This window comes from Lagenorhynchus albirostris, chromosome 18 (genome assembly GCF_949774975.1).
Source record: "Lagenorhynchus albirostris chromosome 18, mLagAlb1.1, whole genome shotgun sequence".
NCBI lineage: Eukaryota > Metazoa > Chordata > Mammalia > Artiodactyla > Delphinidae > Lagenorhynchus > Lagenorhynchus albirostris.
Genome location: NC_083112.1, coordinates 19,422,811 through 19,494,899, shown reverse-complemented (window position 1 = coordinate 19,494,899; position 72,089 = coordinate 19,422,811).

Here is a 72,089-nt window from a genome sequence, read left to right as displayed (position 1 = left end):
CAGCAGTAATTAACACAACATTGTAAATCAGGTATACTTCAATTAAAAATAAATAAAAATTTTAAACAATAAAAATAATTTTAAAAAATAAAATAAAATTGCATATGTGGCTCAAATTATATTTCTATAGGACAGTGCTGCTCTAGAGGCTGACACAAACAGAAGGATCAATGAACGCTATTGCAGTCCCGTGACACACACTTATGCACATACATAAGTGAACCACCTCCAGCACAAAGATGCTTTCAACAGATACTTCCATCTCTCTCCAAGTTGCTCTCTTTTCTAATATTTTTGTCTGCTCTTCTAAGCACACAGAGTGAGGGCTTCTGCTAGACACGAAGCCCTCTTGACCTCATTACTTGAGCGTTTGATGACATCCTCTGTCTCTCCCCTATGGGAGAAGCCTGGACCTGTTTCTAGGAACCAGGCAGCAGCTGTCACAGAGTGAGCTGCACCGGAATCCACGATGAGTAGGCAGAGCATTAGGAACTGCTAAATGCTAATATTACATATGGATGGTCTCTGGATAAAAACCAATACATGATTAGAAAGCCTATTTTCCTGATTCATTGCATATTAGTCTCCTGTAGTATTTTGTTCAGAGGATGCTCAAAGCAAATGCCATGAATCCTAAAAATCTGTTTAGAAGACAGCCCTGTCCCTCCACTTGAGTGAGGTCATTGACAGGAGACTCAGCCTGTAACTTCAAAGGGCTCCGGCTGGGAGAAAAGGGCTTCCGAGGACAGAGCTGGGAGGGGAGGCACCACCTGACCCAGGGACCCAGGGGCTGCTGACTCATGCGGACTCCGCCACAGACTTGTTCTTGCCATTTGGACAGGCAAGTTGCAAGAACAGTGAATTATTCAACCAGTGCTGTTAGGAGGGGCTTTCAGTAACTGATTTGTTATTGCTGTTGTTTTCCTTAAGGGGAATTGTACGAGTCAGCAAAACAGAAAATAAACCTTCCTCCCTGAGCCTGACAGACCAAACACACCCTGATTAAGAGCACATCAATTCTCCGCGCTGTCATCTGCCGACCAGCAAGCAATTTCACTGTGTTCCTTTATTAAGAAGTACATGTTTCTGCATTTCCTCTCTTTAAAGGATGGCTATTATTCATCAAAAGATGATCCACAAATTATTTTTGGTTTATTTTCCAAAACCATGAACTCATTTAATTTACAATGAAGGAAGAGTTATAACTGTGCAATGGGAACACTGAATTTCTCAAAACTCTGCCTTTGCTAAATGACAACCTCACCACATGCATTTGCCCTCCAGGTTTCTCTACAGCTGTGTCTCTAACCAGGTTTTAGCAAAGCATTTACCTGCTCTCCAAACGGCCTGCAGGGAGAAAGACCTCAATCTTTCAGGAGCTCTGCTGAGCCTGACCCACACTGCACCTGACTTGGTTTAGCCACTTGTTACTTGTTACTGCAATCTCCTTTCTTCTGGCCAGCTTTGCAGTTTTGCCCCTGATCACAGCAGTAAAGATGTTCTGGATCAGAGCCCCCGGTTCCCTGTCCTAATGCCCCTTCTACCTTTCACACAGCTCCTTTGCACCTTGGTCAATTGCTCTTCTGCTCTTGCCTCATCCAAGCCAGAGCTGTGCAGTGAGGGCCATGAGGGGGTTGCAGGCATTAGGATTGAAAGAAAAGGTGCTGTATGTTTCCATGACAGGGAAATGATTGACAGAAGAAGATCCACAGGTGGTTAAAGGACCCACCCTTTGACACTGGTGTGAATGAAACTTTCATTCCATTGCACCAGCAGCAGCTCAGGAAATTCTGCTACTGACAACTGAAAAGACGCTTAAAGAAGAAACAGGATCAAATAGATCTGCACACTCCCTGGCCAACAGACAATTGCCCCAGGGTGACTTTTTGACAGCTGTGACAGTGCAGGCTTCAGTCTGACAAAGCTTTTTTTCTCCAGTAGCGAGGACTGCTCTGGCTATACACAGACAAGTCATTACGGCAACTCATTGCTGTTGGAGAGTCCACGGCAAGAAATGCCTCTGGCTTAGGGAATTTCTCCATGTGGGCCCCTCAGTGTAGACACCTGAGACCACAGTGACCCTCTGAGAAGTCTGTTCTATGCTTTAAATTTGGAGGAAATACCTTTCAGACCCTTTTGCCATACAAAATAAATGATTCCTCTTCCTGTCCCCAAGCCTTATTTCTAGGCAGTACTCCACTCTGAGTTTCCTGGGGCTCCATGTCAACAATCGGTGATGTCTATCTTGCTTTCAAGGAAGGCTCTTTGCCTTTGAATTTCTCGTACCAAAAATTTCTTCTTCAGTGGTGACACCCATGAGGATTCATCTTCATCCCGCTGCTCTAGTTCTGCCTTCTCCCTGGACACAGGGCCTTAGCTGGACATCTGTTTGTCTGTCTTAAGCATTTAATGCCTGCCTTACCTCCACCACCTTCCACATTCAATTCTTGTGCATCCTTCTTTCCCACACCTGCCCCTTTTCTCTAGTCAATAAGTACACACAAAAATTCACTCATGAAGTATTTGCAGAGGAAGCAAATAGAAAAGCACACATCCAAATGTGTATGCCAGAGGATGGGGCTATTTAACTCAGACTAAAATTTTAATATGAGTTCATCTTTTAGCCAAAACTTTTTATCAATTGCTCATTTTAGAGCACTTCCTCAATGAAAGACACCCAAGCGCTCAGACCAAAAGCAAAGGACAGAGAGAAATAATAATAATAGTAGGCTTTGAATACTGTTGCTCTTTGCACTCAGCCCATTTAAATAAAGAGGAAGCTTGATTTCATGCACATTTTAGAAATAACCCCGGCAAGTTCGGGCTTCAGATTAATCAATAAGAACTTGTTGACTAACTGAATGAATAAACCCTGATATTCAACAACTCGCTCTCCTTCCTGAAAGATGTAAAGCATTTTTTTATGCTGTCAAATGTCGGCTCAGAAGAGGAAGGAAGAGAATGAGAAAGCACTAAGCATCTGAAGGCAGAATTTAAAGATGCCAAGGAAAAGCAGAACTAGAACCAGGCTAGAAAGGAAGCACCAAAGAGAGAGCCATTTTGTCACAATTTTGACCAGTGAGTAGGGTGACATTTCTAGAGGGTAGTGGAGTGTCATTTCAATGGTCTGCAAGAGTCCTGAAGGAATCAAGGACCCATCATAGGGCCAGAGAATCTGATCATTGACACAATTATGGGGCATTTTATAACCACTTTTATTAAACAATTGTATTGTTTAATACAATACAATACAATAGGGATACAATAGGTATCCCTATTGCTACCTGAGCATCAGAAATATTTAGGAGGTTTTCTTTAAAAATACAGGTATCTGAGCTCTACTCTGTGAAGTTTAATTCAGTTAGCTTAGGGTTGGGATCTATAAATCCAGATCTGAGGCAGGTTAGGTACATGAGCCTGGAACATCTTGCCTTACAGGAAATTAAGGAAGTGTTGCCAGAACACACACACACACACACACACACACACACACACACACACACACACACACAATGGGAGCATGTAAGAAAAGACATAGGAGCCAACCTGGTCAGCTTGAAGGGGCTCCTACTAGCCAAAGTTGGGACAATTTGAGCATCAAAATAAGTAAGAATAGTTATAGATTATAATCCATTGAATAAAATAGAAATCGATGAGTACATCCTGATAATGAAGATAGATGATAGATTGATAGAGTGATAGATTAATCATGGGTACATAGAAACGTACAAGACACATATGTCGCTACATAAGCAGAATAGAATATTCAGTTACTCCTTAATATAGAAGACCAGCTGATAAATGTGGAGAACCCACAATGGTTGTTAAATCTAAGATGGAACATTTGATGAGTAGGATATATGCATAATCTTAAGTTAGTTACCCATAAATTTCTTGTTATTTGCAAGAGGAATCATACTAACTGTCCAATGGAAAAACTGGGCAAAACCTTTGCTGGGTGATCAAAATAAACATCACCCAGGAGTGGCAGATGGGTATGAAGCACCTTTGCCCTGAGAAATACATGCATCACTTTTGTAGCATTCTGGCAAGGGATAGGTAACCTGAATCTAATTATGAGGAAACATGAAACAAATACAATGTGAGGGGCTTCCCTGGTGGTGCAGTGGTTGAGAGTCCGCCTGTCGATTCAGGGGATACGGGTTCATGCCCCGGTCCGGTAGGATCCCATGTGGCGCGGAGTGGCTGGGCCCGTGAGCCATGGCCGCTGAGCCTGCGCGTCCGGAGCCTGTGCTCCGCAACGGGAGAGGCCACAACAGTGAGAGGCCCGCGTACCGCAAAAAAGCGATGTGAGGATCATTCTATATATTAGCTGACTTGTATTTTCAAAGGTGTCAGTACAACAAAAGACAAAGTCTGAAATATTCCAGATGAAAGAGATTAACGAGACATGGAAATTAAATGCAACACATAATCCTAGACTGAATCCTGGACTGAAGGGAAAATTATACTATGAAAAGCATTATTAAGACAACTGACAAATTGGACTATAAGACTAAATTGGATTGTAGACTAGATTAAAAAGAGTAAATCAACGTTAAATCCTTAGAACTTGAGAACTGTACAGTGATAACTTAAAAGAATGTCCTTTGTGGCAGGGCCCCGACCATGCGGCTTCCAGATAAAGAGGCTGCCCACCTGCCTGGTGGCATCCCACCACCTAGAAAACCACTGCTAGCATTTTGGTGTATTTTCTTCTGTTTTTTTTATGCACATATATACATATGTTAAATTTTTTTTCTATGCATACTTTTTTGCATATAACATCAGATCAAATTTAGTATTTAAAAACTTACTGTAGAATAAGCATTTCCATGTGTTGTAAAACACTGTGTAAATATGATTTTTTAGAAGCCTTTGGTGTTTGCGATAGCTGATTCAGCCAGCATTGATACAATAAAGAGTTGATGTTAGAGAGAAAAAAAAAGAATCTCCTTGTCTCAGGAGAGAGGAGACAAATGTGGAAAATGTTAAAAATTAGCAAATCCTGACAGAATACAGGAGGTCTGTATATTAATCTTGCAATTTTTGTGTCGATTTAAATTTATTTCAAAATAGAAAGGTTTTCCATTTAGCTCCCCAGGTGATTCTGAAACAGCACATGCATAACTGGCATTTGGAGATCACTGATGTAACACTGTGAAGGTCACCTTAAGAAAGCTAACAGGATGCTTTCTCATCTTCTGTCCTATTATTTTTATAATAGCCCTTGAATGAATATAATATCTGGAGTTATCATCCAAGCAAACAACCAGGTGGAAATGATCATGGGTATTAAACCAGGAGAGGAAATTGACACACATTTATACTTAAGCTTCTGCATAAACTCTTCAGGCAATCAACATTTGTCTCAACATTTTCAGACTTTTCTAAGATAAATGCATGTGTAATAAGGATCTCCCTGTAATCTTATTCATTATGATCATAACACTAATGATTATATAAAAGAAACCTCAAAATTCCACGGATACTCAGGTCTGTCTGCTTCTTCCTTCCTATGTCCTCCTCACCAATAAGACATTAAAACAAAAGCTCTTTGGAGACTATGCCTCATCGAATCATAATAAGATTTCCAATTTGATAACAGTATTTTTGAGTACTTGCCATGTGCCAGGCCAGAAGCTTCATCAAGTGCTTTCATGCTGTATCAGGAAAGGACAGGTTATGCTGCCGTAACTAACGCCATCAAAGATCTTAGTGGCTCCTAACAGTGAAGATTGATGACTTGCTCACGAACTCCAGGTACACCGCAGCTCAACAATGGGATTCTGCTCACAGGAGTTATTTGCGGAGAAAATTAACAGAGAGGCCACTATCTTGAACACTTGATCGCCAGACTAGAGGGAAAGGGATCTCCAGAGGGTTATATACCAGCCCCCAAATGCTACCCACGGCTCCCAGCCATGATTCATTGGCCAGAATAAGTCATACCGCACCACTCTTCCAACAAGGGGTAGGATATGCAATGTCACCGTGGTCCTGGGAGATGCATGATCCCCCACCCAGCAGTGCTAATGACTATAAAACATTCATCAAATCATTTATCTTTATCACTGACCAAAAGCTCAAGGAAATAGTGACTTTCATTATCCTCATTTTACAGGTGAGAAACCAAGGCTTAAAGAAATTTAGAAAACCACCCACAGTTACACAGAAAAAGAAGCAGGATTTAAACCCAGATCGGTGGGACACTGAGTCTGTGATCATACCCACTACCTAGCTGCTCAATCTTAGCTCAAACTTTTATGCAGTTATGAAGAAGATTTACTCAGAAGTATGTGGACTAACAGGGCAATGGAGGAAAAGCCTTACCTGTGAGAGAAAATACTCTTTTATTCCAGCTAGCTGGAGTTGCCCAAGTCATTCCCACCCTCCATCTTGACAACGTTTTCCTTCATTTTGCCCGCTAGCTACTATCTTCCCCAGTTCACTTCCACGGCCAGCGCTTTTCCCTCCATTTGTAAGGTCTCTTTGCTTCCGCTACTCTCTCAGACAAGAACATCTGAGCCCTGACTGGTGGACTTCCTTCCCAAATTCTGACCACACTTTTTTTCAGCTGTATGGGTACAACTAATCTGGGTGGGATTCCTTTGTGCTCAGAACCTATGTACAGCTTGGAATTCTGTGATCCGGGCTTTATAATCTTCTGGATAATCTTATCAAATTATCCCATTGTCATGTTTTTCATCAGTCAGTGAGCACTCAGTGAGCTGCTCTGCATAAGAGTGGGATGGGATGGGAAATATACTCCACCCAACCCAGCTGGAGGACTGCAAAGTCACATGGCAAAGAGTGTGCAAGGATATGTATTTCTCTGGGGAAGAATGAGTCATGAATCAGCAACAGTAATCCAGACTCAGACCCCAAAGAAACAAGAGATGAAGTAGCTGATGGATAGATGCTTTCCCCTTCCTTATTCCCACCCCTCTACCCCAAGAATAATTCCCAGGCCAGGGGGTTCCCTATAGACTCTCCAATGACACTACACGGGATAAAGCAATCAGCTGGGTTTCTTGCAGGAGTGTCTCTCCAGCACAAAAACACACTACCTTGTATTTGCTTTTGCTGCTTCCAGACCTCACTTCCTCTCTGCTTGCAATCTTAGAATTGGACTCTTTAATAAAACATTAGCTTGCACAATTTGCCTCAGTCTTTCTTTTCTAGGGAACCGGACTTAAGATAGTAGGATTCTGAGATACACATCCCAATGGTGAGGTGGAGATCCATATATTCAAAGATGCAGACCTATGGCTTGGAGTCACCATCACGCTTTATCTTAACCTACCCCAAACCCAGGTGAAAGTCAATATTTTAAACTGCGATCGCAGTAGAAACCTTTGCAGGTCTCCCCTGTGCACCTGAACATTCTTTTCTCTCCGTTTATCATGCCTTTGGTTCCACTTGCAGAAACATATTTATCCTTCCAAGCTCTGATGCTCATTAGCTACCTGTGTATGAAACCTTACTTGGCAGACCCTTTATTACTCACAACCAGATACTGTTATCTTCCTACTTGTCATACAATTCATTTTTTATAGGTTTTATTATCAATGGAGGTAGAGTTGTTCTTTTTTTTTATTAACACATGCTTTATATTATACTAAAATCAAGCAAAGATCTGGCAATAAAAAGGCTACTTTTGAAGTACTGTTATGTTAAATCCTACTTACAGCAGATGTTACAGCCTTACAACTAAGGTTTTCTCAGAAAAAAGATTAATGAAACCATCAATTGCTTTTCAGGGTTGATAGCTGCTGCTTCAAAGGTGATTTTACTCAAATACTGAATTAGAACCAAAAAAGCCTTTAGGAAAAAAATGAAAGGAACTTGGCTCAATATTCTGTAATAACCTAAATGAGAAAAGAATGTGAAAAAGAATAGATACTTATATGGGTATAAGTGAACCACTTTGCTGTACACCTGTAACACATCACTGTTAATCAATTATACTCCAATACAAAATAAAAACTTTTAAAAAGAAAATGTTACACAACAATCTGTCAGAAACTTTACATTTCAGAACAACAAACACATTTTTAGCATAAAGAAAAAGAATTGATTTATTTTGGTTTACATCCACATTTCAGCGCTTAGTAGTTCCAAAAAGAAAATTAGAAAAGGTAGCAATTTGCTGAGAAGGGAAACCAGCCTATTTGGGGTACCTGCTGGGCATGCTGGGTTCTTTCAGAGTTCCTAGGGAGAAACATAAGAGGCAGAAGCACCAAACTTAAGGCAGGGACTGAATCCAATGTTAGTTTTGTTCTATATTTGTTAGATTCCAAACTAGTACTCAAATGGATAAGAGGGTGACTGAACCCAAGCTCTGTTTAAAGCAAAACTTTTCAGTTTGCAAAAGCAGTAATAAATACGGAAAAAGAAGACAATTCATTCAGAGGAAATGTGGGTGCTAAAAGTGTCTCTGTATGTCCTTTCTCCAAATGTAATCACCATGGCCTTTGAGAGCTGTCAGGGCTGAGCAATCCTGGTAAATTATTGCTTTTTTCCCTAAATCAAAATTTAGGGAAATTTGATTCCCAAAATTTAGGGAAATTTGAGCTAAAAACCCTTCAGTTGGTGATAGTACCTGGGTCCACTAGTCCATTTAGGACCGTTTACTTCATTTATAAAAATTTTGTTTACAAACCTTAAAACAGGAAGTGTTTTGACTGTTATGGTCCACATTCTATTTTAATACTGTAAAATTGGTTTTCACAAATTGTCCTTAGAAGCCCAATTATTATCCCTGTCCATCTAGCATATATTATGTCTTTGTCATTTTTTAGATACCAACTAACTGTGCCATTCCCTCTCCTTTTCAAGTTCTTTGAATGTCAGAAATTTCCAGGGACCTTTATTCCCAAGTCGACTGTGGTTGCTGTCTTGTATCACTGACATTGAGAGAGCTGTCCTTTCTTTATGGGGGTTGCAGGGTGCTCTCCGTGTTTATTCAGGTGACCCCCCTCAGTTCAGGGCAAACTATCATTATTAGACCACACAAAGCCCCCATCTGTTTTTTATCATTATTATTATTAATTTCTGCTGTCATTACCCTTGACTCTAAATACCTTCTCTCTTGATTTTAGTGGATGTCTTTCCATCTATCATGCCTTTATTTTCAAACATATCGTCCTGGGAAATATCATTTATTAATTTTGTGGGGAATTTTTTAATTTTTCAAAATGATCCAGTGCCGTCACTCTCATTCTATTCAAACATATGTGAAATCTATCCATGCTGGTAAATGTAAATCTAATCCATTTCTTGCATTTGCTGTACGGTTTCCATCCTCTGCAAAAAACACCTTTTATTGTCTTTTCTTCTAGCGATATCACTTCAACTTCTGCTATCACAAACAACGGTGAAATGAAAACCTTACAGATGTCTCTTCTACAATCGCACAGAAATGTCTCTGGGTTATTTACCCAGAAGTAGGATTGCAGAGTCATAGAGCATCACATATTTAACTTGTTAAGTATAGCTCTATTGTTCTTTTAAAAGGATGCACCAATTGACAGTGTACCCAGCAGACCATGACGGTTCCTCTTTCCTCATATTCCCATCAGCACTTAATAGCATCCACTTAATTCATTTTTGCAATCTAGTGAGTGTAAATTGGTTAACTGCATTGTTAACTGAATTTGATTTCATTGATTTCTACTGAAAACAAACATCTCTCATACACTTCATCTTTTCTGTTTCCCCTTCTGAAAATTCTTATTTGATTCCTTTGTCATTTTTACTTTTGTTTTTCCTTTTCTCTTGCAGGTTTATAGATATTGCTTTTATTTTTCTAGTTGTAAGTGCTTGGTTGATTATAGATGTTGCAAAAATCTTCTTACAGTGTATCACAAATCTGTTAACTTTCTCTGCAGTGTACTTCATTAAACACAGTTCCTTTATATGTGTTGACAAATCCATCAATCTCCCTCTTTAACTTAAAATTTTATTTTACTTATACTGTCTACTTGGAGCTTCCAAGTACTCTCTACTGTTGTTTCAAAAGCTGTGCACCATCCTAAATTCACAAAGATATTCTTCCAAGTTTTTTTTTCACTTTATAGTTTTTCTTTCCATATTTCAGTTTTAATTACTTTGCAGTTTATCTTTATGCATGGGATAAAATTGTGAGGAAGGAATTCAACCTTACGTTTATTCATACATCAATTCACCTTTAACAAAACAATTTACTAAATAATTTATCCTTCCCCACTAATTTGTGATGACACTTCTATCTTATAACAAGTTCCCATTTTACCTTGATCTGCATCTATTGTATAGCATTAGACCTTTTGACTGTTCCTATAGAGTACATGCTGTTTTAATGAAAATAGCATTGCAATGTGTCTTAATCTGATAAGGTCAACCTCCATTATCTTTCTCAGAATTATCTTTATTCATGGATTTAGTCTCCATATAACTTCAAAATAAGTTTGTCAATTTGCCCAAGAAGTACTGAGACATTTTCCATGGAATAGCATTAAACTGATAAATCAGGGGCCTGTACACTTTTTTCTGTAAAAGCCAGGTAGTAAATATTTAGTTTTTGCAGACCATATATTCTGTGTGGCAACTACTCATCTCTGCCATTGCAGAACAAAAACAGCCTAAGATATAAGTAAACAAAGAATGTGGCTATGTTCCAATAAAACTTTATTTACAAAAGGAGGTGGTGGTCTAGACGTGATCTGCAGGTTTAGTTTGCTAATGCCTGGTATAGATTATTTTGAGGAGAATTAATATCTTTACAATGTTGGGACTTCCTAGGTGACGCAGTGGTTCAGAATCTACCTGCCAAGGGGACACAGGTTTGAGCCCTGGTCCGCGAAGATCCCACATGCTGCGGAGCAACTAAGCCCGTGTGCCACAACTACTGAGCCTGCGCTCTAGAGCCCATGAGCCACAACTACTGACCTGCGTGCCACAACTACTGAAGCCTGCATGCCTAGAGCCCGTGCCCCGCAACAAGAGAAACCACTGCAATGAGAAGCCCGCGCACCACAATGAAGAGTAGTCCCCACTCGCCGCAACTAGAGAAAGCCTGTGCACAGCAACAAAGACCCAATGCAGCCAAAAATAAATAAATAAAATAATTTTTTTAAAAATGTACCAATATTTTCTTATGTCAGTGTCCCAAGGCAATAGAAATAAAAACAAAAATAAGCAAGTGGGACTTAATCAAACTTACAAGATTTTGCACAGCAAAGGAAACCATAAACAAAACAGAAAGACAGCCTATGGAATGGGAGAAAATATTTGCAAACGATGCAACCAAAAAGGGCTTAATTTCCAAAATATACAAACAGCACATACAACTCAACAGCAAAAAAACAAGCAACCCAATTGAAAAATGGGCAGAACACCTAAATAGACATTCCTCCAAAGAAGACATACACATGGCCAACAGGCACATGAAAAGATGCTCAACATCACTAATAATTAGAGAAATGCAAATCAAAATTACAATGAGGGATCACCTCACACTGGTCAGAATGGCCATCATTAAAAAGTCTACAAATAACAAATGATGGAGAGGTTGTGGAGAAAAGGGAACCCTCCTGTACTGTTGGTGGGAATGTAAATTGGTGCAGCCACTATGGAAAACAGTATGGAGTTTCCTCAGAAAACTAAAAATAGAACTACCATATGATCCAGCAATCCCACTCCTGGGCATATACCCTGAGAAAACCACAATTCGAAAACATACATGCACACCAATGTTCACTGCAACACTATTCACAACAGACAAAACATGGAAACATCCTAAATGTTCATCGACAAAGGAATGGATAAAGAAGGTGTGGTACATATATAAAATGAAATACTACTCAGCCATAAAAGAAGAACAAAATAATGCCATTTGCAGCAAAATGGATAGACCTAGAGATTATCATACTGAGTGAAGTAAGTCAGGCAGAGAAAGACAAATACCATATGATATCACTTATATGTGGAATCTAAAATATGGCACAAATGAACCTACCTACAAAACAGAAACAGACTCACAGACGTAGAGAACAGACTTGTGGTTGCCAAGGGGGAGGGGGCGTGGAGGAGGGATGGACTGGGAGTTTGGGGTTAGTAGATGCAAATTATTACATATAAAATGGATAAACAACAAGATCCTACTGTATAGCACAGGGAACTATATTTAATATCCTGGGATAAACCTTAATGGAAAAGAATATAAAAAAGAATGTATATTTGTGTATAACTGAGTCACTTTTCTATACAGCGGAAATTAACACAACAGTGTAAATCAACTATACTTCAATAAAAAACTAAATTTAAAAAAATTGTCTCCCTTAAGGACTTCTGAATTCTTTATCATTTTTTTTAATTTCCAGACAATTTATAGAAGATTTTGTTGTTGCTATTGTTAAGTGGCATCTTAGGTTTCAAAACAACTTTTACCTTGTTATTGTTGGTATAAGTAAATACTACTAATGTTGTTTATTGATATTATATCCAGAAATCCCTTTGAAATTTCTTATTGGTTGCATGAATCTTTCTTTGATTCTTTTGGGTTTTATATGTTAATTAAGATATCACCTGTATGTAATAATTTTATCTACTCTCTTCTAAATCTTATAGCTTTATAAATTTTTTAAATTTAATTGAAAGGCCCTCTAGTTCCACACTGAACTGTAGCAGTAATAACAGACATACTTGGTTTTTTTACTGAACTCAGAGGTAAAAATTTGAATTTTATAATAAAGCACTATGTGTGCTTTGAGATTTGGGTCAATATCTACTTCTAAGTTAAGGTGGTTTCCTTCTACTCCTACTTATCTGTGAGCTTTCATAGTAAATGTATGTAGAATAGATAGCTAGTGGGAAGCAGCCTCATAGCACAGGGAGATCAGCTCGGTGTTTTGTGACCACCTAGAGGGGTGGGATAGGGAGAGTGGGAGGAAGATGCAAGAGGGAGGAGATATGGGGATATATGTATATGTATAGTTGATTCACTTTGTTATAAAGCAGAAACTAACACACCCTTGTAAAGCAATTATACTCCAATAAAGATGTTAAAAAAAAAAGGAAAGAAAATTAGCAAGTGATTTTTCTGCATCAAATAGATTTTTTTTTCTTTAGTTCATTAATGTGGTGAGTTGTGTGGATATATTTTCCTGACATTCAACCATCCTTTCATTCCTGGAAAAAAAATCTATGTGATAGTGATTTAGAAGGATAGCACTTTTATTTGAAAAGTTTTACAGCTGTTCTTAAGTGATATTAACCTAAAATTATCTTTTCTTAAACTAGCTTTTAGTATCAAGTTGTACTAGTCTCATAAAATGAGGTAAGCATTTTCTTTTTTTTCTATTTTTTAGAGCAATCTACATAGGGATTACCTTTTCTTTGAAATTTGTAGAATAAATCAGAGAAACTGTTTGGACCCAGAAATGACTGGGGGAGAATATTTGATGGAGAATAGAGGACTAATTATAATTTAATTTCTGGAATCATAATTTATTATAGTGTTTCATTTCTTCTTTTGACAATTCTGACATATTATGAAATTTATATATTTACTCTGGGTTTTCCAAATTTATGGCACATTTCTCTTCAAAATATTCTTTAATTTTTTAATAAAACCTTCATTTCAAAATCTACAACTATCATACCCTTCTTTTCATTTCATTATTGCATTGTTTTGTCATTAGTCTTACCAGAGCTCTTATCAGTCTTTTCGGCAAATCAGCTTTTGTGTCAAATTTCCCTATTTTTTGTTATTGCTGTTGTTCTAAAATTTATTAATTTCTGCCTTATCATTGTTATTTCTTTCCTTCTTGTTGATTTATTCTGTCATTCTTTTACTAGCTTCTTGCTTACGTATTATCTTTCTTGTTATCCAAGAATATAATCAAAGTTTTAAATAGTCACTAGCTCTGTTCCACAAATTTTGATATGTACCACTTGCTATCCAGCTTTAAGCACTTCATAATTTTCTCTTTCATATAGGAATTATTTAGTAATATTTTTCAAATTATACGAAGGTAGATTTTTTAAGCTCTCCTTTCATCATGAATTTCTGACTGTGCTGTGTTGTGGTCAGAGAACATTATTTGTATGATGCCAATGCTTTGGAATTTATTGGGATTTCCTTTGTGGCCTAGTATATATTTTTTTAAGATAGCATATGGCTCTCAAAAACAATGTGTATTTAGTTACAAACTCCTACTTACAAAATTTTAATTATAAAATTCTATATATCTTTTAGGTTAAATCTTTTACTTTATTTTTGGTTTGAAAACACTGTCTTTTTCCACTGAATTCCCTTTGCATTTTGGTCAAGAATCAGTTGTTCATATATGTGTGGGTCATTTCTGGACTTTCTGTTCAGTTCCTTTGATCAATTTATCTATTTTTAGGGCAATGTCAGGACAGTACCTTTATTATTAATCTTGAAATGAGACAGTGTTAGCCCCTATCTTTTTTTTTTTCTAGTTTATTATCATTTGCCAACTTTTCACTCTAAGACCTCTAAGATGAAAGATGACTGACAGTGACTCGAGTCCATGAGGTTAACCCACTTTGCGATATTGGATGACTGCTTGGAATCTGGACATTCAGTTTTTCCTCTTCTCTACCTCAATTGTTGCAAAGACTTTTTTCGGTACCTGTATTATAACACTTCATAGCTTAGTCTGTAATTAGATGGGTTTTGCTTCGTTTTTTGTTTTCATTTGACTGTTTCCTAACTAGTCTAAGAACCATGACAGGAAAAGCATTTTTCCAACTATTACGCCCAAGCGCTCCTATTACAGAGCCTTGGTCTGAGAAGACGTTCAATAATGTTTGTTAAACTGATCTGGCCTAAGGTGGGTCAAGTCAGTTTTGTGAGGTGCCACAAGCTGGTATTCTGATATGCTAGTGCCAGAGTGTTTCAGTGAAGCCAGCTGAGGTTAATGATGTCAACCATAGCCATGTCTGCAGACATCTAAGACTGAATCTGAGGTTTTCAAAGAATCAATAGTCCTGAAAAACACCTGTAAAAGGAAGTTAAAAACTGATGCACTGGGCTTCCCTGCTGGCGCAGTGGTTGAGAGTCCGCCTGCCGATGCAGGGGACACGGGTTCGTGCCCCGGTCCGGGAAGATCCCACGTGCCGCGGAGCGGCTGGGCCCGTGAGCCATGGCCGCTGAGCCTGCGCGTCCGGAGCCTGTGCCCCGCAACGGGAGGGGCCGCAACAGTGAGAGGTCCGCGTACCGAGAAAAAAAAAAAATTTAAAGAAAAATTGAGTCATTTTTAAACTAGGGTTTGGTGGCTGGGAGAAGAGATGTTTTCATCTGGCATTAAATAGCCCAAAAGAACCTCTCCCTACGATATTTACTTCGAGGACCCTTGGCACAGAGTTTCCTTCATTCATGTAGTAAATGCATGTGTGCATGCGTATATGTGAACATGTGTGTGAGTGTGCATGTGTGTGGGGGATGTGTGTATGCTCCCATATATGTACTGAGCACCGGTGCTAGGCCTTAGATACAGTGGTGAATGAGAAAGGCATGGTCTCTGCCCTCCTAGGTTAGCAGCCCGTGGAATTTTAAGCAGGAGAGTGACACTAGATTTTGAGATTTGTTGAAGGCCAGGACTCACTACATCAAATGCATGCATGTCTGTTAGCAAAACATGCCTCCCACTGCCTGGCTGTACAATGGCACAGTGCTTTAAAAATCCTAAGTGTTACAACAAACTAGTGGATATAACAAGAAAGAAGCAAACTCACAGATATAGAGAACAAACTAGTGGCTACCAGTGGGGAGAGGAAAAGGGTAGGGGAAATATAGGGATAGGGGTGTAAGACATACAAATAGCAGGTATAAAATAAACTACAAAGATATATATTGTACAATATGGTGAATATAGTCAATATTTTATAATAACTGTAAATGGAATATAACCTTTAAAAATTATGAATCACTATATCATACACCTGTAACCTATATAATACTGTACAGCAACTATACTTCAATAAAAAAAATCCTAAATGTTCAATTATGTCTGCTAACTAATTTTAAATGTCAATTTCAGTTTGAAATCACTATAAAAGCTGTGATTTGTGCCAAAATGAATTGTTCAACATAAACATATTTATGTCTACTTTAGCAGATAGATAAGTGATAGACAGATGAATAGATACACACACACACACACACACACACACACACACACACACATAGTTTGAGCATCATCATTGTTCCCAGGTGCAGTCAACAGAATCCACTCTAGCTCGTTAGATCAGGAAGGCATTTATTAGAGAATATTTGGTGACATACAACATCTCCAGGAGGGCGAGGGCTCAAAAATAGATGCTACACAGCCAGGAACAGCTGCAGACAAGAGAAACACCCTACCTACTGTGAGACTGTTATAGGGAAAACCTCATTCCTACCACCATCCCCCTCCTTCCCTGGAGTTCTCATCAGAGCTGCCTCAGAAGACTAAATGCTTCCACCACCATGCCACACATCGCTCACTTCGTTCTTCCAAGTCCCATGTATGTATAAGACTTGAGCCATGTATAGAACAACCCTGACTGCAAGGCAAAGTAGAAATTATAGCTGAAACGAGTAACATGCAAGGCAATCCATCATGACATTGCCTCAGTTCACCCTAAGATGTTCATCATAACTAGCTGACCATCTGGGACTGCATTCCTAGAAGAGGTCCTTACATACAAGTATAGGGAAAGTCGTGATTGCTAGAATGAGTGGAGGGGAGCTGGATAAATACCTTCCCATATCTTATTCCTCATCAGCTGGGTGCTAGTGGCAAGCAAGCCGTAACTCTACAGATCTGGAGAATCAGGTTTTGAAACTGAGCTGCCTCTCCTCGAAGGAAAATAATGCCCGCCTGACCCACTTCATAAAGCTGTTGAGAAGATAATACATGGGCATGTTCTGTAGTTCTCTCATTGGTATCATATCCACATTCGGTTCCTTCTTATAGATTCGTTTCACCTGTGATCAAAGGCAGACATCAGCCTGATCACAGACTCCTCCCTTTACCTCACCTGCCTCAACTGAATCGGTCACCAAGATCTGTTTAATCCACTTCAGATCTGCACTTAAATCTGGGCTCTTGCCATCTCCACTGTTGAGTCGGTTCTGTTTCTCATCCTGTCTCCCCTAGGCTGGTACAGGTGTTCTAACTGTTCACCTTGCCTCTAGCCTCCCCAACTTCCCACCTGTCCATCCTAAAAAACAAATCACATCATGCCATTCTTTTAAGTATTATTTCATTGTAATTGCACCAAAATTTATACTGTGAAAATACCATTATCTGAGCAAAACATCCCCTTTCTAAAGAAAGGGGTAATTCCAGTAGAGAACGACGGCCACTTTTTAGAAGCCATCAGTGTTAAAAGTTTCAGAAGGTGGGAAAATAAAAATGAACTGATGTTGCAATGATCACTACTAGAGATGGATCAATATTAAAACAGGAATGTTGGGACTTCCCTGGCGGTCCAGTGGTTAAGACTCCGTGCTTCCAATGCTGGGGGCGTGGGTTCCATCCCTGATCGGGGAACTAAGATCCCGCATGCCACACAGCGTGGACAAAAAACTTTTAGAAAGAAAAAGATAATGGTGATGGTTGTACAACTTTGTGAATAAAAAGCACTTATTTGTTAAAAAAAAAAAGCAAAAACAAAAAAACGGGAATGTTCTCTTCATCAAGGATACTTTTTAAACCTCCTCCACGTAATTCCTCTGTGTACGCCTCATGTCATGAAGTACACAACTCTTTCCCATTTTTCTGCTTTATTATTTCATCTTTTCTCTGTCAGCTTCACCCTACGCCTCCCCCAGTTAGTCTTCACACCTGTGATTTTGCACACACACACAAAAAATGGGACGTTCTCTGTTTTACCTTTATATTGCACGAAAGGATACAACTCAGGCACATTCTTGATATCATCCAACCCACCTCATGATGTCTTTGCTTTGAGAGAAATCCTATACTACCTAATTTTTGAGCCTCCTTTCTAGGTTCTCATCACATTTACCTCAAAATAGTTATTCTCTGACTAGTAAGAAGCTGAACAAACAATCTCTAATAAAGCGAACTGTGTGTCACATTTTTTAAAGTTAATTCTAGGTTATTTATTTTTACCTCCAGGTAGCTTCCAAACAAGAACACACACTGCTAAACAAGTTATTCGGGATCAGAGATCAGCATTCTAGCATAACATTTCTAATGCCTAATTACTTTAAACGAATACGTCACTCACAGAAATCACAGAAGATCAGCCGCTGCCTATCAGGCTGTGAAGTATGAAAGGTGGTTGATCAAGAGGGAAAAAAATCTTTCTAAGAGCTAATGGGGAGAAGCATATTTAATGTTTCCAGTTTTTTTTTATATATTGAGGCTTTTGTGTTAATTTGTGTGGTTTTGGAAAAATACATATCCTTCCACCGAACATATATTCAGTCTCTGGCCATTTCAGTTTCCTTTGGAAGCTCCTCCTCTGCTCAATATCTAGATACGGGTTCTCAGCGCTCTCACCTACCTGTCTCTCATCTCTGCAGCCTTTCTCTAGTTGAATCTCATCCCTTCTCGTGGCTTTACATAACATCAATATGCTGAGCGGTACCACATTTATATCTCTAGCCCGGATTTCTCTTCTGGGCTCCAGACGTAAGCATGTAGAGAGCCCCTTGATAAGTCTACTTGGTTGTCCCCAAAGCAACTGACACTCAATCTACAGTGAAGCCTTGCTTTTCCCCTTCATAGCCACTCCTTCTCCTAACTGCCTAATCTCAGTAAAGGGTACCAGCATTTACCCAGTAGCTTCCAATCCAAACACCTGGGAGTCAAACTTGGCATCACTTCTCCACCATACTCCACACCCAGTCGTTCACCAAGCCTTGGCAATACCGTCTACAACTTAACTCACACATGCTTGTTTCTCCCCACCTCTACCTCCGGGCCTCTGCACCAAGCCATCATCATCTCTCGCCCGCACTAGCTCCGTGGACTACCATGTACAGTCTTGTTCACTCTTCAGACTTTAGTCTGAGCGGCAAGCATAGGGATCTTTGTAGGACCTATACTGGCCTTCATTACTGCTGTGTCCAAAATATTTCAATAGCGTGAGAGATCGTATTTTCCACGGTGGTTACAATAACACCCATCACACATGCTCATGTGACCGCATGTGATTACGACTGTTCCCATTAAAAGGTGGAGTATAACCCCCCTCATCCTTGAGTCTGGGATAGACTATGACACCCTTCTAATTAATAGAATGCTGTGGAAGCGACACTACTGACTTCTGGGGCTAGGTCAAAAAGAGCCAGGATGCTTCCATCTGTTTTCCTTGAGACCCTTACACTGAGGGAAGCCAGCTGTAACAATTCAATGACCCTAAGACCTTCATTCCAGAAAGGTCATCTACAGGCACTCCAGTCGGCAGCTTCGGCTGAACTCACACCACCAACTGCCAACCAGGAAGGAGACGTCTTGACCATCCAGCCCAGTTGAGACTTCAGCTGACGGTCACTGACCCCAGGCAACATCTGAACATAACCAAATAAGAGAATCTAAGCAAGAACTGCCCAGCTGAGCCATTTCTGAATTACTGGCCCACAAAATCTGAGCAAAACTAAAATGGCCATTCTTATACCGCTAAATTCGGGGGTGACTTGTTAAACAGCCATAGTGACAGGATCAGCTTCCCCTCGTCCTTGGGATAAAATCCAAAGTTGTTCCTGAAATCCACAGGGCCTGCATGATTCGGCTTCTGGCTAGTCCTCAGTCTCTCCTTGAGCCTCGCTCAGCAGGTGTCAACCACACTGACCCTTGCTTATCCCTCATCAGGAACTTTGCTGAGACCATTATCTTCCTTGCCTGAAATGCACTCTTTGCCTGGCTAACATCAACGCGGCCCTGGGTCTTAACTGTCGTTTCTTTAAGAACACTGAAAGGACTCACGCGAGGAGAGGAAGGTTTGGTTATTGTTGCTGTTTTCAGATGGGAGAAACTTGAGCAAAAGGCCCATTGCTGGGAAGGAGATGGTGGGGAGGGAGAGGTTGACGACAGGAGAGAGAGAAGATGATCCGTGGAGAAAGGTGGGCTGCAGGCGCTGAATCCCCGCCTCAGACGTGGAAGAGAAGAAGAAAGGACAGGTAGCACTTGGATACCTCCTGCCTTCCTTGCAAACCTGCTCCACCAGCTAAGACTGAAGGTAGAGTCTGCATCAACAGGCTCCCATGCCTTCAGGTTGCCCTTGGGATCAGCCAGTGGGAAGTCCTAGCAGGGGGCCGGTGTGAGGGAAGAGAGAGAAGTGGGAATATTTAGTCCTCCCGGTCGCCCCCCATGGGGTCGCTGCTGGCTGGCTGCTTCCCTCACCTTGCAATGGTCACTGCTCCTGTCAAGGTGGCCCTCTTCGCACGGGCTCCACTGGGATTCCAGGAGCTACTCCTTTTCCTCCCACTGCCATCCCCTCTGTCACCAAGGCCAGGTGACCCACTATTCCCTGGGGTTCCCTACATCCCACCAGTGTCTTTGTAAAGCATCTGCTTATTAAACCCTCCTAAAATTATCCTAATTTAAGTGTGACATCTGTTTCCTGCTGAGCCCTGGTAAGATACTGGGAGGAACGCTGATGAGTAAGTAGGTGCAAAGGGCAAGGAAATGTTTATCGGGTAACAAACAACACCTGATTCTATTCTGGTTAAAATACATAGAAAAGAATAAATACATCACGAAAACAATATTACCGGTAAACCAAGGAATAAAACAAAAGGGCTGAGGGGTTGTCATCTGTGTAAATAGAGAGGGGATGCTTACAGAGAGAAAAAGAGCTCTTCATTCAACAGTGGAATCTTTTTCCTTTTCCCACTTCGAGCTCTGAATACGCAGAGTCAAGTTCGTGAGAGATTATGGAAAAACAAACCAGCTGAGTCATTTGATCCCTTTTCAGTTACCCACACGTGGCAAACTTAGAACATCACTCTTACCTTACACATCACAGTGGCCTTTGCAAACTAGAATACCTGAAGAGTTATTTTTCTTTTTCTCGAAGTTTTTCTTAATTCAAAACAAGACAACAACATTTTTTTTAAGAAATGCCTGAAACAGGACAGATGCACTTTGTCTGAGAGCCACTGGGCCTGTGTCAACTCTCGAAATAACCCTGGCTCCTGAAGGAGGAAAAGCAAAAGCATAAATGAGAAATTCTGGCCCAAGTTGATCTGCCACCATCTTCAACATTCCCACTAGGCTATTTTTAAGGCTTTTCATATCATCATCATCATCATCATCATCATCATCATCATCACATTCTGACTGCTGGAGAGAAATGCTAAGTGTTCTAAGGAATTATATAAAACAAATCATGCTATCCTCATGACAATCCCATGACGGAAGACATCATTACTCTTATTTTCAGATAAGGAAACAGAAGAATAGGGAAGTTAGGTAAGTTGCCCAAGTCATACACTTACTAGCTGTATGACAAAGAAACTCAAGGCCCACGGGAACATCGGGAACAACTTATAACTGGACGTCTGGAGAGATTAGCTTTTGTGTTTTCTTCTTTTCTTTTTCACTGCCAAGGGACGGTCTTCAACTTAGGGAAATCTGGGTCTGTTTTGACCTCAACCTTCTCTGGCAACTAACAAAGAATCCCATTCTTTCCCTGCTGTAAGTCTCAGGCAAAGAAAGAGTCCTAAATCACATTCATTGTCATGAAGCTCTTTTTTGTAACTTGCCAGTATGGCATCATCCTATGTGATTCTAGGAAAGCAGATTTATACTGGGAGTCAAGAAAGGGTATTTAACCACTTCACACCCATTAGGGAAGTTATTATTTTAAAAAATTATAACAGAAAAAACAAATGGTGGCAAGGCTATGGAGAAGTCGGATCCCTTGTGCATTGCTGGTAGGAGTGTAAAGTGGGTGCAGCCTCTGTGGAAAAGACTGGAGGTTCCTCAAAAAGTTAAATACAGAATTACCATATGACCCAGCAATTCTACTTTTGGGTACATACCCCAAAGAATTAAAAGCAGGAACTTGAACAGATACTTGTATACCAATGTTCACAGTAGCATTATCCACAATAACCAAAAGGTGGAAGCAACCCACAGTCCACTGGTGGATGAATGAGTAAAGAAAATGTGGTATATGCTTACCATGAGATATTATTCAGGCTTAAAGAGGAAAGCAATTTTGGCACATGCTATAACATGAATGAACAATGAATATACTACACTAACTGAAATAAGCCAGACAAAAATTGGACAAATATTATATTATTCCATTTATATGAGGTACCTAGAATAGGCAAATTCATAAAGACAGAAGGTAGAACAGTGGTTACCAGAGGCTGGGGGAATATGGGAGTGACGAGCTGTTGTTTAATGGATACAGAGTTTCTGACGGGAGGATGAAAGAACTCTGGAAATGGAGAGTGGTGATGGTCACACAGCATTGGGAGTGTACTTCATATCCCTGAATTGTACACTTACAATGGTTAAAATGGTGGGTTTTATATTATGTATATTTTACTACAATAAAAAAAATGGATGTCATCCCACCCCTACCCCTCTCTTACTTGGTGACCTTGGGCAAACCACTAAATTTCTCTGAAAGAAACTCAGTCTCTTGATCTGTAAATTAATGAGATGTTTGAATTTATCAGAAATCACAAAGTGGTTGTCTGTAGAATAAGGGAAGGCAATAAATGTTGTGCTTTTATAAATGCCTAACTTAGAGCATTTAAAGAAATCTTACATAAAAGTCCACGTTTGTAGCTTTTACTTTAAAAGATGAAAAGAGGCATTTCCACTCAGGAATGTAGAGAGCTAGAAAGAGTATTGCTTCTGCTCTTACATTTTTTTAAAAAAGCCCACTGCCAGTTTATAAATTTTCTTGAAATAATCAGATAGCTGAAGTGACAGGGAATCGAGTTATCCCCAAATATAAGGCAGTATATTGTTTTACTTGGTAGTCGTGCTTCTATTATTTTCTTTTAGATTAACATCAAAATAAAATCAATAATTTAAAATTCTTGGGTCTCCCAAAATTAAGTACAAAACCCTCCAGAGGGTCCACAGATCTCAGCTTAAGAAACTCTGGACTCTAAGCTATTACTTAGTTAAGAAAGGTATTTTAAGGAAGATTCTGTTAACAGATAAGAGATGCCTTGAGGACACGGGGAGTGGGACGGGTAAGCTGGGACAAAGTGAGAGAGTGGCGTGGACATATATACACTACCAAATGTAAAATAGATAGCTAGTGGGAAGCAGCCGCATAGCACAGGGAGAGATCAGCTCGGTGCTTTGTGATCACATAGAGGGGTGGGATAGGGAGGATGGGAGGGAGACACAAGAGGGAGGAGATATGGGGATGTACGTATATGTATAGCTGATTCACTTTGTTATAAAGCAGAAACTAACACACCATTGTTAAGCAATTATACTCCAATAAAGATGTTAAAAAAAAAAAAAAGATAGGAGATGCATATCTTACAGTCCAAAAGGGGAGGGAACACAAGGGAAGATTTTTTTCAGTACTTCCAGAGTGCCCTGAGTAGATGACAGGAACGCTCTAGTTCCAGTGACAATGACTATATCAAACTACCATAGGTTAATGACGTTAGTCATCTACTCTGATATGAAGGCCATCAAGTGGTTTCCCTGGTTAGTATTTGGCTTACAGGTAGTTTTAAAACAGGGAGAGAACTTTCTGATTAGCTGACACAAGAACTGACTGGAGGTTTTATTTCTTATTTATTATAAATTAACCAACTGACATTTTGATGATACATCAGCCTTTTGATAGTTTAGCAAATATCGGTCAGTTCTTCTGCCTTTGATCAAGCTGAGTATTCAAACAAAACTGATTTCCTACACTTGCAATATCAGGAGCACATAACCTAAAAAAAATTATCCAGTAAGGCCAACTCTCCACTCTAGATATAATCTCTACATTATAATACTCAGATTATATATTTGCCTTTCTCAATTACTACATATTTCTAACACCAGAATACTGCCTGATATATTGTAGAAGGTCAATAAATGGGTATGGACTCTAACCAAAGGGGGGGGGGTGCCTAACTCAGAAACACAGAAATTTTTACCTTTATTTATTTGTTAAACCAAATCTAAACAGTGAGGTTTACACTCTTACAATAGCTTCTATAATTGCCTCATTACATATGGTCCCTGAGTTAGTTAAAGAAAGTGGAGAAGATGGGGAAGGACTTATTCCTGTTTTCCTCAGCCCAACCCATATGGATCAGTGGATTTAACATCCAACACGACTCAACACCCCTGAAAGTGGTCCATTTATGACAGGTGTAATGGACACAAACAACCAGCGGCAGGATTTTGGTGCTTCCACTGGGCTTGCAGTAAGTGCAGCAACAGACACTATTCTTGGACAGTGGCTGGACCCCTGTTGGGCTGTCAGTGTTTAACTTTTATTCAAGTAAGACGCCAAGATGTTAAGCTCTTCCTCGGAGTGCCGGCAGATTCTCCCCACAGCAACCTCAGTTTACACTCAAGACTCAATCTACTTAGAATGTTTTTCCCTAATTCCTTGGCTCAAATGCTGGAATTTGAACCCAGACAGCAACATCTATGCTTTACTGCCTCTCAAAATCAAAGGACCACTTTCTAAAGTCATAACCACATAAATTTTCACATAGACTTTCACGTAAAAATAGTTGCATTTTTAGTCTCTGCTGAATGAGAAAACAACATTCGTACATTTGGGCTGATGGACCTCTTGAAATAATTCTGTGACTTTTCATGACTTTGAGAACCAAGTTTGAGAAACATTGCTCAAAAGAAGCTTTTTATCCTTCTCTGAGGTCTTCTAAATTGTTTTCTTAAACTAAATGACGATGCTTAGAGAAACTAGAGAAAGTGGTTCTGCTATTTTCATCTTGACAGATTAATGGAAATCACTTTGGTCTATCAATACAGCATGAGAAAACATTATTTTGTCTATTTATTTATGCCCTGTCTAGATTCGGTAAAGGATAAGGTGACTTCTAAAGACACACGTAAGATAGTATGGTAAAACGTAACAATAAACAGCAATTAAAGCGTGTGCCGTACAGGGATGCCCACTGAAGTGCTGTGTCATCTCCATAAATGACTGATGAACACCATGCTGAGAAGCTTGGTATTTAGGTGGCCACAAACCACTGAGAAGATACTTTTTCTTTCAGCTTGCAGTATAAAATTCCTGATTTTGCTGCATGACTCTTGTCTAGCATGCTTCTTCCATCAATGTTTTGATTTTAAGTGTTATACATACTACCACACTGGTGCATTCTTCCTCTAACTCCAATTTTTTTAAATTAATTTTTATTGGAGTCTAGTTGCTTTACAGTGTTAGTTTCTGCTGCACAGCAAAGTGAATCAGTTATGCATATGCATATATCCACTCTTTTCTTAGATTTCGTTCCCACTTAGGTCACCACAGAACATTGAGTAGAGTTCCCTGTGCCATACAGTAGGTTCTCACTAGTTATCTATTTTATACAGAGTAGTGTATATATGTCAATCCCAATCTCCTAATTCCTCCCATCCCCCTTCCCTCCTTGGTAACCGTAAGTTTATTTTCTACATCTGTGACTCTATTTCACAAATCTTTTATTTATTTGCAAATAAAAGATTATTTGCAAATAAGTTCATCGGTACCCTTTTTCTAGATTCCACATATAAGCGATATTATACAATATTTATCTGTCTCTTTCTGACTTACTTCACTCTGTATGACAATCTCTAGGTCCATCCATGTTGCTGCAAATGGCATTATTTCACTCCTTTTCATGGCTGAGTAATATTTCATTGTATATATGTACCAGATCTTCTTTATCCATTCCTCTGTTGATGGACACTTAAGTTGCTTCCATGTCCTGGCTATTGTAAATAGTGCGGCAATGAACACTGGGGTGCGTGCATCCTTTCAAATTATGATTTTCTCCGGATATATGCCCAGGAGTGGGATTGCTGGGTCATATGGTAGCTCTATTTTTTAGTTTTCTAAAGAACCTCCATACTGTTCTCCATAGTGGCTGCACCAATAACCCCAATTTTAAATTGTTTGATTTTCCATTTCAAAAATAGCACATGGTAATCACAACATAATAGATGAAAGTAAAACAAATCTCCCATTGGCCCACCCTCCAGGGTCAGCCAGTATTAATAATTTTCTTTCTAGTCTTTTTGCTCTGCATAATTTTTTATAGTGTATAGAAATCCATGCACAATGATTTTTAATAATGTCTATTTTTCAGCATATGACAGTAATATATGCAATTGTAGAAGGTATGCAAAATATAGAAAAAATATGAAGATTATAGATTAGAGTCTCTCAACGATAAACGCTGCTAGTCAACACTTCCGCATTATTTATAATTTTTATGTGTATATATTTTTACATGGAACAGTGACAAATTTGAGTATAATCAATATAGAGATGCAGTCATGAGACTACTTCAGTCATTGGTATTGACTGAAGGGTTATTTGCTGGATCTTCTGGGTTGTATATACAGAAGGTTTCGGTGAGGGTGGAAACTAAATCTCTGCTTCAACAAGACGTTGCAAAATATGGTGATACGTTCGCACCAACAGTGAGCTTGGCGTTGTTCTGTAGCCTTTCTTGATAAGGTGGGAAGAATTACTTGGTGACCTTGAACAGATTTTCCACTTCCTTGTTTATTTCCCTTGCTCCAGAGACCAAACTGAAATGACAGTATTAAAAATGTTCTCCTTTATCCTATTACTGCAACCAAGGAGGAATTTATCAGAGTGGCAGGGGTCGGGGAGCATATTTTTGTAGCATGAAAGCAAAATAAAAAGTCAGAAGTGTTTTTTAATTTCAAAAAAAAACCTCTAAGATAGTTCTGGGGAGTGAGGAAGAGGACAAACCTCACCCAAAGCAATTTAGGTCTCATCTTATTCTCATTAGATGGCTGTCAGTACTCTTTGGAGCTCTGATTCGTCAGGGTGGCCCCCTCCTGCCTAGTTTAGAAATAAATATTGAGGGAAGAGATTGTACAAGTGAATACAGAGGTGGCTCTTGCACTTATGTATCTGTGTTACAAAGGTCCTTAATGACAGGAAGCGATGTAATTTAACGGAAGAAATTGGCAATTAGTTAACTCTCCCTTTGATTTACACAGAGCCAGCAGTGGGTTTGATTGAGCTCCTTGAAATAATTAGAGAGTTCAGGGAAAGTCAGCCCCCTGCCAATGACACATGGTTTATGACCTCCCACGCCTCATCACCATTTCCAATATGACCCACCTCTGCTCAGGCACCAGCTTGCTCTTTTCCCCTTACATAGTCATTCAAAAGTAGAGGCTGAGCTGATCTCCCTGTGCTATGCTCAGCCTTTAATGACCGTGCAAGGGGAAAAGGGCAAGCTAGCTTGGTGCTTTGTGACCACCTAGAGGGGTGGGATAGGGAGGGTGGGAGGGAGATGCAAGAGGAAGGAGATATGGGGATATATGTATGTGTATAGCTGACTCACTTTGTTATACAGCAGAAACTAACACAATATTGTAAAGCAATTATACTCCAATAAAGATGTTAAAAAAAAAACAAAAAAGTAAAGGCTGAAAACCCTTCACCTCCCCCAGGGCAGAGCAGGAGAAAGAAACTCAGACATCATCAGAACCTACTGTCCAAGGCTGATTATGTCCCCAGGGAAAGGCATCACTTCTAATCAGTTCTGAAAGCAGTGGCTATTTCCCTTCTCCAGAGAAAACAAAATCATCCCTCTCTGGAGTTCTAAGGGATCCACTTAAGATTCCAGGGGGTATAAAAGAAACTGTCTCAACGGGAAAGGCAGGGAAGTGAAGCCCTCACAAAACACAGCTTATTTGGAAGAAATGTCAGTCCTTGGAAAGGTGACATTGAGATGCTGCCCTCAAGACACTGATGTTATGAGCGCAGCCATGATCGGTCAATCAGACCAAGTGCAGCTCTGCAATTACTAGCTGTGTGACCCTAGGTAACTCGAGTTTCTGGGCCTCAAATTTCTTATTTATCCAATGGGGCGTATTAATTCCACACCTTGGTGCATTGAATCGTTCAAATGAGAATAAATTTGAAATATCTTCACATTATTATTGTTGTCAGGATACACTGTTGAACAACACAGACGTGGATTATTACCTTGTGAAATTTAAAATTTAGTAAGGGAAATAAACAAAACAAGTAGGCAAATTGACAGACTGCTGAGAAGAGGGGAGAGGAACCTGCACTGGGTGATGAGGGAAGAAGGTGGCAAACAGACCAGAACCTGAAGGATGAGAAAGTGTCAGTGATGTATAAAAGCTGGGGAAAATTCCAGGCAGACTATGCAGAGGTCCTATGGTAGATAAAATAGCTCAGTGAGTTGAAGAAAATAAAGATCAGTAGCTCTGGAACATAGTAAATGAGCGGAAGAGTAGTATGAAGTGGGGATGGAGAGAGATTCTGGAAGCTTCTTTTCTGCCTTTCACTTATGTTCTGGGATAGGAAGATTTGGATGTGACAGCCTGCACAGAACTGAAGAAAAATAACACAACAGCTCACATTCAACAATAACAAAGATATGTCCAGAGACTCAAATTCTAAAATTTGGCCTGACCGCCCTCAACGGAATTTCAGATCCTTATCTATACTAAGCCTACAACATTTCAACATTCTTCCACTAATAAAATATAAGATTAGAAATTAAGAGTACTGCATGATGACCATTGGAGACCATGATTTGATACCTAGGTCACTTGTCCAGACCTTCCAAATAGGCCCATCTCCAGTGTGGAAGGGTAGACCCCTGAGATTACTGTGAAAAGAAGTGTAAGCAATGGCATACAGCCCAGCTCTTTAACCTCAAGTCAAGAGTTAACCTCAAGCCTAATAGAGTTCGGCTGCATCTGCAACTTGTCCGTTCTGGCCATTCTCTGCTACAGGTTAACCAACCTGAGCACTTGATTCAGCCAGTTGCAAATGTTCTTGATGCACTGCTTACAGGCACCCCCATTAGGAAACTGTTTAAAACATGGCGGCTGCCCAATCTGTACAGGAGACACATCTGTCTCTCTGGGGTATTGACGTGGAATTTCTCTTCTTTATTCTCTGTAGTCCCACCCTGAATGGTCACACCCAAAGCAGGAATAGTTGGATAACTCCCATATCTATCCGCTGGCTTTAACCTCTCTCCCGCATATGGAAACTCTTTGCTGACCATCTCCTGGGTACCCCATTAGTCTATCCCACTGGCAAATTCAAGATATCCAGAGCAGAACTGACCGCTTTTCCCCATGCCCATAAAGGTACTAACATCTACCAAACGACTTAAGCCAAAAAGCTTTTTTTTTTTTTTTAATTAAAAATTTTAATTAGCAACCTTGAGGGAAAAGAAAGTCACATCAGGACTTAGAGCCAATGGCAGAAACCCAAAACCAGCGGGTTTTCCCTGTCAGACTGGGGCAGAGTTTAAACCAGGCCAGACCCACTGCAGCTCTGGCCACAGCCTGCTCGAAACATACTGGTCCCAGGTTCATTGGTTGCAAACTGGCTTTACTTCTCCCTCTTCCACATTCGGTCAATCATCAGTCGTCCCTATAGCGTCTACTGCTGAACACCTCTTGAGTCTTCCCCTCTTCCACCCAGCTTTCATCATTTCCTGCCTGAGTCCCCAGCTTCCCATCGGGCCCACCTGAATTTCTCCTCCACAAAAATCCCTCAGTGGTCTTTATAAAAGGCAAACCTAGCCACATCTGTTTTTTTGCTTATCCCTTATCCCCCAGCTTTCAAAACAGCGGTCAGATGCTCCAGCTTAGGACACAGGCCCTTCATGCTCTCTTTCCTGTCTCACTGGCTTACTTTCTCCAGTCCCCTGCACACGCCTTTCACTCCAACTAAGCCATTTGAACCTCGCCCCACACACACCTTGTGGTTTATCTCCATTTACTTTTCTACTTCTTCACTTAACTCCTTTCCATCCTTCAGGGTTCAGTTTAAGCCTTTCATCTCCCTGTATCTGGTGTAGCTGTGCTTCCTCCATGCCCCCAAAGCACCCTGTTCCTATTTGTACCTGACACTCACCACACTGGGCTACGCTTACTGCTTTACCTGTTTGTCTCACTAAATCGATGCTAAGATCCCTCAGGAGAGAGAGCATCTCTTTGTTTGCCCAACACCTACTACCACACACTGTGTAAACACATACGCAGAATATTCAGCCAGTAGGATATTAACTGTAAGCCACAATATAAGTGATCAGGAAACTATAAAATGTGTGGAAGAAGAATGAATTTGGGTTTTATCTGAGCATGTTCCATGTACATATGTCTTCGATAGGAAGGGTATTCGTCAAGTGAAGCTATTGGAAAAGACGTATTTAGAACATGAGGTTTTTTTTCTACTCTTGTCGTCATTTTCCAGTGTAAAATATCCCCTCCGCCCCTGCCGCAGAGAACAACTACCTGATGCTGGTAAACACAGGGAAAATCATTGCAGAGAAACAGAACTCAGACGATTTGCAGAATGCAAATCTACAGTCTCAACTGAAATTCTGAAATCCACAAAGCTATGAAAACAAAAGTTTTTTTAGAAACTCATTTGGGGGACTTCCCTGACAGTCCAGTGGTTGAGACTCCACGCTTCCAAGGCAGGGGGCTTGGGTTCGATCCCTGGTCAGGGAGCTAAGATCCCACATGCCAAAAAAAAAAAAAACGAAAAACAAGAAACTCATTTGGCAGCAAAGCTGGCCTGACCTGAACTCAATTGATGCAAAACCTGAACCCAAGGGCAATTAAAGGTTGTTATTTATTGCATCCTCAGGACTACAATATAACTTTTTTTTCCCAACAATCCTTCTCCAATTTCACCCTAAAATCTAGTTAGTAGGTTTTTTAAAAGTGACTTTATGATTTGTCCTCAAATTTCTGGTCCCATACTCTCACAATACTTTAAGGCCTTTTCATTTTCTGTTCTTCAAGTCCATACCTACCCCTAGTCAGAATGCGGTGTCCGCTTCCGAGTTAATCTAAGAGAAGACCTTTCTTTACCCAGCTAAGTTCTGTTTAACGCACTGCTGAAATAGAATAGAAAAAGAATGGAAATGAAATTACTTCTAGTGTCTTTGGGTGTTGAAACCATGGAAGGCACCGCTCACTCCAAAAAGATTTCTCAATCGCTCAACTCTTTTAGGTTAAAAAAATCTTCAAGTTTCTTACTTTCTGAATTAATTTCTTATTTAAAATAAAATTTTCCAGGTCCAAACTAAGTCTTTGGCCAGGGACTCCAACTTTATATCAGGAAAGAAACTCCAAATATCTTTTAAAAGTAAAACACAAACAAACAGAACCATTAAATAACAGAGGGAATATAGGAGACTTTTCTTACAACTTCAGAATAAGGAAGACCATTGTAACTATTATACCTTATGAAATTTAGAAACAATTTTTCAACAACTGACAGATTTGACTACATAAAAGTTAAAACTTTCTGCAAAGCAAAAACACCAAAAGCAAAATCAAAAGACAAAAAAATAGCTTGAGGAAATTTTATATATTTCATTAATACATAATGAAATTCTACAGTGAAAAATAAATTGATAGAAAAGGCCAAAGATATGAATAAATAATTCACAGAGAAGGAAATACAAATAACTCTTAAATATAGGAAACATCTGATCACATTCATAATGAGAAAAATGAAAATTAAAATATGTGGCATTATTTTTAATTTATCATATTGATAACATTTTAAAATTTTGGAGACAGGCTTGTTGGCAAAGCAGTGGAGAAAACATGAACTCTTGTATGTTGCTAGTGAAAATGCAAATTGTAAGCTCGTATAGTGGCAATTTGGCAGTATATATTGAAATTACAAATGCACATATCATTTGATGTAGCAATTTCACTTTCAGGAATTTATCATGCAGATTGTAAAAATGACACATGTAACGGTTATTCATTGCAGCATTGTTTGTAATGGAAAATAGAAATTCCCTTAATTTCCAGCAATATGGAGTTGGCTATCTATTATCATACATTCATTCAGTGGCTATACTGAACAGCTTTTTTTTTTTTTCCTAGGAATAAGGAAGCTCTTTGTGTACTGATATGGAAAGATATTCAAGATATATATATATTTGTGTGTGTGGTACGCGGGCCTCTCACTGTTGTGGCCTCTCCCGTTGCGGAGCACAGGCTCCGGACGTGCAGGCTCAGCGGCCATGGCTCACGGGCCCAGCCGCTCCGTGGCATGTGGGATCTTCCCGGACCGGGACACGAACCCGTGTCCCCTGCATCGGCAGGCGGACTCTCAACCACTGCACCACCAGGGAAGCCCTAGAATTTTATTTTTAAAACAAAAACCTGGTCATAATATTTCTTGCCTCGATCCTTTAACAGCGAGCTCCCTGTTACCTATAACATAAAGTCCATACTGCTTCCTTGCTCAGTATCCCAAGCCTCCAGGACCTGGCTCCTCTCCACCTTTGATCCATACCCCTCATCACTCCCCTAAACCTACCCTGCATGTTTCAACCATACCCTTCCATCTACTTCTGGAAGGTTCCATGCTGTTTGTTCACTCCATGCCTTCACTCAGGGCATTCCCGCCACCCTGAGAAGCCTTCCCCTGCCCTTTCCCCGTCTTCTGTCACTTACTGAGCCCCTAGTCATCTTTCTAAATCCAATTCAAAGGTAGCCACCCCTGTTAAGCACTCCGGTCGCCCCCAGGTGGAATTGTCCATTGTACCCACCTCCTTTAGATCACAGGTAGCACTGACCAGTGTCTACTTATTTAATGTGAGTTTACCTCCACTAACCTCCCTGTGTGGTAAGATCTGAAGAAGCAGGGTCAGCTTCCTTATCTTTTCATCCCCGCACGTAAAACATCTAATACATGAATGCTCAACAAATTGACTGAATTGAATTGAATTAAATGATAATGTCTAATATATGGTTTTTTTAAGGCTCCAGTGGCATGGTGAGTTAAAGAAGAAATGTTTGAAAGATTAGATATGGGGTATGTTGAAAAGCAAGTAAAAGAGAAGGATTTAAAGAAATTTTGTAGCAAATGTTCAAGAAAGAGGGCCAAAAACGATGTGTCTGAAGTAAGAAGTGGGGTGAGAAGAACATGATTAATAGATGTCTCCTGGGAGTTCTAGCAGTGATAAGCTTTCTTTTGCCAAAACCCTAGTAGCATATTGGAACTAGTGCCTTGTCTTTCCACTTCCTCTAGAATCACTAGGAACTGATACCTACAGAGTCCATTTTAGACTGTGTTAACACCTTTTAACATATTGATCAGACTTCTATTTATTCCATTTCCAATTCGACTCTTGTCACCACTTGCTGGTAACCCCAGACCAAGTGCTCACCTCCTCTGGAACTGGGAAAACAAATACCTTTGGGAATCAACTTCCAAGTCATACTTCTTCCCTATTGAACTTTAAAACAACACTCCAGGCGTCTAGCTACTTACCTAGGTCCTGTCCTGAAAAGATGGGCTCCTGAATTATTAAATCCATTGTCACAAGACCTTGAATTGGCATCTCTTTCTTATGAGCCCAGAATTAGCCCAGAAAAGAAGGACTAACTGGATTCTTGCCTCATTCCTATTTTTCTTCTCTGGGGCCTTGCTGTCTGTCTGAAACAATTTCCCTAAGTGGTTTGTCCCCCATTTCCATCATTTCCTAGCTGTCTAATCAGTAACCATAGTCCTAACCCTGGTACCTGCTTCAAGTTAGACTGATTTCTGTTTATTAACTGTCTCAAAGAATTTCCCTTTTCTCTCTTTACTTCTCTTCAGCCTCTTCCTCCTGACTCCCTCCTAATATCTCTCTCTCTCTCACACACACACAAAATTCATAGACACGATCTCCATTATTTGTCTTTCCCAACAGTCACTAATGTTCACAAGACACACATTTACATTTAAGATGGCGCGAGACTCTCAAGACAGATGCACTTTCAGTTCCAAACATACTTCTGGGAGACAGATTTTGCCATCAAGAGAAATGCCTAAGAAACAAACACTCTGGAAACTCATTGGAAAGAAAAAAGTCCAAGCCAAAGTAAGAGAAAACTTTATTTCCTTCTTGGCATTCCCAGAATGCATACTCTAAAATGCTATGTGTATGCAGAAGTGACAGAAACAAAAGATTTAGATTCCCAGTGGGATGAAATACCTATAGCTTAATAAAAGCCAGCAGGACAATTGCAGAGCAAAGAGAAATAATAAAGAGATGCCGGAGGGAGATGGAGATACAAAGCAGTTTCAGAACTGGCTTGCCTCTGCTCTCATAAACACGAGTTCAGTTATGCATATGGTCAATATATACTAGATACAACTCAATATCTAACTCTTCATAATTTTGAAATATCTTTTTCCTTATCCTGGGAATCGCTAACATAGCATTATACCATATAATTCCTATCCAAGTTATCACAAGATTACATTCCAAATATGTACACTTTTTGTTACTCCTTATTATATTTTCTTTCAGTCTCCTGAACTCCAAGGTATTTTTGTTTGCGTTCATTTCTGAACCCAATTCCTATTATAAATCTCATCCACATCATCTACACACACACACACACACACACACACACACACATTAGCAAACACAATTTTGCACCAAGAGAACTCATCCAGTTCTAAACTGGTGGGAATTAAGCAGTATATTTGTGTGCAGAGATGACAGTCTGCCAGCTCTGAGCAGAGACTGTCAGAGGTCTTACAAGTTTGAGTTTGCCCCTTTCGCATGCCTGCCGTCCACCATGAGAATAACTCATGCCAGAGGAGATCCCAGAATGAGAAGACATTTCGAGCCAAGCAAGGCCCAGCAGAACCATGGCCAACCCTCACACTTATAAGAGCTGAATAAATATTTGTTGACATAAACCATTAAATTTTGGAGTTGTTCATTATGCAACATCGCATAACATTTTACTTCAGCAAAAAGCTGACTAATATATTAAAGAATTTTCCAAGTAACTGATCAACAAAATAAGAGATGACTTAGCATATTCTCTGCAATTAAACTGTGTTTGTTTCAAGATGAAAGTGTTTCTGTGTATTTGTCTACCCCACATGCTGATCTCTGCCAAAAGTGTCACTAATTTATTACCATTGTTGCAGAGCAAGGCTTAAGTGTAAGAGGCCTGTCAGTACAAACGCCAGAATTAAGCTTCCCGCTCAGGTCCAGGCAAACATGGACAAAAGCAATCTTTGCTCACAACGGCAGGGGGCTCTGGCACTAAACCTGATACTTTGCACACAGTAGATCTGATCACTCTTCCTCCCATGGTGGGGAGAGAGGTCAGGAATGTTACCCTAAGGAAGTGTCTGGAAGAAAATATGTATTCTAAAAGCACTAATCTCTCATACTCCGGCATTTTCACAACATTCCAATTACAGCACTTAGAGAGCTACCTTGTATTCAAGCTATTTATGTCTGTCCCTGTCCCTACTACTTCGTGGTGACTCCCTAAAGAGGAGAGGCCACAGTTTACTCGTGTTTACATTTCCTATGATACACAGGCACCCGCAGGAAACAGGCATCCAGGAACTGTGTTGAAGTGAATTTCTACGCACCTTGCTAAAAGCTGTTCCTTGCTGATCAATAAGAAATAACTAGAGGCAGGTAACTTAAGTGCTAAATGGAAGGAAAACTGGTAAGTAGAGTTTCATTTTAGGCAAAACTTAAGAAATTCTCAGTTTCTCTTGATGATAGAAGGCCAAACATCCCATGCCTAGAGACCTGAGACTTTAGACCCATAAGCATTGGATTTATGCCCAGAGGAGCTCTAATTTCTGGCAATATCTGTTGAGATTTATCTTTGATGAGTTAGTGCCACAAAACTGTAAACAGTGCTGATAAAAATCATAGTTCATATATTAAGGAAAATGTAAAACGTGGTATATCTAGCTTAACAAAACAAATTAATCTCCTGGGAGATTTGAAGATGACACACCCAAACGTGTATTTTTAAATTACCTCCTAGATTTTCTGACCCACAGCCTGTCACTTTTACATAAATATTAGCACAAGACTATTTTCTGAGAGTCAAACTTTAAACAAAAGTAACCAGGCATCCATTCAGAGATGAAAAATCACGTAGTCCCTCATAATAAAAAGTGCATTTCTGTTCTAAAAGGAAACAGCTGCAGTAATTGAAAATTCCTAAACTCAATGGAAAGCGTTTCTTTCTGAGCGTTGGTTCCAACTTCATAGAAATAAAACGTGCTGAGGACAGAGTGAGCAGATTCTGTGATTCAAAATGTATATCCAAGCAGGAAACGTGCTAGACTTGGCAATACCCAGCAAGGAGCTGTCTGCAGGCAGGTGGGGTTAAACAGGGTCTAAACAGTGGCTTTCAGCAAGCCACTTGCCAATGCTGATTGAGATGAGTCTGCAAGGGGTCAAGAAAACTTAAAGGCTAGCAACCGTGATTACAAACATGCTAAAAAGCAGGGACAACGAGCAGTTTGTAGAGAATAGAAGAATTTGGTAGCCAAGGATGGTAAAACGTAAAATGTGGCTGAGAACAAATTCTTAGCTGTCAGGCTTAGATTCTGGGATTGAACTGGAAACAACTGCAAAGAAGACTGCCCTATACAAACACGAGGCATCAGAGGCGCTCCACACAGGCTGTTGCTGTGTTTTGTTCTGTAATTGCAAGTGGAAGCTCTGTGTGCGCATATTTGCTAGAGGATAGAATCACAGAGTGTTGGAGCTGGGAGGACACTGGAGATCACCTTGGACTCCTCCCACCCCTCTCACCCCCAACAGGGCCACTCACATTTTACACACAAGAGAGCTGACAACCAAAGAGTGATGGGCTTGCCCTCTGGCTGAGTAATTTTGCAGTTGAGATAAAGTATGCCAAAACCTGTTCCTCTAGAGCTAGGCTAGTATGGTTATTAAATGATCCAACTATGGAGCCAGAAAGGGCTGGCTGGTAATTCTGACACTGCCACTCATTAGCTGTGTGAACCTGAATAAGTCATTTAGCCTCAGTTACCTCATAAGTAAGATGGAATTAATAATATTTGCCTCACAGATAGCTTTGAGTACGAAGTAAAATGTTATTCTAAAATTATTATTGTAAAGTGTTTAGGCCATTGCTTAGCACATAATATAATAATATTATTACTATTAATCTTCTAACAACATAAATGTATGATGTCCCACCTCACTGGCTCAGCTGGGTTCCCAACACTCAGCCAGATGCATCTGCCCTTTCTCGTTCCCCATAGAGGCAATTCCAAACCCTCATTATTCATCTTTTCAATCCCCCTATGTTCCTTCCACCTTATTCAAAGTTAAATTGACCTGAGATAAGACTGAATAAAAGGTTGGAAAATATTTGATTATTCCAGATAAGGTTCCTCATTCAATTCAATTCAATGCATCAATGAAATATCAAATGCCAAGCACCACGCAGATGATCCCTGACCACAGGTGGCTTCCAGTAGAGGATGAGAACTAGACAAGTTTGTAGACTCAAATGTAAGTAAAAGAAAACACGTGTATATTAGCGGTACAGAATGTTATGGCAAGGGACAATGGGCATGTGAAAAAATGTTCAACATCACTAATCATCAGGGAAATGCAAATCAAAACCACACTGAGATGTTATCTCACACCTGTAAGGATGGCCATTATCAAAAAAAATAAAAGGCGGGCTTCTCTGATGGCGCAGTGGTTGAGAGTCCGCCTGCCGACGCAGGGGACACAGGTTCGTGCCCCGGTCCGGGAAGATCCCACATGCCGCGGAGCGGCTGGGCCTGTGAGCCATGGCCGCTGAGCCTGCGCGTCCGGAGCCTGTGCTCCGCAACGGGAGAGGCCACAACAGTGAGAGGTCCGCGTACCACAAAAAAATAAAAAATAAATAAAAGGCAACAAGTGTTGACAAGTATGTGGAAAAATTGAAATCCTTGCACCTCACTGGTAGGAATGCAAAATGGTGCGACTGCTATGGAAAACAGTATAGAGGTTCCTCAAAAAATTAAAAATAAAATCACCATGTGATCCAGTAATCCCACTTTGAGACATTTATTTAAAAGATTTTCAATTAAAATCTCAAAGAGATATCGGCACTCCTATGTTTACTGCAGCATTACTCACAGTAACCAGGATATGTAAACAACCTAACTATCCATCAGCAGATGAATGGATAAAGAAACTGTGGTGTGTACATATAATGGAATACTATTTGGCCTTTTAAACGAAGGAAATTCTGCAATATGAAACAAATGGTTGAACCTTGAGGACATTACACAAAGTGAAAGTAGCCAGTCACAGAAAGACAAATATAGCATGATTCCATTTAAATGAAGTATCTAAACTAGTCAAATACAGAAACTAGTTGAGTGACTCCTACACATCAGACAACTGAGAAAATACCCACACTGAAATGGGTAAGAAAGGCTGAGACATTCTCACCGTGAACCCCACCCCTGGTCCAAAACCATACAGTTGCGAAAGAACCCCCAACTCCCAGCTACTGCTTGAGGAATGAACAGTTTGGAGCATTTATCTAGCACCCCAAGTTTTAAGGCTGACACCTCAGGGCCAGGTCTCCAAATCAGCTAGCTCTGAAAGTCAACAGGGCTTGCATTCATGAGTCCCACAAGACTATAGCAAACAAAGAAGCAGTTCTAAACACACACACAAGCACTTGCTAAAGCTATCCCCCTAGGACTCAGTGCAGAGGGAGCAGGTAAAATGTCTCATCTGCCAGTCTTTCCCTGGAAAGGGTCTTACTGCATACTCTACAAGCTTCTAACCAACATGCAACTATTGCTGACTGGTATCCTCCTTATTTGGACACTGACAGGTCTCCCAGGACCAGATGGCTTCACAGGTGAATTCTATCAAACATTTACAGAAGAGCTAACACCTACCTTTCTCAAACTCTTCCGAAATATAGCAGAGGGAGGAACACTCTCAAACTCATTCTACGAGGCCACCACCACCCTGATACCAAAACCAGACAAAGATGCCACAAGAAAAGAAAACTACAGGCCAATATCACTGATGAACATAGATGCAAAAATCCTCAACAAAATACTAGCAAACAGAATCCAACCACACATTAAAAACTCTGTGATCAAGTGGGGTTTTTTCCAGGAAAACACAAAAGACCCCAAATAGCCAAAGCAGTCTTGAGAAAGAAAAATGGAGCTGGAGGAATCAGGCTCCTGGACTTCAGACTATACCACAAAGCTACAGTAATCAAAACAGTATGGTACTGGCACAAAAACAGAAATATAGATCAATGGAACAGGATAGAAAGCCCAGAGATCAATCCACACACATATGGTCACCTTATTTTTGAAAAAGGAGGCAAGAATATACAGTGGAGAAAAGACAGCCTCTTCAATAAGTGGTGCTGGGAAAACTGGACAGCTACATATGAAAGAACAAAATTAGATCACTCCCTAACACCATACACAAAAATAAATGCAAGATGGATTAAAGACCTAAATGTAAGGCCAGACACTATAAAGGAAAACATAGGCAGAACACTCTATGATATAAATCACACAGGAAGAACCCTTTTGACCCACCTCTTAGAGAAATGGAAATAAAAACAAAAATAAACAAATGGGACCTGATGAAACTTAAAAGCTTTTGCACAGCAAAGGAAACCATAAACAAGACGAAGAGACAACCCTCAGAATGGAGAAAATATTTGCAAACGAAGCAACTGACAAAGGATTAATCTCCAAAATTTACAAGCAGCTCATGCAGCTCAATATCAAAAAACAAACAACCTAATGCAAAAATGGGCAGAAAACCTAAATAGACATTTCTCCGAAGAAGATATACAGATTGCCAACAAACACATGAAAGGATGCTCAACATCACTAAACATTAGAGAAATGCAAATCAAAACTACAATGAGGTATCACCTCACACTAGTCAGAATGGCCATCATCAAAAAATCTACAAACAATAAATGCTGGAGAGGGTGTGGAGAAAAGGGAACCTTCTTGCACTGTTGGTGGGAATGTAAATTGATACAGCCACTATGGAGAACAGTATGGAGGTTCCTTAAAGAACTAAAAATAGAACTACCATATGACCCAGCAATCCCACTACTGGGCATATCCCCTGAGAAAATCATAATTCAAAAAGAGTCATGTACCGCAATGTTCATTGCAGTACTATTTACAATAGCCAGGACATGGAAGCAACATAAGTGTCCATCGACAGATGAATGGATAAAGAAGATGTGGTACATACATACAATGGAATATCACTCATCCATAAAAAGAAACGAATTGAGTTATTTGTAGTGTGGTGGTTGGACCTGGAGTCTGTCATACAGTGTGAATTAAGTCAGAAAGAGAAAAACAAATACCATATGCTAACACATATATATGGAATCTTAAAAAAAAATGGTTCTGAAGAACCTAGGGGCAGGACGGGAATAAAGATGCAGATGTAGAGAATTTGAGGACACAGGGAGGGGGAAGGGTAGGCTGGGATGAAGTGAGACAGTGGCATGGACATATATACACTAACAAATGTAAAACAGATAGCTAGTGGGAAGCAGCCGCATAGCACAGGGAGATCAGCTCAGTGCTTTTTGACCACCCTGAGGGGTGGGATCGGGAAGGTGGGAGGGAGACGCAAGAAGAAGGAGATATGGGGATATATGTATATGCATAGCTGATTCATTTTGTTATAAAGCAGAAACTAACACACCATTGTAAAGCAATTATACTCCAATAGAGATGTTTAAATAAATAAATAAAACTCACTGTTAAAGGTAAATATATAATTGAATTTAGTATACTCTAATATTGCATTTGTGTTGGGTAAATCACTTATAACTCTAGCCTAAAGATTCCAACACAAAAGCATTAAAAATACATAACTACAATAATCTGTTAATGGATACACAATATAAAAAGATGTAAATTGTGGCATCAAAACCATAAAATGTGTGAGGGGGAGTGTGAAAATGTAGAAGAGATAACATATGGTGGTGAGGGGACTTCCCTTGTGGTCCAGTGATAAAGAATCCGCCTTACTATGCAGGGGACACTGGTTCCATCCCTGGTCAGGGAACTGAGATCCCACATGCCGTGGGGCAACTTAGCCTGCACGCCACAACTACTGAGCTCATGCTCCTCTACTAGAGAGGCTGCGTGCCACAAACTACAGAGCCCACGCACCCTGGAGCCTGCGCACCACAACTAGAGAGAATCCTGCATGCCGCAACAAAGAGCCCTTGCGTCGCAACGAAGGATCCCACATGCCTAGCGAAGATCCCGCATGCCGCAACTAAGACCCGATGCAGCCAAAAATAAATTAAATAAATAAATCTTTAAAAGACAACAAACAAACAAATGCTGGTGAGGATATGGAGGAAAAGGACTCCTTGTGCACTGTTGGTGGGAATGTTAACTGGTAAAACCACTATGGAAAACAGTAAAGAGGTCCCTCAGAAATTCAAAATAGAGCTACCATATGATCCAGCAACCACACTTCTGGGTATATATGTAAAGAATTTGAAATCAGTATCTCATAGTGATATCTGTATTCCCATGTTCATGTCCACTGCAGCATTATTCACAATAACCAACCATTAGGTATGGAAATGACCTAAGTGTCCATCAATGGATGAATGAAATGAATGAATAAAGAAAATGTGGTATACATACACAATGGAATATTATTTATCCTTAAAAAAGAAGGCAATTCTGACATTTGTGACAAATGAATGAATCTGTAGGGTATTAGGCAAAGTAAAAATAAACCAGGCAGAGAAAGACAAATACTGCATGGTATCACTTATACGTGGAAATCCTTTCACAATGTATATGCATATCAAACCATCACAGTGCACATTTTAAATATATTACAATTTTATTTGTCATTTGTTCCACAATGAAGCTGAAAATCAGTAGATCTCATGGTAACTGTTCTCACCATAATAAAAGAAAAATTTTAAAAAGAAAGAACAATGATATACATATTGCAAAAATTTCTTTTTAAGTGACAGTACTTAGGAGAAAGGAGAAGCACAACCATTTGGAGGAATTAGAAAAAGTTTCATGATGCTGGCCCTTCAGTTCATTCTGAAAGATGAAAAAGTTTTGACAGAGAGAATCCAGGCTATGATAGGGCATTCATGGTCATAGGATTAACCTGAGCCCAGTTAGAGAATCAGAAATGGGCACAGGGGGGAAATAACCACTCTCCTGATTTTCTGGGAATATGAAAATAATAAGACACAAATTACCTGTAAAGGTAATTTGATGCCATTTAAGAGGGCTTTCAATAAGATGCTAAAGCCTTTGTGCTTAGCTACATGAGCAGCCGGGACTATTGAAAGTTTTTGACATTAGCGTGGATGATGAGAGCGGGGAAGAGAGTCTGATGGAGTTGTCGATGATAGAGGTAAGGGAGAAAGATCTGGATGCAGGGCACACAGTCAGGAGGTACCATTTGCAGAAGGCCAGTGTGCAACTTACATTCCATGAGGTGCAACTGCCGTCAATAGCAGAACTGTCAACAGCTTACGCTTGAAAAAGAAGAGATACATGTATATGTGTAACTGAATCACTTTGCTGCACACCTGAAACTAACACAAGAGTGTTCATCAACTATACTCCAAGATAAAAAGTTTAAAAAAATTGTAATAGTTATAGTAAGCTGGAAATTCCCATGACAATTTACAGTTAGTCATTAAGTACTTAATTGGTACCTACTAAATGCCTAGTGCTATGGTAAATCCAAGGAGAGAGGGGATATTCACATGAAAATAAAATAGAAAGTGGTGTACAATGAAACGATATTCCTGTATCATATACTTAATTATGGGGATCAGACTATCTTAGACCAATATCAAGAAGGTAATAGCCAGTTTTGTGGCTTTTGGTAGTCTAAGAGTAAGACTAAAGTATACATGGTAAGAAAATTATATTAAAAGTTACGACAGCTGTAGATATAGTACATATTATGTCACGAAAATGTTTGCAAGAAAAGACTGGTTGAACAGCTTGAATTAATTAGATGCTCAAAATAAGAAGTAGTGTTTGGACAGGATATTTATGACTCATTCTTTCTGTGAAACATCATTCAACCATTCAACAAATACTTATTAAGCATCTACTTTGTGCAAGGCACTGTGCTAAGTTCATTCTTGGGATACATGAATGAACAAAACAAATATTCCTGTAGTCTTGAGGCTCACATTCTAGCAGGGGGAGAAGGATAAAGATAGTGAACATAATAGGTAGCACAGTATGTTAGAGGCTGGCAAGTGCTTAGAAAAAAAGAAGAGCAAGATATGGGGATCTAGAGTGTTGCAGTTTTAAATAGGGCGGGTCAGGGTGGGTGTCCTTAGGAAGATAATATTTGAACAACGATGCTAACAGATCATTGATAAATACTGTGGCCTCAGAAGACGGCTAAAAAAAAAAATCCGGGCTTCCCTGGTGGCGCAGTGGTTGGGAGTCCGCCTGCCGATGCAGGGGACACGGGTTCGTGCCCCGGTCCGGGAAGATCCCACATGCCATGGAGTGGCTCGGCCCGTGAGCCATGGCCGCTGAGCCTGCGCGTCCGGAGCCTGTGCTCCGCAGGGGGAGAGGCCACAACAGTGAGAGGCCCGCGTACAGCAAAAAAAAAAAAAAAAAAAAAAAAATCCAACCACAATGCCAAAGAGTTTATCACTTGAGGTTCTAGAAAATTCCAAACTTCTGGGCTTCTGGAGTAAAAGCAACGTGAAGAGATAGCTCTCACCACCTTAAAATTGTAGGTGTATTTATTGCTGTTGTACTAAGAAGCAGTATATGAACCAGAGCAGAAGCCAGCAGAGGTAGAGACCAGGCACTACCTGTTTATCTTCTTTGCCACCCCTCTTTCACTCTCACCCCCTAAACTCACTGTTTGCACCATGTGATTACGCTCTTCTATAGTGCATTCCCAGATCTTAGTTCAAAATAATCAAGTCTTTTAGACTTAATTTTTGCTGTTAGTCAAAATTCCTCAACTGAACTCACCATAGTCAGCAAGGATTTTTTTTTTTTAATCTAGGGCTTACGGCAGAGAGAGGGGCATACTTTTCTGAGAGATTAGACGTTTATGCATTATGCAAGTCAGTAAAGATGTATATAGGGGTCCAAGTGCAGAAAATAACAGAGTACCAGCCTCAAGAGACCCAGGAAAATGCCTGGGATGCATCTATTATAAAATTAGCCAGCGATTAGCTTGATACACATCCGCCAATGTGCAGAAACTAAATGGAGAAGTAGCCAACATCCTCCTGGAACGGGATTTACATCAGCCAAGAGAGTACAGGGGAAATGTTATTAGATCTGTGAAGAACATAAGTTGGCAACCTCAGAGACCGTATCTCTAATTATAATTCACACTCAAGTTGACTTTTATTGGCAATGTTTTTAAACAAGAAGAAATTTAGTGAAAATTGGAGACAGAGGGGAAAGTGGAGGATTTATTTGAAATTGCTTTCCTTTTAAATTTTCATGGGAATGGAACTTCTCAGGCATCCCTAAAGAGTTGAAGGATGCAGCTAATGTTAAGCAACCCAGTTCTGTACTTGGACATGTTCTAAAAAATAATGGTTGTTTTTAAATGACATCTAATCTTTGAGCAGATCTATCCAATATACTTCAGCTAGCTCTCAATGACTTGATTTAATTAAGCCATCTCTGATGAAATGAATTGAAGGACTCAGAGAAAAGATAAAGGACCACATACAAAGCCACCTTTACAGTTTAATCCCCACTTTGTTTTGCTTGGTAACTTCACAATGCCAAATGGTGAAAAAAAGAAAGAAAGAAAGAAAGAAAACAGGGCTATTTTTATACAGGGAGAAGCTTCTTAAGGCTGAGTGGGCTGGAGAATGGGAGGAACAGCCAGCGTAGCACATGTGTCCAGAATGGCCTTTTAAAAATATAAATCAGATCATGTCATTCCCTAGCTTAACATCTTCCAATGACCTCCCTTCTATCCAGTCAAATCCAAACTCCTCACAGTGGCCCACAAGGCCCTACACAACCCTTTTCTTCCTCTTCCTTGCTCACTACCCCCCATATCAAGCTGGCTTCTTCCCTACCAAGCTCCTAAGCTCCTTCCCACCCCAGGGCCTTTGCACATTCTTCCCTCTGCCTGGTTCACTCCTCCACCCCCTCCCTTCTTCACGTGCCTTACACCTTATCATTTGGGGTCTGCGCAAATGTCGCCTATTCCAGGAGATCCTGCTTTACCTCCATATCTAAATACCAGCTTCCCCTCCTTCCTCCAATAAACACACTCTCTAACGCATCCTTGTCTTATTTTTGTAGCACTTATCTCTATCTGAATTTGGATGGTTTCTTTTTTACTTATGTTCTACATCCTTACTACGACACACACAGAAGTCAAAGGGCCAGATTACCCTTGAAAACCTAGGAAATAATGAGTGTTAAGTACCCAAAGAGAGAACAGCAAGGATGGGCTAAGGAAAAAATTAATATGTAGATTAATTTAAAATAGTCACTTATTTAAGGTAGGAAAAGAAAACACATTTTAGAAGCTGTAGACATGTCCTGGAAGAAGTACATATAGAGAATAAAATTAAATGGTCAGAAAAAGAAAAGTTATTCATTAGTATCTGGAAGATGTTCTTTTCATTCTACCTGGGGCTTACAATTTATATATAAGAGGTAGAAGCTATTGACACCTAAATAAATTATTTAGTTGGAAGAAAGGGGAGAGGTAAAAATAAGCAGGAGTCCACCTATCAGATAGACACCTATAAAAGTCTAGTGCTATGCAATACTGAGAAATATTAAGTATAATCATATTCAAACTTGTCAAGTTGAATAAAATCTGGTATCCAGCACTCTCACACATTGTTTGTTCAAAACCTTGGGAATTTTCTTGGCAAAATCTGAAAATAGCCCCTGTACATGGAGGGCAAAGAAAGACCTAAGAAAGAGGCAGCCCCCCCGCAGATTGGTTGGTGGCAGGTTTTATAAGCAAGAGAACTTACATATGAGGCTTGTCTTGGGCAGCACAAGGCAAGCAGATCTCCGAACATACCCACCAGAATTTTTCAAGTTTCTACAGGCACACCTCGTTTTACTGGGCTTTCACTTTATTGCACTTCACAAATTGCATTTTTTTACAAATTGAAGCTTGTGGCAACCCTGCTTCAAGCAAGTCTATCGGTGCCATTTTTCCAAAAGCATTTGCTCACTTCGTGCCTCTGTGTCACATTCTGGTTATTCTTGAGAAACCAGTGATGCAGGGCAGGACCACTTGACAGAAGCTGTGGCCTTAAGGAACCCATCTAACCTGCAGTGATGAGTGGGGAAGAGTCAAGGAATAAATACCCCAACCTGATGGGCCTTCCTCCCTCCCTCCCACCACTTGCTAGTGTTTTCCTTTGATCAAACCCACCCCAGAGCCAGAGAGAGGGCAGGAGACCCTCTGATTTGGTCTATAATGGTTGACCTCCTGGGGCTCAGAGCACCATGGAAAGGGAAGAAAGTGGAGCTGGACAAACAGGAAACCTCCAACACAATTTCAGTCACTGCACTTGAATGGTACAATGTCTGTCTCAGCTGAGCTGTGACTCCGTGGAAGGAAGACACATGCTTCTTGGACTCTGGAGCTGAGGAAGTACTCAGTAAGTCCATTGACCACACAAATAACAAAGTTAGAGTTTTCTTCTACCTCCTGTAATTCTTTTCCTTTCCTTTCTACTCTGAAAAGGAAAAAAAAAAAAAAAAAAGGAAGCCACTGAAATGCTGCCCTCTTCTAGCCTTCACAGGAAATCCCTCCACCTGTGCTTTCCATGGGGTTGAATATATTGAGGGATGTTTAAATTAGATACGACACTTTCCGGGCCCTCCGAGCGGTCATGTGCGCATATGGCATACTCTGATAAGCATTCCCAAGTCCTAGAGGCCCCAAAGGTCACCTTGCTGGGACGTCTATCCCGCTGTCAGCGGAACTATGGGAGCCCAGGGCTCACCCTATCTGCCCCAGTGTGGCCAGGGCTCCAGTGTCAGCCACCTGGGCCAGGGACTTCTTCACTGCCCTTAGCAGCTGAGAAAGGAGATGGGGGCTGCAGGCCGATTTTCCAGGACTGAAGGCAATCTTCGAAACAGCACATGATGGAAACATATTACAACAAAATATTAAGAGTCCCTGATGGAAAAATCAAAGGAAATGTTCATCATGGGCTTATTTGCTATTTTTCTGGGCCCTTCTTCTTCTGGCCAGAAGTGTGGATGAGAATCAGGATGGGATCTAATTGCCGAAGGCCTGTGCCGCACCACAAGCTCGGTGTGTTCCATTTAAGGTCATTGTTTTTATCATATCAAGCTCTTTTTCCTCCCCAGTGCTGCTTAATTGAACCAAGATTAGAACACCAGGGCCTCTGGGAGCGAGCAAGGAGCTCTCCTCAACTGTGATGTTTCAGTCAAGGAAACTAAGGCGAAGGGAACACACTTTCTCCCGGGGCTCCCACAGCTCATGAAAATTTTATCACATTCTCTCCTTTGATATCTTCTAAAAACTGCCTTTCCAATGCTTCCCAGAGCTTAGCTTCAAAGTCCGATCTGAAGTTTGGACAGGCTTAGTGAAAAGGCAGTGTTTGCTCTAGCTCCAGGCTAGTAGTCTAACGTGTTTTACCAAGCATCCCCATGTGAGTTGAGAGCATTTCTGTAAGACAGCTCCCTTGTAGAGGTGGGTTTTTCAGGCCCGAGGCGCTCTCTCTGGGAATTATTCTGATCTCTGAGGAGATTCACCATCCAGCTTGTGCTGAAACCTCACTGACGCAGCGGAGGCACCTGTAAACTGGGACTCAGAAGTAGGTAAAGAGGCGCCAACTAACGGGTGTGGAAGTTAGTATCTCTGAGGTGATATGAAGGTTCCAGGGGTGAGGGGGAACCAGTGCACTGAAGCCAGCTGCTGCTAGAACCAATTACAGCTGGCAGTCTGGAGAAGCGTCACCGAGATCACACCAGCCTTCTCATCTCCCTCCTCTATCCTCTACTGACAGAAGGTAGGAGGGACTCAGTTCGCAAAGGAGAGGGCAGTTGACAAAGTCCCAGCTCTGGTACGACAGAGCAGAACGTCAAGCCACGCGTTTGGAGTTGGGAGGCGATACTTTAATATCTAGCTCAGAGGAGTTGGGCTTTAGCTGTACTTTTTAAAAGATGAATCTGAAGCAAATATGGCATCTGTTAAATGTGGGTGTTGGATACGCAGATACCTATACTTTTGTGTATCTTTTTAAATAATGTAATTAATTTTTTAAATGAAATTAAAGCATATTGACCCCAAATTGACAATTAGTCAAGCACCTGTGACAGAGGAGTAGTTGAAGGGAAGAGAAGGGAAAGTGGAAGGGGCTGGCGGAAGAGTGGCTGAAGAGATGTATCCTGGGTCTGGATAGGATGCCAAAGTGGACACAGGAAGGGGAAGGAAATTTTAAAAGAGGAACTGAGAGAATCGGTGGTTTTCTTGAGTAAAGAACATATTTTGTGTGAGTCTGAAGTGAGAAATTTGGAAAGACATGAAAGTATGTTTGGAGTGTGAATATTGACCTGTAAAACATGAGAAACTGGGCAGTTTCAGGGTTAACAATTTTCCAGCCTTGGAAGTGCATTGAATCTGACACATCATCAACTGGAATGTGCAACCTTTATTTTATGAGACAGTAAGAAAGAAAATATGAAGATAATTCAATTACAGCACAATTCATTCTTTTTTTCTTAACACTAAGGAAGCTTTCTATTTACATCAAACAAGCTCTAACACATGCCAGTAGGAAAAAAAAAGCAAGGTGCAGAAGAATACATATGGCAGGCTGTCACGTGTAAAAAATGTGTATGTTTATCTTTGCTTATAGATTTGCAGATACCTGTAATAGGATTTACAACAAATGGCTAAAGCAATGGCTGTCTCCAGGAAGAATAAGGTGACTAGAGACCAGAGGCTGCATAATTCATTCTTATCACAATTTTTATTTTTCTTTTAAAAAAAACCTTTTAGACTTATTCAGATACAGATTTCTTTCATGTCCCTCCTGTACATTCATTAAAATGGAAAATATACATAAAATACATTTTTAAGGTATTCCCAAACCTTTTCACATGGAGTCCAGCTCTTCCAAATCACTTTTTGACTCAAAGTCATTGGTTCCCATGCTTTTCTGCACATGATTCTCCTTTGTATCATCACTAGCAACACTTGTCTCTAGGGCTTTCTTCCAAGCCCCTTACCACCCAATCTGCCAATTTTGATACTAGCACTTTCTTCATCTTACCAGAGGTATCATCAGAAAGTTTCCAGAAAACAGCTAGGATTCCTATTCCTTCCTCAAAATGTCTTTAAAAGGTTTGTTGATGGAAATATTGAAGGGCTGCAGACATCCAGCCATGCCTCCCTCTCAAAAATAATAACCAAGAACCTAAACTTTCTGTGAGCTTCCTCTTTAATTATTTGAATACATATCCACAAATTACATTAATGATCAACATTCTTAGTGATTTATGTGCAGCTCCAAGATGTCTGTTTCAGATTACTTTAAGCTAGTCTTCTATCAATGCAACTATCATCTATCCTTTTTTAAAAAAAATCTTCTTTGATGAATATCTCATTCTTGGGTTTTTGTGCACTAAATTAAATATGTTAACAATTTTTGGCTACTGAAATTATGCATATTATTACAGTGATATGATGCTTTTTCCCACCCATGATTAAGTTCTTTATCTCCTTCATACCTTTAATAAATTTCTAAACATGCCCAAACTACTGAGGTTTCATCAACATTTCCCACTTGATTTAATTTATATTTTCCCACAATTGAATTACATTTTGCCAGAAATTAATTTTTTTCTGTTCAAAGTTATCCAGAAGTTTCTGACCAATTGATGTTTCGTGGTTCAGTGCTTTAATCATAGTTTCTTCAACACACTGCCTCTTGTATCTTTAAATTTTCTTTTTGTGTATTCTAAGAACTTTGGCAATTTCTCCATCTTCAGTCATATAGTTAGGTTTTCTCGGTTTTGTTTTGTTTTGCGGTACACGGGCCTCTCACTGCTGTGGCCTCTCCCGTTGCGGAGCACAGGCTCCGGACGCGCAGGCTCAGCGGCCATGGCTCACGGGCCCAGCCGCTCCGCGGCATGTGGGATCTTCCCGGACCGGGGCACGAACCCGCGTCCCCTGCATCGGCAGGCGGACTCTCAACCACTGTGCCACCAGGGAAGCCCAGTCATATATTTAGGTATGGTGTTGACAATCCTTGTGCAAATATTTCAGTAAAAAAGCATAACACAGCTTCATATACTTACAGGAATCTTCCTTCCTCGGGTCCTATGATCCCCTTGGCTCTTACTTTTCAAGAGAATATGGAATTGTATCATGCCTCCAGCTGCAAATATCTGCTTCACTAATATCAAATGCACAAGCCATTGCTCTGTTTCCATGTCTATTTAGGTTCATAATTTATCATTTAAATGCCAAATATCAGTGTACTCTTTATTAAGATATTTCAAGTAGCAATTAAACCAACAAGGTACATAACTCCATTGCATTAACAATAATATGAATAGCTATGGCCCAGTTTGTCCATGCCATGACAGGCAATGACGAGGACATCACAATTCCTGCCTGGCTCACAGCAATTATAAAACACCATCAATTTTAAGATGCATCCCAATTTTTGCCACATAAAAATGTATGTCCGAGAGGTGATGAAGTATGGTAATAGGAGTTGAGAAGAAAAGGAATTTTGGACTCAGGGACAGTAAGTCTCTGCAAGGATAAGTAGTCTCAGATAATGGTGAATCTTGGGATGGAGAAGCTGTTTATCCATTTATGTACCCCATCTCTCCATTTCCACTTGTCCTTTCCTCTAAACGTATAAGTAATTCAAATTCGAAATCCGTTTGAGTGATTCCTATGTTGCAGGCATTGTTCAGTGTCATAGATGCAGAAATCCTCACAGCACACATTTCATCTTCACAACAAACCAACGAGGTCAGTACCATTATTATCTGAGGAACAGTGGATAAACTGAGGAACAGAGAGGTTAAGTAGCTTGCCTAAGGTAGTAAGTGGCAGAATCCGAATTTAAATCCAGGCAGTCAGAATCCGAAGGCTGTGCCTTTGGCCACCACGCTTCTCTTTTCATACCCTCCCATTTTTCCCAGCAGGATCGGGAGGTCTGCTAGTAGAAACACCTCATGCCCCTCCAGAGACTTTATTATTGGAACCCAGCTCCATCCCTTCCTCTGTCGTGCCCCCGGCCTGGTGGTCTCACAAATACACCAGGAATGGAGAAAGCAATAAAAGCTAACATTATAATAGTACTTTACAATTTCTAAACACTTATATACATCCTGTAACAGCTCTCGCAACAGCTCTATCAAGAAAAAATGACTGCCCAATCTTACAAATAAAGATATAGATATTGCATTAATTAAAGTTAAGACTAACTAGCTATAATAGACCCCAAAAAAGAGTGGTTTAAATAAGACAGATGTCTGTTCTTCCCACATTTTATAGTATGGAGCTTGGAGGTCCAAGCTGGAAGGGCAGCTATATACCATGAAGTCATCTCGGGATCCAGGTGATGCCACCTTTTGGTCTGTCATCCCCTCAGGGTGTTGTCTTCGACTGCACCATAGAAGCTGTGTCACCCCGGTCCAGAATCCAGCCCGAGAGAAGGGGACAGAGAAGGAGAGGGACTCCAGGGCAGACAATTTCTTCCCACAGCTCTTCTCCTTACGTCCCATCGGCAAGAGCTGAGTCACGAGACCATACCTAGCTGTGAAGGAGGCTGAGAAACGTGGCCTCTAGCTGGGCCGCCATGTGCCCAGAAGAAAGGGAGGAACCGATTTTGAAGGACAGCAGATGCTCAGAAAGGCTAAGTGACTTTCCTAAGGGAAAGTCTTAACTAATGACTCAGAACTCAAACACAGCCTTCCAACTCCAGACCCACAGTTAATTTTTCTGCACCAAAGCATCTTCACAACGAAAAGCTGGGAGACCCCTTAAGTCGCGTTCCAGCAGAGCAACTCAAACAACTAAATTTAAAGAGACTAAGGCCTATCCTTTTCAGGTTAAGGAAATATGGGCAGCCCGGGAAATGCATTCGCTCTAAATGGGCAACAACAGGGAATTCCCTGGCGGTCCAGGAATTAGGACTTGGCACTTTCACTGCAGTGGGTTCAATACCTGGTGGGGGACCTAAGATCCTGCAAACCACTCAGCACAGCCAAAAGAAAAAAAAAAAAGACCCTTTAGAAATAAATGGGCAACAACAGTCCCCGAGGATCACTTTCAGAGGTCCCAGCAGACATGACAAGTGACACCGCAGCCTCCAGTCATACAAGGGTTAATTACACGATCACTGACTGATTCAGATCCTTGTCTTTCTTACACCACTTGGAGTGCCAGCTTTTCAGTCATTCCTGGTTTTTCTGCACATCTTTAGCTCTTGTAAAAATGTGGCAGTCGATAGGGCTGAAAAGGAGCCGCTTAACTGCACAGCTGTTAGTGATGGGTGGCACCTGAGAGCCGTACTGTGACATTTTTGGAGAAGGAGACATGGAGGGTGAAGTGACACAGAGAAGACTCTGGAACCCTTGGCTAGCATTAAATGAGAAAAAAAATTATTTTGAGGCACACTAAGACCATGCAAATATTTAATGGTAGCTAACGCATGAAGCCAGTAAGGAGTGGGGAGAACTCACTGGGATTAAGTCCAATGAGAACTCCTCGGAGGGAAAAGATGAATGTGTCGTCATTAATGTGACCCAAAAAGAGAAGGATAAAAAGATACTGTAAATTACAAGACCCCACTTTCTTTCCCCACCACCACAGAGAGAGCAGAGGGGAGTGATCTGACATCACCAGCAGTATCTTATCCACGTCATGACTCGAGCAGTCAGAAATCCCTTGGGAGTCGCTCTATCTCCTTCTCATCAGCCCTTCTGGAAAATACCCTGTTGAGGTTTTCATTTTCATTTATGCATAAATCTCCCTTGGATCACATCAGACACTCTGTCTCCTCCTCTTGGACTTTAATATCCCTCAAACTGTCAGATGGCCCTGGGCCATCTCTGTGAAATCACTGCTTGGCCACGCTCGCATCTCTGGTTCCTTCATGTTGGCTCTTCCCTGGGTCCTGCCCCTCCTGCATCATTGCAGCTGCTCTGCCCTGAGCTCTCTTGGTCTTTCACTCTCTCTTGCTCTTTGTGATTCCAGTCCCCTGGTGCCCAGAACTGACTGCAAATGACCCCTGCCACCACAGCATAACACTCATACGACCCTACTTTGATTCCAGGGCACCTGGGAAGTGTAGTCTCTGGCTGGGCAGTTGCCCACTATGTAAAGGGGCGCACAGATGTGTGGTGCACAGCTAGTTATCTCTGCCACAGCCAGCGAAACCAAGGAGCTCAGGATTGGGGCTCATCTGAGGAGAATTAAAGATCTGAGGAGAAATGACAAATTTAAAATAAAGAAAAAGAGTTTTTCATGGGAAGAAAGAAAAGAAAGAGAGGATTCTAAGAGGATAGAGAAGGGAAATGAGATGTTAGAGTACTACAATATTTTATGAGGCTATTTCTTATCTCATACCTTCCCTAAATGGGCTTACCTGAAGCTCCTGGCTTTCTGAACTCCTGTGGGCTCTATCTCTTTAGGACATGAAGAAGGATGATTCCTCCATGAGACCACCATGGAAGAAAAACTGACAACTGGATTTCTACTAACTCTTGCCAGCATTTTTAAATGAATGCACACACAAATATGTTCTGACCGTTGCAAGGAAAGGATAAATAATGAAGTCGATCCAGAAAAAGATGTTGTCAGCTAATTGTGCTCTGCCCCTCTCTTATGTTCCCTTGGGTGTCTGTTACAAATCAAGTTTGTAGTAAATGTAGTTTTCAAGGTAGCCTGACATCTTACCTAGGAATTTCGCAGCCCTGTATAATGAGCTGCCAGTGAATGGGGTGGCAGGCAATGAGAAACTGGGTGCTCTGAACCTTCCTCCCTCCTCTTCCACTTCGTGTTCTTACTATGCAGAAGCAGATCGTGAACATGAAGAGAACTTTATTCAAGTGTAGTGACAGACAAAGTGGACCTCCTGCCTGGGGGAAGACAGCAAATCACAAGGTCATGACAGGACATGACTCACAAAGGGCACATCAGGGTCACAAATAATGACAAGATTGGCAGCCTCTGAAAAATTTCACTTCCCCACAGAATCAAGGAACTGGAACACCGACCCCGGCAGAATAGAGAACACGGGCTAGAGAGGGGTAGGTGGTGTCACTTCGGGTGGAGATCAGTAGAGTCCCCAACTATGAAATGTAATGGTCTAAATCTTCCTCAGCACAGATTTAGGGGATAATCTGGCTCTAACGAGAAGCTCTGTGACTTGTTAGAAATGGAAAATAAACAGCTGCTGGCAGATTTCTGTAAGTCAGCCTGGCTATGGGACACATTCTCACCCACTAAGTTGCCACAAGGACTTTCAACTAGGTTACCATGGAGACAGCCCAGAAATCAAAGACATGACTTAAATTATTAAAACCTATTAATCCAAGAAGAAGAAACTCTAATAATTTGAATAGTTTTCCATTGAGACTGGGGATACTTATTTCAGGGCTAAAGATGAATTAAAATCTTTTCCCACATTGTTCATGAGCTACGACCCCAGGTTTATCTCATTATTAATTTAGATCCAGAAAGTGTATTGCACAGCAACTTCTGTAGCTTCCTCCTGTCAATCCATCAGTGTGTGTGTGTGTGTGTGTGTATATATATATATGTATGATTTATAATGTATATTAGACTCACACATCAAAATGTGTTAACCACTCCCTCAAATAATATGTTCTATTCCAGTGCTATATCAGAAGATGGCATAAGGATGATTCATTGGCAGGAAAATCTGCCATTTCACTAACATTCAGTGCTGCTGGTGGCTCGTTCATTAAATATGCTCGTGCAAGCAGAACGCAAAGCTTTTGCTCAGGAGCACCTTGTTCAAGGGCTGTTCACCAGGAATCTAGAAAGCATTTGCATGGGGCCTGGGTAGTCTGTGTCACTAAAATGACTTAAAGGACAATGTCCACAGCCAAACACCCTTGCTTAGGCTGAGCAGAGAACATTCTACAGGTGTGACCTGGTGTCTTCCCAAGTCCCATCTACCTAAAAGTATCCACCTCAGTGACCTAATAAACTCTGCCCTTCCTAACTACTCAGCCTAAAACAATCACCTTAGAGACGTCCTTCTGCTTTAGGCATCAGATTCTGAGCCAATGTCTCCAGAGGAATGGGGAAGAGAAGTCCAAACCCAAAGAAGCCACTTTGGTTGTTGACAGAGATGACACAGGACCACCAAACAGGTATCATGGACCAAAGCAAATCCTCCTAAGACTCATCAAGCAATAAAGGGCAAACAAGAGGCTCTCCTTTCAGAGAGGGAAGGCAGGAGAAGTGGCACGAAGTTTAAGGAATTCTTGTCTCCTGGGTCTCCTCTTTTAGAAACAGAAGGAGACCTTATGTGCAGTGGAAATTGACTAAAGTTACTATAAATGAAGGGAATCCATTCCTCTAGCATCCTCAGCATTCCTCTTCCTGGCAGTCCCTTCCTCCTTTTCCTTTCCTTTCTCTCAGATCCTCAACTTACTCTCATTTCTATCTACCAACTTCAACACATACTAACTCTGGAAAAGAAAAAAATCATAAGTAGTAGAAAATTCCAATACCCATTCATCCTTTCCTCCTTACATAGAGATCCCAATTTTGTTTGGGAGGCAATATGACCAGTGAAAAATCTTCACCTCCCCAGACTCTCTTCCAGCTTGGAACGGCTTTGGAACTCAGTTCTGGCCAGTGAAATAAGAGCAGAGGAGGGAAGCTCTTGTTTTCCTCATAAAAAGGATAAGAACCAGCTGGCATACACCTTCTACTCTTGCCCTTTCCTCCTTTCTGCTAGAATGGAAGCACAAAGCTGTATTTGGGCAAAAGGTTAGTAGAATCTTGCTATCATCTTACAATCAAGAGTAGGAAAATCATGCCCTAGGCATGGCAGTGGAGGCTAGACGGAGCCTTGGTCATTGAAGGACCCAGCCTGGACTGCCTACCTTAAGACTGATTGTTGTATGAAAATGATAAAGCCCTTTTTGATAAAGACATTACATCTGTTTTATGCCTCTAAGGGTGATGTTGTCTGATACGCCATGGCTGTTACTGGACAGTGTGGGAATTTCCAAGAGCAGAGACAAATAGTCAAACATGAGGAAATAATGTGAGAATAACGATGTGAGAGATGCCCAAAGGGACATGCTTATGCCAATTCAGGAGCTGTGGCTAATGGTTTGGCAGGATCGTCAGGGACTTGGAAGGAACAAGATTAGACAACGGGTGACTGGGAGGTCTAGGAAAGAGCTATGTGGCAGACATTTTTGAATGGACGCAGAGTATCAAGATATCCATGTGCCAAGTGAATGATCTCAGGGGAGGATTTTAAAATTCAGGGGGTTTGGAGGGTCAGTCAGAGAGAGTAGTCGGTCTCCTTCCCCAGCCACCCTGTCATCACCCAACAGCCTCACGAACACAGTGGTCATGGTGGCAGGACCTAGGAATTTCGCAGCCCTGTATAATGAGCTGGATTTCAGCAGGTGGGCTCAGCAGCGTGGATTTCCGCTCACCAAGGCCAGCCTGGCTACGGCCGCTGCCGATCTGCCAATAGCCAGCAACTACGTGATGAACTTAGAAGCAGATCCTCCCACAGTCGGGCCTTGAGATGACCACAGCGCCCGCCAAGAGCTTCACTGCATCTCACGATAGACCTGGAGATGGAGCCACGCAGCTAAGGCACTTCCTAGTTTCTGACTCACAGAAATGCTGATAGAGTTAACGTGTATTATTTTAAGCTGCTAATCCTGGAGTCGCTCATTACACAAAAATAGATAACACACACCTAGTGTGAAAAAAAACCCAATTGCTGTTCATTGCAGCACTATTTACAATAGCCAGGACATGGAAGCAACCTAAGTGTCCATCGACAGATGAATGGATAAAGAAGATGTGGCACATAGATACAATGCAGTATGACTCAGCCATAAAAAAGAATAAAATAATGCCATTTGCAGCAACATGGATGGACCTAGAGATTATCACAGTAAGTCAAGCAAGTCAGACAGAGAAAGACAATGATATCGCCTTCATGTGGAAACTTAAAAAAGGGTACAAATGAACTCATCTACAAAACAGAAATAGAGTGATGTAGAAAACAAGCTTATGGTAACCAGGGGGTAAGAAGGGGGGAGGGATAACTTGGGAGATTGAGACTGACATATACACACTACTATATATAAAATATATAACTAATCAGGATCTACTGTACAGCACAGAGAACTCTACTCAGTACTCTGTAAAGGCCTATATGGGAAAAGAATCTAAAAAAGAAGAGATACATGTATATGTATAATTGATTCACTTTGCTGTACACCTGAAACTAACACAACATTGTAAATCAACTATACTCCACTAAAATTTAAAAAAAAAAAAAGAAAAACCCAATTGATGGGTTCCAGATAACATAGGTGTGATAGGGGTCAGGATCTCCAAGAGATTCACTCCCTGCTTTCATTTTAATTTTCTATCTTGGAACTTTTAAAAAATATTCTTACATTATATGGCAAATAGAACGATGCCTTATGTCTATAGTTAAGTAGCTGGTTTTCAAAAATCACACATTCTTTTTTATCTATTTCCCCAGAAAATGACATCTGGACATTAACAATTTGGGAAAAGGAACAGTTCCCCTCTATGCCATGTCTCTTTCACCTGTCACCCAAAGCACTATAACGATGATAAGAACTTATAGAAATAAAAGAGAGAGGAAGATCAGAGCTATAGGAACAGCTGTGTGATGTCTCTGACCCAGTAATAGCCATGAAAAAAGAACATCTATGATGGATATTACAGTTAAAATTGAGAATTTATAAAGTTGTGACAAAATGGGAATGAAAAGGAACATCTTGGCTTCTATCTGTGGCTCACCTTAATCGATTTGCCCTTCTTGTGAAACAGAGCTCGGCCAGAGCTCTGAGTGACCAATGGACTCTGACCTGAAATCAAACCCGGCTTCCACAGCTTTTTTAATCAGGATTTTTTTTATTCAAATAGAAACCACAATCCCTTTCAACAGACTTATTTCCAGGTATAAATCTAGTTTTCTATAATTGCATTTTTGTTGCTATTGTTCAGAGAAAGACTAATTCCGTGACCTTGCAATACCCTTTTCCTCTTTGATTTTCTAACAAAGAAAAGAGGCTCCTGGAGAAATCATCACTGTGGACGAGTCTCTTTTATCAGAAAGCTATTCCCCTTTCTCTCCTATCTAGTGAGATACAGATCTTGTACCACATTAGCTCCAGAACTGGAGTCTGTATCTCAAGTCTTTAAGATTTAATCTACTTCATTTTCCACCTTAGGTCTGCAATTATTCACTACAAATCACCTGCAAATAACCCTTGGTCACTTTATTCACTTTCAGATGTCAAGAGATCACGTTAATTATTTCCTCAATACTATCTTACAGGAATTTAATTGTAAGGTGATGCACATTCTTCCTGGTGGCAGTTGTCACATCTCTGCAAAGAATGCATTAAACTACCCACTGGCATGACTTTCAGATCTAGTGGCACCAAGTTTCAGGTGAGCTAAAACTCGATTTGCCAGATAATGAGCCAAACTCCTTTGCCCATTTTCCTAATTATTATTTTCCATATTTAATAGAAATTCTGACCTCACCTTTCTGTCTTCCTCTAAGTAAATGATTAAAGACAAAACACTGACCTTGGGTCTCCAAGACCTAGTTTTCTAAACTCTCCAAACTTCACTCAATGTCATCTTACCTTGCTCTCTTCAAGGTTAGTTAGTAGCGGCCCTAGAGCTACAGTACCAGCGAGGCAACCACAGCATTAATAGTTAAGACAGGAAAATAAGTTAACAACATTGCTTCAAACTTTGGAGCAGTGTCTGAGAAAAAAAAAAATCACAGGAGGCGGAAGGCACTCAAGAAATATAATTTCTTATCATTATATTTAGCCTATGCATATAGATGGATGGTGTACTAGTTTCTCGATTGTATAGTAACAAATTACTATAAATTTGGTGACTTCAAACAACAGAAATTCATTCCTTCACAGTTCTGGAGGGCAGAAGTCTGAAATCAAGGTGTCGATAGGGCTGTGCTATCTTGGAAGGTTGTACAGGAGCATCCTTCCTTGCCTCTTCCTGTTTTGGGTGTGCCCCATCACTCTAATATCTGCCTGTGGTCACGTCTATCTGTCTCAAATTTCCCTCTGTCTTTCTCTTATAAAGACACTTGTCATTGGATTTAGGGCCTATCTGGGTAATCATCACCTCATCTCAAGATCCTTAACTTAATTACATCTGCCACGGCCCTTTTCCCAATTAAGGTAGCATTCACAGGTTCCAGGAATTTGCCACGGATATCTCGGGGCGGGGCCAGGGGGTGCATTTTTCAGCTGCCCACACATAAGCATATGGATAAAGTTGCAGACACACACACACACACACACACACACACGAAACCTGTTGCTGGTGCTGGCTGAGGAACGGGATATTGGATCAGTAAAGTAGAACTACAGCAATTTAGCATTTGTTGATGTCTGTTTTGTGCTCATAATGTGTGTTTCTGTGAGAATACAAAACTTAAAAAACTTGGTCCACAAAATGCTAGAATAGAATAAAATACACTTAATGCTAAAACCCTGCTAACTCAGCAGAGAGAAAAGGAAGAGCAGAAAGAACTGGGTTTACATCCTAGCTATCCTGAACGCCAGTCCTATGACCATGGGTAAATTAATTCATTCTTTATTATTTTTACTAGTAAATAAGGACAATAAATCTTGTGGTTATAACAATAGTTTGTAGAGAGGCATGGAGAGGTAACCTAACCACTGAAGCAGAGCCTATAGCTATGGTCCACAGGAGTAAGAGGATTTCACAAAGCGTCAGCACCTATTCGTTAGCGCTCTTAGGTATATTATACATACTGTTTTATTGCATCCTCATAACAATGCTAAGATACAGCTGTATTATCCACAATAGAGAGGTGACCAAGAGGCTCAGAGAAGGTGAGTAACTTGCCCAAAGTCTCACAACTACTAACTAACACAGCTTGAATCCAAACGCATATCTTTCGGACCACAAAGTCTATTGAAATGAGAATAATAAATGATAAGGATGTGTTATCTTTATCGTGGTAATCATTTCACAGTACATAGATATTTCAAATCATTACATTGTACACCTTAAACTTACACAATGTCGTATGTCAATTATATCTCAATAAATCTGGGGGATAAATGAAATTGTAAATATGCCATCTTGGGCAATCAATGGGAGTTGCATGCCCAGGTTATGGGTAGAATGTAATTTTCATTTGGGTTGGGGAGGAGAGTAAGGAAAGGCACAAGGGCATTTAAATGATACATTTCAATCATTTTCACAAGAGACTTATTAAGTGGCCAATTCTGGGGGCCCTGTTACTGAACAAAAGTCTGTGTGCCCCCAAGGAAAGTTGAAACCAAATAAACCAAGACGTCCGAGTTTGGAACAGGGTAAGGTTTATTGCAGGGCCATGCAAGGAGAACGGGTGGCTCGTGCTCCAGAATCCTGAACTCCCCGATGGTTTGGGGGGAAAAGCTTATATAGGCAGAATTCGGGGTGAGGGCTGCAGGGTGTGTGGCTTTCTTCTGATTGGTTGACGGTTAGGTAACAGTGCGGTGCTCCAGGAATCTCGTTCTCACCCTGAAGTTGCCAACCTCCACCTGTGTGGAGGCCTTAGTGCCTGCAGAACTCAAAGAGCTGTGTACAAGCACTCACTTCATGGAGAATGGGAAGCAGTGACAAGGCTGGGGAACCACAGATGGACCCAGGGAAAGCACAGATGGCTGAAGGTCACGTGTAATGCAAATATGTCCTCTCAGTCAATTGCTTCAATCCCTACCAAGCATCTTCTCCAAGACCCTAAGTTCTTAACAGACTTTTTTGAGTTTTATTTTTAATCTAATATTTGGGGAGGATAACAAGCACTGAAGTGAAAAGAAAGTAGGCAAAGTAATGAATGGGGCAGGATAGTCTAATCCATAAACTGTACTAGATGCTATGGCGTTAGCTATAAATACTGTTTTGTAATTGTGTGTCGGCATCGGGGTGATTTATACCGACAGTCTGTGAAGGGTGACGGGAGATGTACCCTGCACCTGTTTTGCTTCCTCCTTTGATTTTGCTCTGTTCATAATAAGGCTTATAAAACTCAAGAAAATTACCTGTGGCACAGCATCACAGAAGGCACAAGTGCACTGGGTAGGTGTAAATTTTAGGTAATTTGAGACTGCCTTAGAAGCAAGCCTTTGTTAGATCACAACATTTCCCGGAATCGCAAGCTACTGAGACTTGTCATGATGATTCTGGGAATCTTGGGGTCACTTCCTCCCACTATTGTTAGGGGAAAAACACCCACACAAGACATCAATATGGTCAAGCAGAATGTCTACAGAGCAGCTTCACATGTTCATCTCTTCTTGGGAAATAGCTTGTTTTTAAATCACCGGAATAATTTGCTCTTTTGAGTGCTGACCCTACCTTTATATAAGACGACCTGAGACAATAATTGGACCAAAAATTTCTTCAAATACATGATGGAAGTTGACTCACCAATGTGAAGACAAACATTTAAGGAAACAGAACCCTTCTAAATACAGCTAGTCTGTTATTCTGCCATGGTCCATGTACCTACCTCAGCTCACCACCCTCACTGAGAACTCCAAACACGTCCCCTTCCCTGCTAATTTCACTCATTCATTATATACTACCCTGCTTATTTCATTCATTTGTTATATACCTCCCTATTCATTTAATCCATTTGTTATATATCTTGTTCATTTAATTCATTTGCTATACACCTCTCTGTTCACTTCATTCATTCATTATACACATCCCTGTTCGTTTTTTCCACTTGTATACACATCCTTGTTCATTTCATTCATTTGTTATACTCTCCCTGCTCATCACATTTGCTCGTACTACCCCTCCATCCAGTCCCACTAGATAGCTGTGCCAGGAGACAGCTGGACCCGTGGGAACGGTAAAAGCAACAGCAGAGAAGTGGCAGGTGCACCCCCCCCCGCATAAGTGTGAACAAATGTGGAAAAACCTCAATCAAATCAGGCTGGTGTCACTACCCAAGGGCCTGGCCTGAACTACAAAAGGGTGAAGGTGCCCCAGTCTGGACCGGCACATGGGTCTGGCCTCCATGTGAGAAAAATCAGTAGCGGTTACAACTTCCAGAGGACCAGAGAGAACTCAGTAAGTATGTGATGTTGCCTGGCTCACCGACTGGAACCAAGGACCACTGCCTGAGTCCCCTTCTCCAGAATGGTGGTCGGTGGTTGTGGGGAAGGAGGAGATGACAGAAAGATGGGGTAGCAGGATCTGGGCAAGTGGGAAGATCCTGTGAAATGGGAACAAAATAAGAAGCTGTGGCCCTCTGCTTTATTAGGACCTTTTACCCCTAGATATTCAATTTCACGTAGGAGATAACTAGGAGGTCCCTAATTTACTGCTAGGCTGGACTCACTGCTCCATGGCCAAGTCTCCGGATGACTGAGCTTAGTGTATTTTCAGTTGCCTCTTGAGGACAAGATCTGTGCCGTACTTATCCTCTTACACGTCTCAGGACCTCTCACTATGCATTGAAATTAGCCCACATGTCACAGGTGACATTTGAATAAATATTTGAATAATTATTTCAGACAGTGAGCTTTCACTTATGAGTTTTATCATTTATTTTTTCCTTTTCCCCCTCAAGGTCTCACATTTCATTTTTTATTTGAGTCACCAGATACTGGTTTAGATTTTCAAGCACTTGCACTTGTGCCTTTCCTTACTCTCCTCCCCCACCCAAGAGGAGCCAGAATGGATTCATGATCTGCAATTTCCATGACCCACAGATCCTATGAAAACCACATCCAGAACGTACCCCGTCCCAATCTACCGGAGTGCCCTGAAGGCTTGATCAAGAGACCTTGCCAGGGACAGTATCCAATGTCAGTCAAGGTGGAGCAACATTCTCCCTCTCCCCTGGGAAGGACGGCACACTGATTCAACAAAAATTTAAGATATTTTATCTCTTCTATTTCTTTCTTTGGCATTTTTCAGGCAAGTGGGTCTCTGGAGAGACTATTTTAGACAGACACTCCCAAAACATAATTATTCCTACAGAGCTTATCTAAAAGCTTTTATCTCATTTGCATTTACTTAAAGTTTCATCATATCAAGTTACTTTCCCTGCTGACAAATTTGCAACAGATAATAAGATTTTATTTGATCTCTGATAAACCTAGGTACAACAGAAGTAGCATACTTAACACTGATGACTCTAAAGACATGTCTCTATTAATCGAAGCTAGCTTCAGTACCAGATATTGACTCAGTACTGAATATTTCCCAGATCACGTGAGCCTGAAATTCATTCTGGCCAACTTTCTAAATATTTAGATTTAATTTATAAGCTTACTTTTAAGTCAATTAAATAGAGCTTATTTACAAGTTAATGTTTACATAAAGACAGAACCAGAGATCCCAGTTTTTCTGCTTGAGTTTAAAAAGGGCTCCACCTTTTTTTTCCTTCAGTCTCAGGAATGATCTAGATAAGTGTTCCTGAGAGTCCAGGTAGAACATTTACATCTCAAGGCACAGGGGGAGAGAAATACCAATTCCTCTCATTCATGGGAGCATAACTGTAGATCTCCCAGTTTTTCAAAAAATACCCTAGGGGGACGATAAGATGGAAGAGAATTCTGGTAACCCATACTTAATTATTCATGGCCAAACAGCAAACCAATGCAATGCAGAAAGGTCTCTCAGGGTTGCAGTTCCCTAGCCCCAGAAAGGCAGACTCCCAACCAATGCCCTGAGAGTCCAAAAGGGGAGAACTCCAACTAATGCCCCCTCAGAGATGAGGCTGAACAAGTGAACTAAGGCTAGTCCAAAGGGGAAAATCCCAACCAAAGCTCTGCCACAGGCAAAACCAACGCATTAGGTAAGGACACCCTGGTGTCGTCACACGTGAGTCTCGTTAGTCACCAAAGACGTCTCAACCAGCCAATGCGAGTACTGATATACACACACACAAACAACAGACATGGTCCCACAAACAAAAGAATGACAAGGTGCAGCTCTAAAATTCTACTTCCACTCACACACGGAGGCTTCCAGCGTGCCCTGAACACAAAGTGGTTCACACTGAGCCCCAAACGGCTCACTCCCCGAAAGCGAAGTGAACCCAGATGGAGCACGTAGAATTCTCCCATCCTGCAAAAGCCGGACTGCCTCACCCCAAAACAACACACACAAAAACACAAACGACAGATAAGCTACGGTCGCACAGAGGAAAAAAATTAGAGGAGGTGTAGTTTAAAAATTCCACTTCTACTCCCAGACGGAGACCCGCAAACAGATTGGCCCAGTTCTCAAAAGAGAAGGAACCCAGAATCGGCTCTCAGGGAGTCCAGAGCGGCTCACTTCCCACGAGGGAAACAGCCCAGACGAAGTGAGGTAGAATTCCCAGCCTGTGCTAAGCTGGAGCAACTTACCCCCAAGAACACGCAGTGTGAACTGTCGCTCAGACGTTCCTCGGCTCCAAACAGACTCACGCAGTGGGGCGGCCGGTGCCTCTCTGGAGAGAGTCCCTCCCACATCCCCGGAGCGCCAGCAGCTGCTGCGAATCAGGGAAGGGGCCGCCCTTGACCGGGGGTCATCCTGCCACGGGCACGGGCTCCTAGGATGGCTCGCCGTAACTGTTACCGAACAAAAGTGAGCCCAATGTGTTCATCTGTTAAATGGGAAACAAAACTGTCCTGACTGGGTCACCAATTTCCTGGGAGGAACAAGAAAGATAAGACCCACCACTGAACACTTGCTGTATGTTAGGCACTGTTCTAAGCGTGTCCAAGCTCTCACAAGCCTAGGAAGAAGGTAGGCTCTTTTATATTCCTTGTAGCGATGGAGATGAGGCACAAAAAGCTTCAGTAACCGGCAGAGCCAGGATGTGCTCTAGGCAGTGTGTCTCCAGAGACAGGGGTGCTTCAGCCACTGTCCTGCGTCGCCTTATGTAAATGGAACAATTAAAAGACCTAGGCGTAAGCTATGCCATGCAAGGCATTCAACAAAAGGAGAAGGGCGAAGAGGAAGTCCCAGAGGAAGGGGACCCCGTGGCAACCCCAGGGCAGGGTGCTTTAAAAGGGCACGAACAGTGGGAGGAGGGACCAGCAGCCCATCACCTGGAGGTCAGTCCCACATCTGTGATACCAGCAAGGTTCCAAATGGCCAGACCCCTGGGCGCCAAGCCTGTGGGTGAGCCCCAGTGTGAGCTACCCCAGGGAGACCCAGGATGTCCTCTCTGGTGAGACAGAAAAAGGATCCTGTGACAGAGATACAGGGAAGAAAACAAGGGGAATACGGATACACATATTACATTTCAGGCCTCTGTATCTTGTTCCTAAATGAAAACAGTGGCACTCACTCATTCAAGCTGAAAGCCTTTAGACTCATAGCCGGGAGATAATTGCGGTAAAACGCAGAAATTGACATTTGCTAATGGTCCAGCTTGCTCCCTATTAAGCAAATAATTTCAGGAAAAGCCTGAGGCCTCTGGGTAGATAACATGTTTCTGTTCCTGCTAATCTCGCTTTCAGGTTTTTTGCTATAGGAATGTGTGTGTGTGTGTGTGTGTGTGTGTGTGTGTGTGTGTGTGTGTGTGTGTGTGTGTGTGTGTGTGTGTGTGTGTGTGTGTGTGTGTGTGTGTGTGTGTGTGTGTGTGTGTGTGTGTGTGTGTTATTTTGCCACAGAAAGGATCCTTGTCCTTCCAAACAATCAGAAATCACACTTTGCCTGGAAATGTATGAAGAAACCCTTGCTCAGAATCTAGTCCTCAACAGTGAGTTGTCACCACTATACACATAAAATATAAGCACCCTTTGCTGAAGCCTGGCTAAGCCCTTTGCAGGCCTTATGGTGGCGAAGTCACAGAATGCTGCCGGTGGGTATGATTAACACCACTTTACAGGAAATGAACGGAGCCGTCCTGTAGCTGTGGCGGAGGCACTGAGCCTGCTGCTTTGCATGATTATCTCGCGTTTCATGCAGTGCTACCAAAACCTGAGACACCACTGTTCCTGTGTGACAGGCAGGCAGGCTGAGGCTCAAATGTGGAAGGTAGCCAGTCGTGGTGTGCAAAGCTCTGGAGACCGGTGGCCTTGGTGGACTGTACTGGCTGAACAGACATCTACGATCCCTAAATCTCTCTAAGCCTCGTTTTCCTCCTCTGCAACGTGGGCTATTGACCACTCCTCTCAGACTCTCAGGGGCACACGGATCCCCTGGAATCTTAGTAAAATGCAGGCTCAGATTCAGGGTCCGGGGCGAGATGTGGGAGGCTGCATTTCTCACAGGTTCCCAGCGATGCCCAGACTGATGGTCTGCAAACCATATTTGGAGGAGTAAAGCTTTACTGGGTTTTTGTTTTAAGACTTAAATGAGATAATGCACAGAAAGTTCTCAGCGCAGTACCTGGCACATAGCAAGCATTCAGTAACTATTAGCTGATATTATTATTATTGTCAACTCTAAATTATTGGGCAGCTCTAGTAAGTGGTTGGATACTCTGTAAGATCTTACTTATAACGTTCTGAAAATTTCTTGAAAGAACGTGGTCATGGTCAGCGTAGCTGGCGTAACGAAAAAGCATTAGAGTTAAGGTCAAAAGATCTGGACCTGGATCCTGGTGTTACCCTTTGGACAAGTCTTGAAACCTCTGTAAGATCTTTGAGGATAATAATAACCGTGCTACTTAGCTGATGGAGCTGTTGTTGAGAATCCAATGTAATAACATACGGGGAAGTTCTCGAAAGTAAGCACTCAAGTATTGTGTGCACAAGGTAGTAGAGGGGGATGAGTCCTTCTTTGCAGGTGTAAACATTTTCCAGCCACTCTCTCTCGCTGACCCGCCCCCTCCCCCCAGAGTTGTCAGAACAGCTGGCGTCATTTATGTCAAAGGGCACAAACAGTAACAAGGCCCAACCTTTGATGTTTGGTGGAAGAAATGGGTCCAAGGCATTTTAAATGCTGCTTCTACTCCGTTTACCTAAGGTCATAGAAGAGGAGAAGGAGAGCCTTTAGGAGAGGAAATTGTAGAGCAGAGATAAAAGCCCAGGCGGCTGACTGTAAGCCCACACCATGCTGCTTCCTGCAAGTCATACTGATAGGTGGCTCGTGCTCAGTGGTGACAAATACCGAAAGGGCCCCAGATCTCACGTCTCGCTCCCAGAGAGCTAAGACCTGGAGAGCCAAATTCAGGTTAGGGCCTGGGAGAAGCAACCCAGAAGGACCTCTTCCTGATTTCCATTTAGGTCTCACACTCCTCGTGCAGTCTAGAGCCAATGCCGCAGCTAGCGATGACACGTGAGTTGGCAGCTTCAGGGCCACCCTGTGGTCCATGTGGGACCCTCAGGAATCAGCAGTGACAGTTGGAGGGATGGATTTTTCAAGGCTTCTGGGGTGTTTCCCAATGCTATTATGTGAAGCTCTTTCCATCAAACATGGCAGGCAACCTAGCAGAAAGAGAGAAAGATGGTTTACATGTAAACTAGTTGACAGTTTTCTGGAACAGAAAGGGTCACCTGTAAATGAATGGATATCTGAAGTGAAATTATATGATATTTGGTACTGCAACAAAATGACTATCAGCTGGAGCAAAGAAATCACCATTAGCATTGCAAGTGCAAAACTGGGTTCACATTCCAGGCTATATTGCTGGTTAATTATGGTAAAGCTTAATGGTTAGCAGCGTGGCCTTGGTATGCAAGGCTTTAGAGGCAAGCAGGTTTCATGAGTCAGACCAGCAGAGTTCCAATCCCGACTCAATTACTTTCTAGCTCTGTGATCTTGGACAAGTTAATTAACCTTGCTGGGCCTTGGTTCCCTTATTGGTGAAAATGAGGCTGATGACAGAATCGACCACATAAGGTTGTTGTTCGAATTAAATAAGTTAACTTGTGTAATGTGTGGAAGTGCTTAGAATAATAAGTAGACACAGTAAGTACCCCTAAACCAAGCTTTTTTTTTTTTTTTTTGGCTGCGTTGGGTCTTTATTGCTGCGCGCAGGCTTTGCGGCAAGCGGGGCTACTCTTCATTGCGGTGCACGGGCTTCTCATGGCGGTGGCTTCTCTTCTTGCGGAGCACGGGCTCTAGGCGTACGGGCTTCAGTAGTTGTGGCTCGCAGGCTCTAGAGCGCAGACTCAGTAGTTGTGGCACACAGGCTTAGTTGCTCTGCGACATGTGGGATCTTCCCGGACCAGGGCTCGAACCCATGTCCCCTGCATTGGCAGGCGGATTCTTAACCACTGTGCCACCAGGGAAGTCCCAAACCAAGCTATTATTATTGTACAACTTAACAAATCAACTGACCTCTCTGTATATGGAGGTATTCTGAAAAGTTCAAAGAGCTCGATAAATTGGGAAATGATACAATTTTTATTATTACAAAGGGAATTTTTATCTTGTACCTCGCTTCTAGTTTGGTAACCAGGAGACTCCGTGTACATTGTCTCTGGAATGAATATTCTATGAATTCTCTAAATGTCTGACATCTCCAGGATCTCGACCTGCCAGGAGCTTTCATTCTAACACATCCAGAGGTCATTGGGAGGAGGAATTAATTAATACAGATTTGAAAAGTATATGAACTCTAAGGTTAACCCACTGCTTGAAGCAGGAACAAATCTGTGACAAAACAAATCCCTCCCAAAGGTGTAACCCCTACTTTTAACAAATTCTCTTTATCCTCTCTCTTTATCCTCTCCTTTATCCTTGACAGGCCCCGAACACTGCAGCAAGAGAACTATTGAGTGCAGGCCTCGGATCTGCACCAGCCCTTGAAGTCACCAGTTTACGAGAGAGTGATCCTGAGTCGGCTGAGAGTCCCACGTCCACAGTGTCCTTGACGTAGGAACGTGATCCTGCGGACCCCCTGGAAGCATGTAGTGGTGATGGATTTCTCCCACTTCTCCCACACTGGGGAGCCTCCCTAAGCGATCAAAAAACACACGTCTAGAAAGATACCAAGAAGCAATCTGGGTGGCGGCCTCAGTTCCTCGACAAGGAGGAAGCCCAGTCTTTTATAGTCGAATATAGTCTAATATAATAAATAGAGTCTAATCTCGGAAGTGACACACCATCCCTTCTGCCTGATGCTGTTGGTCACACAAACCAACCTTGGTACAATGTGGGGAGTGACTACACGAGGGTGTGAATACCAAGAGATAGGGACCTTTGGGGGCCACCTTGGAGACCTGATAGTGTTATGGAGCAGAACTAATAAGTTAATATATCTGAATGTCTTAAAACAGTACCAGTACTCAACATAAGCACTCAGTAAAATGTTGGCTATCATCCCTGTGGTGGTCGTATGGGTGTTGCTGCTGCAGTTGAGAGCAGAAAGGGCTCAGCTGGTGCTCATGAAAGAGAAACACCCACCCAATTGCCCAGAAATTCTGCCCCACCCCGACCTCCTTAACAACTTGCTCGAACCAAACAGTCTACATATGTGATTTTTTTTGCAACTTGCCCCTCAGTCTCTTTCTTTGCTTTTCCAAGGGGTGTTTACCAAGGATCAAAACCGGCACACAACCCTTAAAAAGAAGTCTCCTCCCTCCTCGACCAGCTGGAAAGTTCACAGGTGCAAATAGCAGAATATCTAGAATATGCCTGTAGGTGTTTTAATTCTCTCACATAATAAGAAGTCTAAATAAAGGTGGTGCCAAGGTTGCTTTAGGGGCTTGGCTGTGTCTTCAAGGACTCAGGACTTCTCCACCTTTCCCTCCTGCCATTCTTGGTGCATGAGTGACATGTCCCTTCGTGACAGCAGGAGGACTACAGCAGATTTAATCACAAGCCAGTACAAAGGCAGAAAGTGAGCAAGGAGACGTGGATGGTGAGAGAAATTTCCTGAAATGTTTCTGTTTTGTTCAATTTTTTTTTAATCCAGGGCAAAAGGTTGTCCCAGGAACTTCCCAGCTGATTTCCCTTTGCATCTCACTAGCCATAAGTTGGCCGCGTGCCCACCCCTAGCTGCAAGGGAGGCCAGGAAAGAGCCTGATAGTCTCTGAGATGGTGGCCCTGGAAGAACCAGCAAGGAAGATCAGGAGGGGCATGGCTGTTGAGGAGGTAACCCGGGGACTCTGCCATGTCCCTTCAAGCAGATCCTTTCATTTGAAAAACTTTGCTGTCATCCTTTCTACCTAGAACAGAAATATGCATGAACCAGGAAGGCTGTGAGCCAAGAGATTCATCTCAAATGGATTAAGTCTTGTTGACCTGGCATCATCCAGAAGTAGAGCGTTGCACAGAACTGAATTTTGTAGAGAAGTTTTCTCCAAAAGGGCTGAAGTTTAGTGTATTTTAACCTTTCCTGTGACAATCTTTACTGAAATGCTTTATTTCTGTGTCTTATTTGGTAGTGTGTCAACATAATTTAACACTTACTGAATGGCCAGGCTGCCATTATGGACATCAGTTGTTACCCTGTGCGTACACATTCAGACGCCCCAGGGGCTCTTGTGCTCCACACCCAATGCCCCGTCTCGCTCAACCTGTTCCAGGTGGGATACACAGTGTCGCAAACTATCTGCAGCTCCTTGTGGAAATACCTATTCCCTTAAAATCAGCCCTGTTTTCTGCCGTCATTTCTATCTCCCTAGAATTTCTAATATTAGTTCCTGCTACTGTTTGGACTTTAATCATACCTTAGGATAGCAGGGACGAAGACCAGGAGGAAGCCGGAAGAGCCTGGGGCATCCCCGCAGGGACACGACCAGAAGGAAGCTGCCTCACAGAGCAGCTCTGAAGCAAGGACCCCAGGTGACAGGCTCAGCCAGCCCTGGTTCTGGAGAAGGTCGGAGCAGCTTGGCAGCAGCTGGTTCATCACTCCAGAAAACTGAGATGGGGCGAAGATGGCTCATATCTTGACCAGAAAAGCAGACATCTTGATTGAGGGAGGAGGAATGTGGTCTGGACCCGTGGAGCCCTGCAAAGGAGGAAGGCCTGCAGGGTCACCATTTCTGCGAGGTGTCTGGGTGCCGGAGGAGTACAGGGCTGGTGCCCGAGGGGGGACCTTGTGGCCTGTAGCGTGCTGAATGGTACCAGGAACCCGCATCGGGACCTCTTGCACCATGGGGCTCAGTTCCACATTTGGCAACCGCTTCCAAAGTTTAAAAGGACTCTAAATGTTCTCACTATTCAGGCGGGGCGATTATACATTATGGACAGGCTTTGATGGCTTTCATCGTTGTATCAGACTTTACCATCAACCAGCTGAATCATTCTTCCTATGTACGTTTCTGGCTTCCACCTATGAAAATTAAATCGCCGAGGCTTCTAAGCAAGATGTTTTTGCAGGACTGTGGTTACACTTCCTGGACTTTCTGCGCCTGGGTTTAGTTCCTTGGGCTGCATCACACAAATTCCTCCTTTGCAGGTTGTTTGATTGACAGTCCTGTCTCAGGAGACAGGCAAGGTTAGCTTGGGCAGGGTCCTCGTGTTCCTAACTCTCCTAGGACGGAAGTCCTGTCTCGGAATTAGAGCGCTTCCGTGCTTCACATGCCTTAACTGTTGTAAGTGATGTAGGGAAGGTAACAGCAGATGAAGTCTGTTGTGAGTTCTCAGTAGTACTGGGGTGGGCATGTGGGATAGTCTGGTGTTTTTCACACCTGGACTAGTGAAAGGGCCTTTGCTGCCATGCAGGGTTTTAGATCTGCAAGGCAAGCACCTGGTCCCTGTAGCTGTCTCCCTGGGCTTTCTCCCTACAAATCCCAGTGGAACGGTGCGGGATCAAAGATTGCCTCAGACAGAGTTTAACTGAGCATAGTTTAGCGCATCGTTAAGCAAATTAGACTGTTGTCATAAAAGTAATGCCATTCATTAATCATGTACA